This window comes from Mustelus asterias, chromosome 28, assembly GCF_964213995.1.
Source record: "Mustelus asterias chromosome 28, sMusAst1.hap1.1, whole genome shotgun sequence".
NCBI classification, from domain to species: Eukaryota; Metazoa; Chordata; class Chondrichthyes; order Carcharhiniformes; family Triakidae; genus Mustelus; species Mustelus asterias.
Window position 1 is genome coordinate 5897970 of NC_135828.1, and position 72089 is coordinate 5970058.

The window sequence follows — 72089 nt, forward strand, 5'->3', positions numbered from 1 at the left end:
GACTTGCCTCAGTTCCGCTGAAAGGTCGTTGACCTGAAACGTTGGCTGGGTTTCCGTCTCTCCACAGATGCTGCCAGACTTGCTGGGTGTTCTGGTCTTCACTGTCTAATGGAATCCTGTTCCCTTTCCAATTGCCTGCTCAAATCCAGTGGCATCAGGAGGGTGGACTATTGGTGGGAGGATGCAAGCGGGTGATTTGAGGTGGGAAGTCCAGGAATGCACCCAGCTAGAGTTGGAACCCGTGTCACCTGGCGGCTAAATAGGCAGAGCTGATTGCCACTTCCTTGTAAAACTCAAGCGGTTTTCACCTCTTGTGAATAAAAATTGGGCAGGTATTTCCCTCCACCCGTTTAGCACCGAATGAACACAAATAATACCCACCTCTCCTCCCACGACCAAGTCAGTAAAAGCCCACCGTGGTTGGGGGATTGAGTGATATTTGGAGACATGGGGTGATTCTCCCAAAAATATTCAAAGGCCGGAGTTTTACCACCCCACGGGAGTTGGAGCAGGTGGAACTTGGAAAGGTCCGTTGACCTCAGGCAGGATTTAACGGTTTCAGGATGAGTGAGGCCATAAAATCCCACCCCAAGTATTTACGTAAAAACTGGAGTGAATCCCGCTGTTTTGTTTCAGCAAGCGTTTCAAAATGAATCTCCCACATTCTGTGCGCTGCAGAGTGCGTTGGCGCAAATCAGTCCAATAAGCTTTGGACGGGGCCTATTCCCACTGAGCGGGCCAATGCGTGTGTGCCGATCTCTCAGCGCCGAGATTGTAAATCCCGTTGGAGTGAACCACTCCTGGCCGGGAGGGAATACACTCGCAGGCCCAGAGATTTCATTTCCAGGCCTGGTAATCAGATGTTAAATATATTTAAATTAGGATTTGAATAATTTATGCCGCTCCGCGCCGATTTCTGGCACTGAGATGACACCGCCGCAAATCCAGCGCTCGGAGACCATGGCTCCCAGCGGGAAGCCCGAGAAATTGGTGACCGGTTGAGTCTCCCGGTTCGCTCCGCTACAAGAGCAGCGCAGCAGGCTGGGATAATCGTTCCCAATATTGTGAGATGTTATCGTGCAGTTGCTTCACGTGAGGCTATATTCAGGTGAACACGTAAACACCCTACCAAGGTGGCACAGTGGTTAGCACTGCTGCCTCACAGCGTCAGGGACCCGGGTTCGATTCCCGGCTTGGGTCACTGATTGTGCGGAGTCTGCACGTTCTCCCCGTGTCTGCGTGGGTTTCCTCCGGGTGCTCCGGTTTCCTCCCACACTCCAAAGATGTGCGGGTTTGGTTAATTGGCCATGATAGATTGCCCCAAGTTTCCGGGGATAGCAGGGTAAATATGTGGGGTTCCAGGAACAGGGTGGGACTGTTGAAAGAAGTGCTAATTAGGTGCGTTGGCCGCGCTAAATTCTCCCTCCATGTACCCGAACAGGTGCTGCAGTGTTGCAACTAGGGGATTTTCACAGTAACTTCAATGCAGTGTTAATATGAGCTTACTTGGGACACTAATAAATACAATTTAAAACTTATATTTGCCGTGGTGTTAAGATGAAGGAAAGTATTTCGTTCTTCCTTCTGTACAAAAATGCAATTACTCAACATGCTACCTAACTCTCTCTTGAACATCCCCCAAGGCTGTCGCTTTCATTTTAACAAGAATATCTACTTGGTTGAAATAAGTAGGCATTAACCGGATCTAAATTGTGGGATAAAGAATTTGACACGAGTGTCTGAAGTATGTGACATTGCAAAATTGTCTTAATTTTATGATGAATATGCTTTAGGAATATGCTTTATTGTGTGGGGGGGTGAGGGGGAGATCTTGGGTAATTGCCATTCAAAAGGTGACTTGTGTTTATTGAATAAGATCAGAATTAGAAGAATTGGAAACAACAGAGTCCCTTTTAATTTCTTGGTGAAGCCAAGTTGTCTTCGTGAGTGTAATAACTCCACAGAGGCAAAGGTCCCGTCACCAAAAGTTCCTTTATTTACAAGATATACTATACAACAGAGTGCTCCCTGCTTCAGCAGGCAGAGAGACTGACACACCTGCTTTAAATAGGGAATATGAGGCTCCTGATTAGACCATCAATTAGGACTCAATCAGGTGTATCTTTTTGTTCAGCCAAATAAACAAAATCAAACTAACTTGGGGTCACCTCAAAAAGGGCAGCTCCCTGAAAGGAGGGGAGCCGTCTGAAACAAAAGACAAAGTGGAAAGGAAACTTAAAACATCAAATTAAAATATGATTAAAGGGGTCAGTCCCTGCGGTGCCCAGCGGGCGTGGAAGGCATCAATAGTGACCTCAGACACCGCATGCTCCCTTTCCAGGGACACCCGGCCATGAATATAGCCGCAGTAGAGGGGAAGATAGTCAAGTTGGACGACCCCCTCGATCACCCGCTGCCTGGACCTGTAGATGGAACACTTTGCCAGGCCCCGGAGCAGGTTCACGAGGAGGTCCTCCTCCTTCCCCGCCCCCCTCGGCGCTGGGTGCCCGTAGATCAGGAATGTGGGGCTGAAGTGCAAACAAAACTTCAATAAAAGTTTTTTGAGAAAACTGAAAAGGTCATGCAGCCTATAACACGTAACGTAGACATGGTCCACGGACTCCACAAGGTTGCAAAAAGTACACGTTTGGGAACCTGTGAACCAGGACTCGATCAGGGAGTTCGTACTCCAGCAGGTCAACCTCATTTGCCTGACTTGGACTCCTCGCTGTGATGACTTCAATTATTCATGTCATTTCCCAGATGAAAGGGAGGTTGGGAAGCAACTGGCAAACAAGAGAATATCTTAAAGTATCAACATTCTTTTCAGGTCAAAGGACAGGCCTGGAAATGGAACTTGGGTGAAATCTCTACCTGAGATGTCCATGGTTTGCCATGTTGCATTGGGGATAGGTTGTAGAGGAGGTATGCTTTTGTTTTGGTTACATCTGGAACTAACAGCTTAGACACAGCAAGAGAAAGCTGCAAACACTCGCAGTTGGATCCTGGAAGCAGCTTTGAGGAACAAAGAGAAAACTTGCCAGAAACCGTAGACCATCAACGGACCATGTTGGAGTCACTGAGCAGGTGTGTAGTGAGGCCAGTGCTTTGGCTGGGGTGTCCAAAATTGCGAGATGCTTAAAGAAAGTCAAACAGGACACTTGTGGAAGGACCAGAAGAAATCTCACATCTTGGAGAATCCAAGTGAATTCCTGAGAGCTGTGTCACACCTTAGAAGGAGTGAAGGAATTTACAAGATCCTGTCAAGTATAGGAGAGCTCTTGGGTAAACAGGGGGTGTACGATGAAGATTTGTGGCTTAAAAAAATGTTTGCAAAATATGTGGCGTTTAATTAGTACTATTTGTGTTAACTCGTACAAGCAAAGTTTTGTGTAAAATGTGACATTCTTTCAGTTAATAATGGAGTTAGAATTCCTTTTTGAAAAGTTATTGGTTTCCCTTGAGATCGTGTACAATGCTATCGTTTGGGGTCAGCACAGTGGTTAGCACTGCTGCCTCACAGCGCCATGCACCCGGGTTGAATTCCTGCCTTGGGTGACTGTCTGTCAGTGTGGAGTTTTCACATTCTCACAGTGTCTGCGTGGGTTTCCTCCAGGTGTCCCGGTTTCCCCTCGCAGTCCAAAGATTGGCCATTCTGAATTGCCCCTTAGTGTCCAAAGATGTGTAGGTTAAGTGGATTAGCAGGGCAAATCTGTGGGGTTACAGGGATAAGGCAAAAGGGAGAACTTGGGTAGGGTACTGTTTTGGGGCGGCACAGTGGTTAGCATTGCTGCCTCACAGCTCCAGGGACCCGGATTCGATTCCCGGCTTGGGTCACTGTCTGTGTGGAGTCTGCACATTCTCCCCATGTCTGCGTGGGTTTCCTCCGGGTGCTCCGGTTTCCTCCCACAGTCTAAAGATGTGCAGGATTAGGTGGATTGGCCATGCTAAATTGACCCTTAGTGTCAGGGGGACTAGCTAGGATAAATGCATGGAGTTCTGGGGATAGGGCCTGGGTGTGATTGTGATTGGTGCAGACTTGATGGGCCGAATGGCCTCCTCCTGCACTGTAGGATTCTATTAAAAAAATTCTCTATAAAGTCTTAACCAGTTGCATAATCTGAGGGTATTAAGAAAAGACATGGATTACCAGCCAGCAGTGATCTCCACGTTTCTATATGCTTTGGAGATTTGGACAAACTACAGCAGGTATCTGAAAGCACTGGAGAAGGATCAGCACTAGTGTCTTTGCAATCCCCTCCAAATCTGATGACCAGAAAGGGGGTCCATCAGCTGTATCCTCTCCCAAGACAATGTGCCCAGTGTCAGGGTGCTGATCACTCAAAACCAGCTCCACTGAGTAGCACATATCATTCATACGCTTCAGAGCTCTACTCTGAACACAGTTGTAGCAGGAGACTCCTGGAAGGACACCGGAAAAGTGTTCGGCTTGTCCTCAGAGTGCCCCCGAAGAGGTCAAACATCTCTGTCGCCTCATGGGAGAGCCTGGCTTGTGACCGAGCAGAATGGAGACGGCTCATCCGGGAAGGCACTGAGCACATCGAGAGACTTTGCGAATGTGCAGAGGCGAGGCATCGGAGAGAGAGCACAAACCTCAAACGGCAGATCTACCCAACCCTCCAAACACCACCTGCCCCACGTTTGACAGAGATCACGCATTGGACATCAACCATCTCCAATCCTGTTGAGCAAGAGTGGAAACAAATCCTCCTCGGTCCCAAACGACTGACTCAGAAAGATAATTTATTCGAGAATCACGTTTGCAGATAAAAGATTGAACTGCAATGCCACTTGCATCAAAGAATTCATAGACGAGGTAACCTAGTTACCTGTAACTGTAACCAAGAAACATGTAACGGTTGTCGAGTAACAAAAGTAGACAAGTTCCTCAGGTAACGGGGGAATGGAGGATGGATATTAAAGATAGGGGCAATGTTGAGTTAAAATCATATTGAAATTAAAAATCAGTGCACCATTGCTGTGTTACAGGTGCAGAAGTGCGGGTAAATTGCATGATTTAAATACTTAACTCAGAAGAGGCAAGGAATTGGGTGACAATGGTATCTTTCCATATAGCCAAGTTCCGCACACACGAGGACGGCCTCAACCGGGATATTGGGTTCATGTCACACTATTTGTAACCCCCACAGAGTTTCACTGGCTGTCTTGTCTGGAGACAATGCACAGCTTTTTAGCCTGTCTTGATGCTCTCTCCACTCACGTTGTTTTGTTTCTTAAAGACTTGATTAGTTGTAAGTATTCGCATTCCAACCGTTATTCATGTAAATTGAGTCTGTGTCTTTATATGCTCTGTTTGTGAACAGAATTCCCACTCACCTGAAGAAGGGGCTTGGAGCTCCGAAAGCTTGTGTGGCTTTTGCTGCCAAATAAACCTGTTGGACTTTAACCTGGTGTTGTTAAACCTCTTACTATCTTTCCATCCTACATGGTACGGGTTTGAGTTCAGTCTAACCTCGGAGTTGTCCTGATTGCGTTATCACATCTTCGGGGAAGTGCCGCCGGGGAATTCTTACTCCGAATGCACCGCCTGGAATTCCCTCCATCTTCACATTGGCGGTTGTGCCTTCATCCAGTTGGCATTCTCCACCCTCCCCTTACCCCCCGCAATCTCTCTGCTTTGTCTTCTCCATTACTCTCCTTTAAGACTTTTCCTAAAATTTAACACTCTGTCCAAGCTTTTGCTTTCCTTTCCTCGTCGCTCCTTTGCCCGTCACCTCTTTGAAGCACTTTGGGAACGGTTCTCCCATTTTACGGCTGTTCTATAAATGCAAGTTAAGTTGCTCCTAATTACATTGGCTATTATAAAAATGAGACTCCTTAAATTGAAGATGTTGCTGGGATAATCGCACTCAGCTGCTCACAGCAATAGGATCAGTATTTCTTTACAACCTTTATTGCTCCAGATATCTCAATGGGCAAATCAAGTGCAGATTGAGTGTGCCATCGTTGTGTAAGGTTGTTTGTATAGAAAGAAGAAAAGGAACAAGTTAAGTGTCTCCTGAAATACATTGGATTGACAAAAGGATCAAATCCAGCCTGTCTGAACAAATAAACCGCTCAGCGTCAACACATCTCTTCGATTCAAGTAAAAAAAAAATCAGTTAGCAAATGGAATCCATGGTTTTATGAATGGAGTTATGGCGAACAGAAACAGGGAAGTTGGACCAAATCTTTATAAAATCATTAATTAGCCTTCGGTCTGAGTTTTGTGTCGGTTCCGGGCACCAGACTCTGGGTAGAATGGAAGCAAATTACTGCGGATGCTGGAATCTGAAACAAAAACAGAAAAATGCTGGAAAATCTCAGCAGGTCTGACAGCCTCTGTGGAGAGAGAATGGAGCCAACATTTTGAGTCTGGATGACCCCTCGGCTCTGACTAGGGACGTTACCACTGTTCCTCTCTCCACCGATGCTGGGCCCAGCCCCGGGGTTTTGAGTCTTTGCTGGTGATTGGTTCAGGTGTCATCAATGCAAATCTTTTTATGCACTTTGTTTGTACTGTTGTGTGGGGGACTGAATGGGGGCGGTGATCGGCCGGGGTGGGGTAGTGGGGGGGGGGGGAGCTGAATGGGGGTGGTGATCAGCCGGAGGGGGAGTGAATGGGGACAGTTTTGGGGGGGTAAATGGAGGTGGCAATTAGCGGGGGACTGGGTGAATGGGAGCGGTGATTGTCCGGGGGGTGAGGGGGGTAGTGATTGTCCGTGGGGGTAGGGTGGGTGAACAGAGGCAGCGATCAGTTGGTGTGGGGTTAATGGAGGGGGGGTTGGGGAATGTGGGCAATGTGTGGGGGCATGACAATCTTACAATGCAATAATGCATTTGAAGATGATTCAAATGCGCAAAGGCGCCCATTAGCAGTCAGCAGCCAGCTTTCTGGCGTGAATAGACTCCGTCTACTCTCCCTACTGGTCAGAATTACACTTTGCCTCATTTTCTTTCTCTGAGTGGCAGAAGATTTGAACTTTTCTCTCACCAAAAAAACGGGCGCGATTCTCTCCCGCTTTCAAACCCGTTCGGTATTTTGTTTTGTTAAGATCGCCCCCGTAATCTTCAAGTCCACTGACTGGCGATGTGAGGAAAGGCTGAAGACATTTGGGATTTTTAGCCCTGCAGAGAGGCGGCTGAGAAGTGAATAGATAGAGATGAACAAGAAAGTGAACAGTGTGGGAAAAGTCCCACAACACTGACTCAAGCCCAGTGTGACACTGCTCAAGCGGTAAGTTAGAAGATGATGGATTCTGGAGGTTTGGGTGAAGCACTGCTTTGAAATGGGCCTGTGGTGAGGATCGTAGTGGCAAAATGGGAGGGGGATTTGGCCACGCAGTCAGAGGGGTATAAGGAGTATAGTACATCCTTGATGGAAGGGCCTGGAGCAGTTACAGTGGCAGAGGATATTGGAAGGGAGGGGATGAACAGAGAGAAAATAGACTTGGATGTATGCTGGAACTGATTGGAGACTCGATCCTGGCTCTTTGTATTTCAATCCATCGCTTTGACACACTCTCTGCTGCAGCTCTTCAGCGCTCGGCTGCAGTACATTTCCACAGGCATCCAGCACCGCCCTGGCATCAAGTTGAAGTGGCCTTTAATGTTTCCCGCGATTCTCTCCTGGTCGGCCCGCCACCCTGCTGAGAGCGCTGACAATGAGAATCATCCCCCCCCCCCCCCCCCCCCCCCCCCCGCCTCCCCTGTCTGGTGCCTCCCTTTTTACTCAAACTGAAAGCTTGAAGCATCAAAGAGACAGTGATCCAAGATCAAAGCAGCAGGATGCTGGGATGAGGGAGGGTTTGAATCCACAATCGATTCCCTGCGACTCCACGCAGCGGCTTCAGAGCCTGAGTCGCAGGAGACGGCTCCCTGCAAATGGCAGCTTAGTGAGTGCGATTAACGGGCATTCCTTGACCCATGGGGCACAAATAAAAACCGCTATACCCAGCAGGGAAGGGGAACTGGGACAGTGCTGAACGCACATACCCATCTTCAGGCAAAGACGACTGGAAGGTGCAAAGTAACAGAGTGAAGAATTTAGCATTGAAGTGTGAATCTGAAAAGCACCCCCTTAATTCAGGCACCTGGAGATGACCCAGTGGTACATGTTTCCAACACCAGTCAGAGCGGTTTAATAAAAGCAAATTGCCGTGGATACTGGAATCTGAAACCAAAAGAGAAAATGCTGGAAAATGTTTGGCAAAAAGCTTCTACAAAGGGTCATCTGGACTCGAAACGTCAGCTCTTTTCTCTCCTTACAGCTGCCGCCAGACCTGCTGAGATTTTCCAGCATTTTCTCTTTTGGAATCAGAGTGACTTCCTGTGCTGTAAAATGCTGCTCGCAAACAGACGCCCACAGTGAGATTTCTACACACGCTGTCTCCTTTGCACCAGGACAACTGCAATACCAAATCCCAGCAGGACGGAGTGTGTGCACAGCACGCAACCTCATGAGAAAGCAATTTCTGTTCTGCTGGAGTGTGTGCTGGCTCTGACCTGTTTGCTTGTCCGCTCCCAGCCGTACTTGTACCAGAGTGTGGGACGGAGCAAAGCTGGAGGTGTGAAGTGCTGAGTTTCTGAGATCATTCCCACAACTTGGAAACTTTTAACTTTGTGACTTGATTTTGGTTTGAGTTTGATTTATTATTGTCACATGTATTAGTATACAGTGAAAAGTATTGTTTCTTGCGCGCTATACAGACAAAGCATACCATTCATAGAGAAGGAAAGGAGAGAGAGTGCAGAATGTAGTGTTACAGTCATAGCTAGGGTGTAGAGAAAGATTAACTTAATACGAGGTACGTCCATTCAAAAGTCTGACAGCAGCAGGGAAGAAGCTGTTCTTGAATCGGTTGGTGTGTGACCTCAGACTTTTGTATCTTTTTCCCGACGGAAGAAGGTGGAAGAGAGAATGTCCGGGGTGCGTGGGGTCCTTAATTATACTGACTGCTTTTCCGAGGCAGTGGGAAGTGTAGACAGAGTCAATGGATGGGAGGTTGGTTTGCGTGATGGAATAGACTACATTCATGACCTTTTGTCGTTCCTTGCGGTTTTGGGCAGAGCAGGAGCCATACCAAGCTGTGATACAACCAGAAAGAATGCTTTCTATGGTGCATCTGTAAAAGTTGTTGCTGAAGGTGTGACTGCTTTGCTCCAGAGGATCACCGGGTGAAGAATCAGGTGGAACCCAAATACCAGAAAAGGTCTTGAGAAGTTCATTTTCAAAGTTGGCAATACCCCTTCAGATGGGACGTGTAAAATCAGGTCCCCTTGCATCAAAGGGAAGGTCTTAATGATTCCGTTGCGGCATTCAAAGGAGATGAGTTTCCCAAGTATCTTGGGCAACATTTCTTTCATGATCCACACCACCAGAAGTGGTGGCATAGTGGTTAGCACTGCTGCCTCACAGCGCCAGGGACCCGGGTTCAATTCCTGGCTTGGGTCACTGTCTGTGTGGAGTTTGATCATTTACCCTATTTCTAACTGTGGGATCTTGCTGTGCTCAGGATGTCTGATGTAATTGCTGAGCTAACCGCCACCAGTGCAAACACACACACTGTCTCTCACACACTCTCTTTCACACACGCTCTCTCTCACACGCTCTCTCACATGCTCTCTCACACGCTCTCTCACACGCTCTCTCACACTCTCTCTCACACACACACACACTCTCTCACACACTCTCGCACACTCTCTCTCACACACACACTCTCTCTCACACACACACTCTCTCACACACACACTCTCATAGAACATAGAAACCCTACAGTACAGAAAGAGGCCATTCAGCCCATCGAGTCTGCACCGACCACAATCCCACCCAGGCCCTACCCCCATATCTCTACATATTTTACCCACTAATCCGTCTAACCTACACATCTCAGGACACCAAGGGCAATTTTTAGCATGACCAATCAACCTAACCCGCACATCTTTGGACTGTGGGAGGAAACCGGAGCACCCAGAGGAAACCCACACAGACACGAGGAGAATGTGCAAACTCCACACAGACAGTGACCCAAGCTGGGAATCGAACCCAGGTCCCCGGAGCTGTGAAGCAGCAGTGCTAACCACTGTGCTACCGTGCCGCCCCACTCTCCCACTCTCTCACTCACTCACTCTCTCGCACGCACGCATGCGCTCTCTCTCGCTCTCTCGCTCTCTCGCTCTCTCGCTCTCTCGCTCTCTCGCTCTCTCATTCATACACACACATACACACACTCTCTCGTTCACTCACTCACGCGCACTCACTCGCGCGCGCACACACACACACCACACACACACTCTCACTCTCTCTCACACGCGCACACATTCTCCCTCACTCTCTCCCTCTCTCACACACTCTCTTTCTCTCTCTCACACACTGTCTCCCTCTCACACACACTCTCTCTCTCTCTCTCTCTCTCTCACACACACACTCTTTCTCTTTCTCTTTCTCTCTCTCACACACACTCTCTCTCTTTCTCTCTCTCACACACTGTCTCCCTCTCACACACTCTCTCTCTCTCTCTCTCTCTCTCACTCTCTCTCTCTCACACTCTCTCTCTCCCTCTCTCTCTCACAGACACACACAAACCCTAGTTGATACTTTCTCCTTTTGCTGCTTATTTTGCTTTGCGCTGCTTAACTATTCCTTCAGCTTTTTAATAGCTTCACAATTCAAAGGGTCTTTATGGCACATAACTGTTAAAACATAGAACAGCTTAATTGTTCTTATTTATAAAACAGACAAATCTAAGGCAGACATTTGTATCAAAATGCTAATAGAGCAGGAATCCTTCATTAACCAGTGTTATGAGCCCATATGTGCACAGTATGCTTGTTTGCTTGTGTTTATAATTGCCTCGTCAACCAGTGTAATGATGTGAATAAAGGTAGAGACTTTTTTCCCCCTGAAAGAGTTGACGTGGAATGTGATAACGTAACGATTCTTTCGAAGGTCTGTAATTGTGGTGCAGTTATTGGATCGGCACACAGTAAGTACCGCACTGCAGCCTGACTAGTCACATAGGATGTACAGCAGAGAAATAGGCCATTCGGCCCCACTTCTCCACGCTGGTATCATCCTCCATGTAAGATGTCCTTTTCATCTAACTCCATAGAATGCTACAGCGCAGAAGGAGGCCATTCGGCCCGTTGGCACCAACCACGATCCCCCGCAGGCATGCATTACCCTAGCTAGTCCCCCTGACACTAAGGGGTAATTTAGCATGGCCAATCCACCTAACCCACACATCTTTGGAGCGTGGGAGGAAACCGGAGCACCCGGAGGAAACCCACGCAGACACGGGGAGAATGTGCAAACTCCACACAGACAGTGACGCAAGCCGGGAATGGAACCCGGGTCCCTGGCGCTGTGAGGCAGCAGCGCTAACCACTGCGCCATCCCTCAGGACATGCAATCTGAGGAACAGACATATTGGAATTGAAATATTAACTCTGTTCCTCTCTCCACCGATGCTGGCCCCAGCCCCGGGAATCTGAACCTTTACTAATGATTAGAACTTCCTGGTTCAGGTGTCGTCAATGCAAATCTTTTCAGGCACTTTTGTTTGTACGTTTCTGTCCCACTTCTAGTAGGGAGGCTGCAAGAATACACCGTACTCTTAAGGTGCTAACTATTCGGGGCAGAATTTTATGCTTCCATCTTGGCGGGTTGTGGTATGCGAGGCGGGGGTGGGGAATAGGGTGGGATTGAATGGGCACGGTTGTGCCTGGGATCCCACCTGCCCCGACCCAGACACAATTTCACAGTTGAGTCGGCTTGGCCTTGGGCAGGGACCCAACCCCAAATTTTGAACCTCTCCTCTTTCTTTCTCCACCACGTACTCTATGAACGGTATGCTTTGTCTGTACAGCGCGCAAGAAACAATACTTTTCACTGTCTCCCGATACACGTGACCAGTAATAAATCCAATCAAATCAGTGGGCTCCTGAGTGTCCACAGGAGTTGCTCTTGAAGCCACGCAATGGCCTCTTCCTGCCCTGCATCAATTTTTAGGCTGGCAGGAGCGGGTCAGAGCAGGGTGAGAAACAGAAAAAGGAACAATTCTCCATCTTGGGTGAGGGGGGATGGAGGGTGCTCCTCAATCTGAAGGCTCCTTCAGATTTGGGCTACCCTTCCCTCTGGAACCTTGAAGCTCTAGTCCTACTTCCCCACCTGGCCTACTCATTGATGCCACGATTGCCCTCCTCCCAACCCCTCCCCCCACCCCCAGTCCTTACCCTCCCACCCTGGTGCCCACCCTATAGACATTCCCAGGCTTTAGTTCCAGGCATAAGACTGCAATACCTCTTTTGGCCACTGCAGCGCTGGGCCTGGACAGTTTGAAGAGCTGTCGTCCTATTTGATTGGCCGACAGCACTCGTGGGCGGGACTTCAGTTTGCCATTGGAAGAAAGTTCTGCCGCCCACTGCCAATGAACGCTCAAGTGAGCATTAAATGGCAGATACAAAGGTCTGAGGTCACGTACCAAGCGACTCGAGAACAGCTTCTTCCCTGCTGCCATCAGATTTTGAATGGACCCACCTTGTATTAAGTTGATCTTTCTCTACACCCCAGCTATGACTGTAACACTACCTTCTGCACTCTCTATGTACGGTATGCTTTGTATAGCACGCAAGAAACAATACTTTTCACTGTATCTCAATACATCTGGGGCGGTACAGTGGTTAGCACTGTTGCCTCACAGCGCCAAGGACCTGGGTTCAATTCCCGGCTTGGGTCACTCCCTGTGCAGAGTTTGCATGTTCTCCCCGTGTCTGCATGGGTTTCCTCCCGGTGCTTCGGTTTCCTCCACACTCCAAGGACGTGCTGGTTAGGTGCATTGGCCATGCTAAATTCTCCCTCCGTGTACCCGAACAGGCGCCGAAGTGGGGCGACTAGGGGATTTTCACAGTAACTTCATTGCAATATTAATGTAACCTACTTGTGACTAATAAATAAACGTTACTTTCACTTTAAACATGCGACAATAAATCAAATCAGAGGGTTTCTGAGTCTCCAGGAGTTTGCTATGTGCCGACTCTCAGTACGGCAGGCATCAACTGCTCTGTACCCTTAAATATTCTTCCCGATGTTTTCATAGAAATCATAGAATCCGTACAGTGTGGAAGGAGACCATTTGGCCCATCAAGTCTGCACCGACCACAATCTCGCCCAGGCCCTATCCCTGTTACCCCATGCATTTACGCCGCTAATTCATCTAGCCTACACATCCCGGGGCAATTTATCATGGCCAATCAACCTAACCCGCACATCTTTGGAGTGTGGGAGGAAACCGGAGCACCCGGAGGAAACCCACGCAGACACGAGGAGAATGTGCAAACTCCACACAGACAGTGACCCAAGCTGGGAATTGAACCCGGGTCCCTGGAACTGTGAGGCAGCAGTGCTAACCACTGTGCCACCCCTTGTTTTGTACAAGTTTAACATAGAATTCAAAAGCAAGAGCATTCTATTTTTCTAGGAACTAACCTCAGTAAATCCCCTTTTAGTGATTTAATTTGATTTGATTTGATTTATTATTGTCACGTATTAACATTCAGTGAAAAGTATTATTTCTTGCGCGCTATACAGACAAAGCATACCGTTCATAGAGAAGGAAATGAGAGGGTGCAGAATGTAGTGTTACAGTCATAGCTAGGGTGTAGAGAAAGATCAACTTAATGCAAGGTAGGTCCATTCAAAAGTCTGACAGCAGCAGGGAAGAAGCTGTTCTTGAGTCGGTTGGTACGCGACCTCAGACTTTTGTATCCTTTTCCCGATGGAAAAAGGTGGAAGAGAGAATGTCCGGGGTGCATGGGGTCCTTAATTATGCTGGCTGCTTTGCCGAGGCAGTGGGAAGTGTAGACAGAGTCAATGGATGGGAGGCTGGTTTGCGTGATGGATTGGGCTACATTCACGACCTTTTGTAGTTCCTTGCGGTCTTGGGCAGAGCAGGAGCCAAACCAAGCTGTGACACAAACAGAAAGAATGCTTTCTATGATGCATCTGTAAAAGTTGGTGATCGTCGTAACTGACATGCCAAATTTCCTTCATCTCCTGAGAAAGTTGCTTCATGTTAACATCAGTAAGTCACCGGGGTTGTTTAATGCCGCGAAATTCATTTTAACATCGTTTCCTGTCAGTCTGATGGAGGGTCACGTGACCCAATCAGCATCATTTTAGAGAGGCACCTCCTACTCGCTGACTCCGCCCCCACCTCCCCCCCCCCCCCCAACCCCCCCACATGCGGCTGATCTGATGACCCCCACCGCCCCCCTCACCCACTGCCCTCTCACCAAACAGTGGGAGAGCTCAGTGGGTTGGCCACAGGAAGGGTCCACCATGATGAGGAGGGTCAGAGAGCGGGAGGTATGGTGAGCAGGAGGGTGCCCTCAGTGGAAAGTGACCATATTCCTTTAACGTTTTCAAGTTTATCTTATTTTTAAGTTGCTCCATTTCCCGACATATAGGAATTTAACAGGTAAAGTATTTCAACTTAAGAACATATAATTTTTTTTAATGTGAGGGGAAAGTGGGATTGAACCAATCTCCATCTTTCACATTGGTTTTGGTGGGGAAAATTCAATTTGATTCACATAAAAATCTTGATTTTCAAGAGCATAACTTTCAGTGAGGCCTGGCAGTATTTTGCACTTTTTATCGCTTTATGAATTGCTTTGGTATTTCTAATTATTTGTGAATCTATCTTCTAAAATCAGTTTATGCCGCTGTTCCATTTAGACCCTGAGAAAGGGATAACTTTATTTCTCCTTTCAAAAGTTACCAATATTGTCTGGAGTTTAAGCACAGATAATGCATTTTACACCATTCTCGCCTGAACAATGAATTCAATGATTTTAGATTGTGATCTCACCACCCATTTTGTTTCCATTTTTGCCCATTATACTCTCTATTAGTGTCACAAGTAGGCTTACGTTAACACTGCACGAAGTTACTGTGCAAATCCCCCAGTCACCACACTCCGGCGCCTGTTTGGGTACACTGAGGGAGAATTTAGCATGGCCAATCCACCTAACCACGGCACGGTGGCACAGTGGGTTAGCACTGCTGCCTCACAGCGCCAGGGACCTGGGTTCGATTCCCGGCTTGGGTCACTGTCTGTGCAGAGTCTGCATGTTCTCCCCGGTGTCTGCTTGGGTTTCCTCCGGGTGCTCCGATTTCCCCCCACAGTCCAAAAGACATGCTAGTTAGGTGCATTGGCCGTGCTAAATTCTCCCGCACAGGTAGTGACCCAAGCCAAGAATTGAACCCGGGTCCCTGGCGCTGTGAGGCAGCAGTGCTAAGCACAGTGGCACCATGCCATGGTTAGGTGTATTGGCCATGCTAAACTCTCCCTCAGTGTTCCCGAACAGAGCGTGGCGACTAGGGGCTCTTCACAGTAACTTCATTGCAGTGTGAATGTAAGCCTACTTGTGACTAATAAATAAACTTTAACTTTAACCTAACCAGCACGTCTTTCGGACTGTGGGAGGAAACTGGAGCACCCGTTTGGCGCAGGCTTGGAGGGCCTGTTCCTGTGCTGTTCCTGTTCTTTGTTCTCCCGGAGGAAACCCACGCAGGCACAAGGAGAACGTGCAAACTCTTCACAGACAGTGACCCCGAGGTTGGAATTGAACTCGGGTGCCTGGCGCTGTGAGGCAGCCGTGCAGGCAGCCGTGCAAACCACCGAGCGAGCGTTTCTTTTGGATCGCTGTACGTCATTGTAATTCAGGGCTGCTCCAGATACCTTTCTAGATTCTTTACCACTGCCTTCGGCTCGGCACGGGCACCACCCACTCTTCTCTCATTTCATGCCTCCATCTTCCACCCGATCTCAGGCCTTCCCCTTTGCTGTTTCTTCACTCTGCCCACCCCGTTCATCTGCTTCGCAGCATTCCTAACCGTACCTGTGTCCTGATGAATGATGATGGAGGCGGAACGTTAAGTCTTGTTTCCCCCCTCTCCGCGGGCGCTGCCAGACCTGCTGAGTATTTCCAGCATTTTTGAGTTTTTATTTCTGTTCCCTCTCGCCGTGTATTCGCCGTTCCACTCTGTGCGTTACGTTTCTAACTTCCTGGCCCTCGAGCCAAATTAGTTTTCTGCACGTTTTAATATTTTGCACAGAGATTGTTGATGTTTGTTTTTTCGCATGCTCATGAATAAACATTCATTGCCTTTGGGTCTTAATTAAGAAAGAAAATACTGTGCAGTTGTATCCAGTTACCAAGGTAATGGAAATTCGCTCGGCACTTGAATAGTTTAGATTTGTACATCACGGTTAGTAATTGGAAGCTAAAATGAAACCAGTCATATATTCGGAAAACAAATATATGCTTCCAGCGGACAGATCTCGGCATTGCAAGATGGAGCAATGGAGAAAAGATGGCCTGTAAACCATAGTGTCCGTACAGCACATAAAGAGGTCATTTGGCCCATCGAGTCTGCACCGACTCTCCGAGAGAGCATCCCACCCAGGCCCTCCCCTCTGTCCTATCCCCATGACCACATGCATTTACCGTGGCCAATCCACCTAACCCGCAAATCTTTGGCCTTTTAATGATTTAATGTTTGAATGGTTCGTCCACTCTTGTCCCTTTCTAAGGCACCAGGGGAAGATGATACCTTCTCCTGTCTTGGGTCCTTGAGGTAATTTGTGGGGTTACAGCTCAGCCTTGCTTCTCATTTGTGAACCAGACCATGTTGCACCCACTCTGTCTGTCTGTGTCTGTCTGTGTCTGTCTGTCTCTGTCTGTCTCTGTCTGTCTCTGTCTGTCTCTGTCTGTCTCTGTCTGTCTCTGTCTGTCTCTGTCTGTCTCTGTCTGTCTCTGTCTGTCTCTGTCTCTGTCTGTCTCCCTGTGTCTCTCCCTGTGTCTCTCCCTGTGTCTCTCCCTGTGTCTCTCCCTGTGTCTCTCCCTGTGTCTCTCCCTGTGTCTCTCCGTCTGTCTCTCCGTCTGTCTCTCCGTCTGTCTCTCCGTCTGTCTCTCCGTCTGTCTCTCCGTCTGTCTCTCCGTCTGTCTCTCCGTCTGTCTCTCCGTCTGTCTCTCCGTCTGTCTCTCCGTCTGTCTCTCCGTCTGTCTCTCCGTCTGTCTCTCCGTCTGTCTCTCCGTCTGTCTCTCCGTCTGTCTCTCTCCGTCTGTCTCTCTCCGTCTGTCTCTCTCCGTCTGTCTCTCTCCGTCTGTCTCTCTCCGTCTGTCTCTCTCCGTCTGTCTCTCTCCGTCTGTCTCTCTCCGTCTGTCTCTCTCCGTCCGTCTCTCTCCGTCCGTCTCTCTCCGTCCGTCTCTCTCCGTCCGTCTCTCTCCGTCCGTCTCTCTCCGTCCGTCTCTCTCCGTCCGTCTCTCTCCGTCCGTCTCTCTCCGTCCGTCTCTCTCCGTCCGTCTCTCTCCGTCCGTCTCTCTCCGTCCGTCTCTCTCTCTCCGTCCGTCTCTCTCTCTCCGTCCGTCTCTCTCTCTCCGTCCGTCTCTCTCTCTCCGTCCGTCTCTCTCTCTCCGTCCGTCTCTCTCTCTCCGTCCGTCTCTCTCTCTCCGTCCGTCTCTCTCTCTCCGTCCGTCTCTCTCTCTCCGTCCGTCTCTCTCTCTCCGTCCGTCTCTCTCTCTCCGTCCGTCTCTCTCTCTCCGTCCGTCTCTCTCTCTCCGTCCGTCTCTCTCTCTCCGTCCGTCTCTCTCTCTCCGTCCGTCTCTCTCTCTCCGTCCGTCTCTCTCCGTCCGTCTCTCTCCGTCCGTCTCTCTCCGTCCGTCTCTCTCCGTCCGTCTCTCTCCGTCCGTCTCTCTCCGTCCGTCTCTCTCCGTCCGTCTCTCTCCGTCCGTCTCTCTCTCCGTCCGTCTCTCTCTCCGTCCGTCTCTCTCCGTCCGTCTCTCTCCGTCCGTCTCTCTCCGTCCGTCTCTCTCCGTCCGTCTCTCTCCGTCCGTCTCTCTCCGTCCGTCTCTCTCTCCGTCCGTCTCTCTCTCCGTCCGTCTCTCTCTCCGTCCGTCTCTCTCTCCGTCTCTCTCTCTCCGTCTCTCTCTCTCCGTCTCTCTCTCTCCGTCTCTCTCTCTCCGTCTCTCTCTCTCCGTCTCTCTCTCTCCGTCTCTCTCTCTCCGTCTCTCTCTCTCCGTCTCTCTCTCTCCGTCTCTCTCTCTCCGTCTCTCTCTCTCCGTCTCTCTCTCTCCGTCTCTCTCTCTCTCCGTCTCTCTCTCTCCGTCTCTCTCTCTCTCCGTCTCTCTCTCTCCGTCTCTCTCTCTCCGTCTGTCCCTCTCCGTCTCTCTCTCTCTCCGTCTCTCTCTCTCCGTCTCTCTCTCTCCGTCTCTCTCTCTCCGTCTCTCTCTGTCTGTCTCTCTCTGTCTGTCTCTCTCTGTCTGTCTCTCTCTGTCTGTCTCTCTCTGTCTGTGTCTCTCTCTGTCTGTCTCTCTCTGTCTGTTTCTCTCTCTCTCTCTGTCTCTCTCTCTCTCTCTCTCTGTCTCTCTGTCTCTCTCTCTCTCTCTCTGTCTCTCTCTGTCTCTCTCTGTCTCTCTCTGTCTCTCTCTGTCTCTCTGTCTCTCTCTCTCTCTGTCGCTCTCTGTCTGTGTCTCTCTATCTGTCTCTCTGTCAATGAGAGCACAAGTTGGCATCACGTGACCTGTAAATTTGATTAAACCGAGGGTGGTATTATCCAGTCCCGCCAGCACTGGCATCGTCCGGAAAGCCGATGGATTTTTGGTTGGACCGCGCAACCCTCCGCAGCGGCAGGTCCTGCTGTGACGGGACTGGATAATTCCAGCCTAAATCCTCTGACTTCCTCAAAGGCCCCTTGCATGCACACATCACTCAATGCATTACTTAAAGCCCAGAGATGAGGCAGACACAGGTATGGATCCTGAGTTCAGCTAGCCTCAGGGGCAACAGAGATGCATAGAATACCTCCAGTGCAGAAGGAGGCCATTCAGCCCATCGTGTCTGCACCGACCACAATCCCACCCAGGCCCTATCCCCATAACGCTATGCATTTACCCTTCTAGTCCCCATGACACTAAGGGGCAATTTAGCATGGTCAATCCGCCTAACCTTCGCAGCATTGGACTGTGGGAGGAAGCCGGAGCACCCGGAGGAAACCCATGCAGACACGGGGAGAACGTGCAGACTCCGCACAGATGATGACCCGAGCCAGGAATCGAACTGGGGTCCCTGGCACTGTGAGGCAGCAGTACTAACCACTGTGCCACCATGTTGCCCACGACACGGGTTGTTGTGGTCAGAACAAGAGTGGACCCTCCAATCCCCCTCCCGCTCTGACCCCGGAGCCAATTCCACCATTAACAAGAGTTGGAAAAGGGGGAATGCTGCAGAAAGAGGGAGCTTCTTGATTATCTCGAGTGTTGGAATTAAATCGTTTCAATGGGAAGTGAACTGTTCAGGAAAACTTTGTCTCAAAATTTAAGCCCTTGAGAGTGTCACATTGGGGCAACTGGTGAATTTAAATCAAGCTCTTAATTAGGTTGATTTAAATACTTTGATGAAATGTCCCACCTCGCTTGAGTGGAACAGAGGGACCTTGGAGTTCAGGTGCACGGTTCACGAAAGGTGGAGTCACAGGTAGATAGGGCAGTGGAGAAGGCTTTTGGCACAGAGGACATAGAGTATAGAAGTTGGGAAGTTATGTTGCAATTGTACAGGACGTTGGTGAGGACGCACCTGGAGTATTGTGTTCTGTTTTGGTCGCCTTAAGATGTGATTAAGCTGGAGAGAGTGCAGAAGAGATTTACAAGGATGTTGCCAGGACTCAAGGGACTGAGTTATAGGGAGAGATTGGACAGGCTAGGACTTTTATCTTTAGAGTGTAGGAGACTGAGGTGTATAGAGGTGTATAAGATCATGAGAGGCATGGAGAGGGTGAATGCACTCGGTCTTTTTCCCAGGATTGGGGAAATCAAAAACTAAAGAGTAAAGTTGATTTATTAGTGTCACCAGTAGGCTTACATTAACACTGCAATGAAGTTACTGTGAAAATCCCCCAGTCGCCACACTCCGGTGCCTGTTCGAGGGCATAGATTTAAGTTAAGAGGGGAAGGAATTAATAGGAACCTTAGGAGCAACTTTATTTACACAGAGGGCGGTGCGAGTGTGGAATGAGCTGCTGGAGGAAGTGGTTGAGGCAGGGACATTGACAACATTTAAAAGGCATTTGGACAGATACATGGATAGGAAAGGCTTCGAGGGATATGGGCCAAACGCAGGCAAATGGGGTTAGCTTAGATGGGCATTTTGGTCGGCATGGACCAGTTTGGGCCGAAGGGCCTGTCTCCGTGCCGTAGATTCTATGAGTGGGACACATCACAAAATCCTCCAGCATAGAAATGGCAGTGTGGGTGCAGCCTGGTTACACAGTCACAGCCCCCCGCCTCCCCACGCCCCCTCATGCGGCTACTTCACCATGCATTGAAGGGTAGGGGGTTAATATTGACCTCACCATGTGTCTCTTCTAACTGTCCCACACCGCCACCATCAGTCTTTGATATTGTACATGGCAACAAATGTCTTCAGTGAACAACTCTGACAGACAAAATAGCGAATGTTTGGGAAAGGGAGATGGGAGGAGGCAGTTAGAGTGAGGAGGAAACTCGGTTTAGGCAGATGGCGAGTGAAGCCCAAACAGAAGGAAATGAGAAAGGCAGTTCCAGGGAGAGAGGCGCTACTTCAGTTGTCTGAGATACATCATGGCCAGCACGGTGACACAGGGGTTAGCACTGCTGCCTCACAGCGGCAGGGACCCGGGTTCCATTCCCGGTTTGGGTCACAGTCTGTGTGGAGTTTGCACATTCTCCCCGTATCTGCGTGGGTTTCCTCCGGCTGCTCCGGCTTCCTCCCACAGTCCAAAGACGTGTGGGTTAGGTGGTTGGCCATGCTTAGTACCAGGGGGACTAGCTAGTGTAAATGCATGGGGTTATGGGGATAGGGCCTGGGTGGGATTGTGGTTGGTGTAGACTCGATGGGCCAAATGGCCTCCTTCTGCACTGTAGGGATTCTATGATCTATGGGGAATTAGCCAGAGCATGCTGTAATTAAATGCAAGCATCTTGAAGATGCGACAGTCTCTAGCTCTTGAAGATACAGCACGTCATTGATTTTTTGAAGCTCTGTTTCAGTGTGTACTAAGTAATTATTTAATTGCCTCCTCTCTCCAAACTCACCCACAACACGCTCTTTATCTCCATTTTCAAAACAGCTTTTCGCGAACGAGACGTCCTCCGATCATGTTGGTTTTGCTCGAGTCAAGATTGACCTCGTGAATGAAAATGACAACCGGCCGATATTCAGCCGGCCACTCTACAATGTGAGCTTGTTCGAGAATGCCTCCGTGGGGCTGTCCGTTGCCAGTGTTGTCGTAAGTACCTTTCCTAACCATCGGACATTCCTTCCTGATCTTTTTCCGCGACAGCTGAGAACTAGTTTTATGTCAGTCAGTGAAATGTGAAACTGGGGTTGCTCGCATGTAACCATCTTCCAAACAATCGATGGCCATTCTTGTCATGCAGGCTAATTTGTCGGGGAGATTAAGTGATGTTCTAAGCGGCTTGCTGTGAATATAAACTTGTTGGTTTTGTGGTTTCGTTTGATCCACGTGAATTTGCCAAGAAGGGAAAAGGGCGGGAATGATTTTGGTGTACTGGGTGCAGCAGACACTGTGAGAAAAGCTAAATTAACGAAACAAACTTTGGATTGTTCTACCACATCAGGCAGGATGGTTGGGAATTGGCCGTAAATATATGTCTTGGACGCCTGGAATGTCTGCTTTTTAATGTACATCACAGCCGTGTACAGAGAGCTTTTAATAATTATCTCCTAAATGTTGTAGTTATTAAGGGCTGCAATCTATAAAAGTGCACAGCCTGTTATGCTACATTTCAATGGGGAAAGATGCCTTTCTCTCTAAGAGTTTGCGTGGTGTGAGGGGGTTCTTCCAAAGATGTGTTCTGTTTGGATCTACAGATGGGCCTTTATAAAGGGCAATTTGCAGTAATTGTGGAATTGGTCATGTTGCAACTGAATCTAATTTAGGTCACATTATTGTGCTAATTTGTGGTCCATCTCAGAGGCTTTCTGGTGCCAAGGAGATGGCCTTGTATGTGTTGGATTTCGGATAACAAATGGAAAACAGCCAGGGACACGGAATTAGAAATTCTCTGCAGTAACCGTGCTTGGGATTTTCCACCACCTCCTCCGGGTTTTCCGACGGCTGAAGCAGCTTGCTTTTGGCCGTCCACGGGATTTTCCGGTTCCCCCGATGTTTTGTGGCATTTTGCGTTCCTCGCCCGCCGCCCGGGAAGCCACTGCGGGGAGTGTCCCTCGGCGGGACCGGAAAATCCCACTGGCTGGAGAGGACGGAAAATCCCGCTTCACGAAGCGAAAGGTTTCTGGTACGGTTGATATCTGTCGGATGTTGAGTTGTAGACCACTCCAAGACTGGAGCACGTTGGGCGGCACGGTAGCACAGTGGTTAGCACTGCTGCTTCACAGCTCCAGTGACCTGGGTTCGAATCCCGGCTCGGGTCGCTGTCTGTGTGGAGTTTGCACATTCTCCCCGTGTCTGCGTGGGTTTCCTCCGGGTGCTCCTCCCACAGTCCAAAGATGTGCGGGCTAGGTTGATTGGCCATTCTAAATTGCCCCTTAGTGTCCCGGGATGCGTAGGTTAGAGGGGTTAGTGGGTAAATATGTAGGGATATGTGGATAGGGCCTGGGTGGGATTGTGGTTGGTGTAGACTCGATGGGCCGAATGGCCTCTTTCTGCACTGTAGGATGCTATGATTCTGTGATCTCGTCTGGCTGAGCAGTGTAGTGCTGAGGGCGTGCTGCTCTGTCAGAGGTGGTATTTTACAAGTGTGACATTGCTTGGACATACCAGACTGTGTGCCGCTGTGTTAAGACAGGATTCTCCCAGTACTGCAATGCATTGACTGACCATTGTGGTTTGCTGGAACAGGCTGCACTTGCCTGCATAATGACAGTTATTGTATTACATGGTGACTCATCATGTGTGTGACTCAAGTGATTTGAGTCACTTCAGAGAGATATGGTGAATTGCGGTATTATAGCTAGCCCCTGCCAGTTTGTCCAGAGTTCACGATAATGTGACCTAACTTAACCAGGATTGGTGACCCATCATAGAATCCCTGCAGTGCAGCAGGAGGCCATTCGGCCCACCGAACCTGCACCGCCCACAATCCCACCCAGGCCCTATCCCTGTAACACCATATATTTACCCTGCGACCCTCCCTGACACAGAGGGGCAATTTAGCACGGCCAATCAACCCAACCCGCACATCTTTGGAGCATGGGAGGAAACCCACGCAGACACGGGGAGAACGTGCAAAAGCTCCACACAGACAGTGACCCCAAGCCGGGAATCGAACCCGGGTCCCTGGCGCTGTGAGGCAGCAGTGCCAACCACTGTGCCACCGTGCCGCCCCAGACAGGAATAACTCTGCTTCTATCAGAACCAACCAAATTGAGGGGTAAATTGGACAGTAACCTCCAATGTCTGGATATCAATGTGGAAATGAACTAGTAGCTTTACTGTTCACATTATCAAAAGCGATGTGGCCGGTTCCAGTTTGAAAGGAGCCGGCCGCAAGATTTCCTGCCCCCCCACATCGACGCATCGGCCCCTCTTTAATCTGGGTCTGAGGGCACAAACACATCAATGGGCTCATTTGCAGAGGGTTAGAACACAGAACATTACAGCGCAGTACAGGCCCTTCGGCCCTCGATGTTGCACCGACCTGTGAAACCAATCTAAAGCCCATCTAACCTACACTATTCCAATATCATCCATATGTTTATCCAACGACCATTTAAATGCCCTTAATGTTGGCGAGTCCACTACTGCTGCAGGCAGGGCATTCCACGCCCTTACTACTCTCTGAGTGAAGAACCTACCTCTAACATCTGTCCTATATCTTTCACCCCTCAATTTTAAGCTATGTCCCCTCATGCTAGCCATCACCATCCGAGGAAAAAGGCTCTCACTATCCACCCTATCTAATCCTCTGATCATCTTGTATACCTCTATTAAGTCACCTCTTAACCTTCTTCTCTCTAACGAAAGCAACCTCAAGTCCCTCAGCCTTTCCTCATAAGACCTTCCCACCATACCAGGCAACATCCTAGTAAATCTCCTCTGCACCCTTTCCAATGCTTCCACATCCTTCCTATAATGCGGCGACCAGAACTGTACGCAATACTCCAAATGCGGCCGCACCAGAGTTTTGTACAGCTGCAACATGACCTCCTGGCTCCGAAACTCAATCCCTCTACCAATAAAAGGTAACACTCCGTACGCCTTCTTAACAACCCTATCAACCTGGGTGCCAACTTTCAGGGATCTATGCACATGGACACCCAGATCTCTCTGGATCCACTCGTACACAGTTGAACCACTCGAACCACTCGAACACAGGTCCTAATCTTGTGTGTTCCTGGTTGTGGTCCATTGGCTAGAAGCCGGTAAGAAACAGTACAGCACGGCTTTCAACCAGCCCCGAGAGAGGCGGACTCTAAAAATGAACCTGGAGTTATTTCTATAGGCCCAGAATAGCGTGAGTGCTCCCAGGCAGCCCAGAAAAATAATTTGAGCCACCGTTACCCTGATAACTGTGTACAGTTTTGATCTCCTTGAGAAAGGATATACTGGCACTGGAGGGGGTGCAGAGGAGATTCACTAGGTTGATTCCGGAGTTGAGAGGGTTGGCTTATGAGGAGAGACTGAGTAGACTGGGGCTATACTCATTGGAGTTCAGAAGAATGAGGGGAGATCTGATAGAAACATATAAGATTATGAAGGGAATAGATAAGATAGAAACAGGGAGGTTTTTCCCACTGGCGGGTGAAACTAGAACTAGGGGGCATGGCCTCAAAATAAGCAGATTTAAGACTGAGTTGAGGAGGAACTTCTTCAACCAAAGGGTTGTGAATCTATGGAATTCCCTGCCCAGTGAGGCAATTGAGGCTTCCTCATTGAATGTTTTTAAGGCAAGGATAGATACATTTTTGAACAGTAAAGGAATTAAGGGTCATAGTGAGCAGGCAAGATCAGCCATGATCTTATTGAATGGCGGAGCAGGCTCGAGGGGCCAGATAGCCTACTCCTGCTCCTAGTTCTTATGTTCTTATAATTACTCTGCTATTGTTCTCCACCACCCCCCCCCCCCCCCCCCCCCCCCCCACACCACCAACCAACCATCTCCTGTGATTTACCCATCACCCTTTGCTGAATCTGTCGAGTGTTACTGAGGTGCCTGTTGGGAGGCATGCAGTCCGCCTGGCCATCGCAAATGACACTGAAGCTAAGTTTTGAGTTTTATTTATTAGTGTCGAAAGTAGGCTTACACTAACACCACAATGAAGTTGCTGTGTAAATCCCCTAGTCGGCACACTTCTGTTCGGGTACACTGAGGGAGAATTTAGCCGATGCACCCTAACCAGCACGTCTTTCGGACCGTGGGAGGAAACCGGAGCACCCGGAGGAAACCCACGCAGACACGGGGAGGACAAAAGTCAAGCAGACCCCGATGTTATAAACCCCGGAACAGGTGGGTCGACATGTTCCCCTCAGGCGATAATCCATCAGTGTTGTTTCAATAGCGTCTGTTGACTTCACCCCAGGATTTCTCTGGGTAGCCGGGTGGGTTAAGACGCTCTATCTTTGCAACTACAAAAACCGAGAGGGAATTGGACATCATTCATAATCTCCATCATAATTATTCAGGGACTGGAGTGCTCCCTTTTGGATCTCGTTACCGACTCAAAGACAGTCCGCCTGAATCTATTTCTAGAATATTCTGGATCTCTTTTCTGTAAAGTCTCTCTCAGGGATTCATGTGCTTTTGGTTGCATGCCCAAAATCTGCAAGGAAATCTGGTCCTTTAATTGTGTTCCATTACAACATTAGCATGTTTATTACATTCCAGCAGTGTCTATACTCCTAATCAACTTGATCGGCTGTTTGGGACATTAAAGTTGTGAAAGGTGCCACATACATGCAAGTTTAATTTTAATTTTAGAGCAGGTTAAAATGTATTTCTTCTTTTTATTTCTTTACCCACCGCCCTGGAGGTCTATCCCAGTTTGACCAGCTTGTTAGTAACAGCGTGTACCGACGGCATAGTGTGTACTAGCAGTTGGCTTATCCGCTTCTTGCAAGATACAACCTAACACATCAGTCGGAAACAGTGCAGATTATTATTATTTAGGACAGGTGAGAGACGGCCGTCGTTTAAACTGTAATCTCATATGCGCTATAAATGATAAACCTAAAAGCTTTCAACTTCGTTCTCAAAGCTTTGAGGTCTCCTTTGAACCTCTCGTTAGAACAAGCATTGCTCCTTAATCACTCCCAAGGATCCATTATTCTTTATTGTTACAAAAGTGGTATTTAAACTTCACATTAAACACCACTCTCGTCTCGCCCTCGTAATCGTATGGTCTTGTTTGCTTTACTTTTGGTGGATGAGACAGAGAGGCAGAATTATTTTCCGTTTTGATTATTTTATGAACAGATGGTTTTGAATTAGAAACTGCACACAAGATGGCTACATTTGGCAGATATAATTACTTCAAACAGATGCTCAAAAATCTAATTGCTCGGGCATTAACAGCAATAATGTTGTTTCTTCAGATTTTAAACACAAGCAGGCCAGGAGAAAAATACACAGGAAGCTCCCTCCAAGCAGTTATTTACTACTTGAAGCATTGGCTGAAGTTATGCAGAGAGAGAATATTCCATCCTTCCTAGTTAATGCTTGTATGCAGAATTACCACAGAAATTACAAAAAAGATGTTTGGTCCAACCAGTCAATGTTGGTGTTTATCTAACCTCCCCCCCCCCCCCCCCCACCCCCAACCACTCGAACACAGGTCCTAATCTTGTGTGTTCCTGTGCAATCTTACCCCCCCCCTTTCCTTCAGCTACCTAGCTCACCCATTCCTCACCATTGAAGTGGGGCAGAATTTTTCATTTTTAATTCACGCAGGAATAGGTCACCCACCCAATGACTCAAGAACAGCTTCTTCCCTGCTGCCAGCAGACTTTTCCTAGAGGGTGGTGAATCTGTGGAACTCTTTGCCGCAGAAGGCTGTGGAGGCCGGGTCATTGAGTGTCTTTAAGACAGAGATAGATAGGTTCTTGATTAATAAGGGGGATCAGGGGTTATGGGGAAAAGGCAGGAGAATGGGGATGAGAAAAATATCAGCCATGATTGAATGGCGGAGCAGACTCGATGGGCTGAGTGGCCTAATTCTGCTCCTATGTCTTATGGCCTTATGGTCTATCTCGTATTAAGTTGATCTTTCTCTACACCCTAACTATGACTGTAACACTACATCCTGCATTCTCTCCTTTCCTTTTCTGTGAACGGTATGCTTTGCCTGTATAGTGCGCAAGAAACAATACTTTTTGCTGCATACTATTACACTTGGGGGCGGCATGGTGGCACAGTGGTTAGCACTGCTGCCTCAGTGCCAGGGACCTGGGTTCGAATCCCGGCTTGGGTCACTGTCTGTGCGGATTTTGCCAGTTTCCCCCCATGTCTGCGTGGGTTTCTTCCGGGTGCTCCGGTTTCCTCCCACACTCCAAAGACGTGCTGGTTAGGTGCATTGTTCATGCTAAATTCTTCCTCAGTGTACCCAAACAGGTGCCGGAGTGTGGCGAGTAGGGGATTTTCACAGTAACTTCATTGCAGTGTTAATGTAAGCCTACTTGTGACTAACAAATGAACTTTTTTGATTTGATTTGATTTATTATTGTCACATGCATTAACATACAGTGAAAAGTATTGTTTCTTGCGCGCTATACAGACAGCGTACCATTCATAGAGAAGGAAATGAGAAACTTTACTTAATTTTAAACATGTGACAATAAATCAAATCAGAGGGTTAGGTGCATTGGCCTTGCTAAATTGCCCCTTAGTGTCCTGAGATGCTAAGCTTAGAGAAATTAACTGGGTTAATATGTGAGATTACGGGGATAGGACCTGGGTGGGATTGCAGACTCAGGCTGAATGGCCTCCTTCTGGACTGTAGTGTTTCTATGATTTCTATGATGTGACAATAATAAATCAAATCAACGTTGAAGCCTTTGGCCGTGGCGGCAGCTTTCTCTGCCCAATCATGAGGAACGCTTGGTTGATGCACCCACCTGAGTACCTTCGGTGGGTTCTGCCTGCCAGGGGTACACAGCGGGAGAGCAGTCGTAATTTTCAAATCAGCATGAATGAATAATATAATGGTGGGGGGGTGTGGGGCGGAATCGTCAGGCACAGAGGCCTGATAATTAGATTTCAATTTATTCTACTGTAACGTAAAGAATCCTGTTACATCCCTGGCGGAAGGCAAGGACGATCATAACAGAACCTCCAGCCAACGTGTAACTGGTTTTGGGCCTCTTGTGGGATTTTGTGCCCCCGTCCCGATGCGAACGAGAGTGCCAAATCCTGGGCGTTGTCTCTGCCTCAATCGCTAAACCTGATCATGCATTCCACTGTCCCCCAATCCTCCGTGTAAAAAGCTTCCTCCTGCTCCCCGTCTCTGAATCTCTCGCATTTAGTCTTTATCTCCCTGTTCTCAACTTCTAAATCACTGGGAACATTTTGGTTCACCCTCTCTGTCCAACCCCCTCCTAATTTGAAACCTACCACCAAGCCCCCCCTTTAAAACCCTTTGTGCGATGAAAAAGACATTAATTTTTCCGAGTCTTTCCCCGAATTTGTGTTCCCTCTTTCCAGACAACTTTTACCGATGCACCATAGAAAGCATTCTTTCTGGTTGTATCACAGCTTGGTATGGGCTCCTGCTCTGCCCAAGACAGCAAGGAATTACAACCCAATCCATCACGCAAACCAGCCTCCCATCCATTGACTCTGTCTACACTTCCCGCTGCCTCGGCAAAGCAGCCAGCAGAATTAAGGACCCCACGCACCCTGGACATTCTCTCTTCCACCTTCTTCCGTTGGGAAAAAGATACAAAAGTCTGAGGTCACGAACCAACCGACACAAGGACAGCTTCTTCCCTGCTGCTGTCAGACTTTTGAATGGACTTAGTTGATCTTTCTCTACACCCTAGCTATGACTGTAACACTACATTCTGCACTCTCTCCTTTCCTTCTCTATTAACGGTATGCTTTGTCTGCATAGCGTGCAAGAACCAATACTTTTCACTATGTTAATACATGTGACAATAAATCAAATCAGGCAGAATGCTGGTGATTTGATACTGTAGCCCTTTCAAATTGTTAAACATCTTACTTGTGATCTGCAACCCAAAACTTCACAATGCTTCAATTGTGTCTTCCTTTAGATTCAACTTCGAGACTCCATACCCTGGTCATAGACTCTCTGCAGTTGCCTTTTCATGCCTTTATGTTCTTGAGGTGCTGTTCATCATCATGGCCCGCCAAATCTCCCCTAGTCCTTCTCAGATTCCCCCCCCATTCCAAGTATAATTATTACTCGTCGGAATGGGAAGAAGCTGTTTAACACCTCAGGCCTACAATGTTCCAATCAGTGCGATCATGTCTGACCGAGCTCCATATATCCGAATTTGCCTCTTTATCCCCTAATACCGTTGGCGACCAAAAATATACCCGCATCAGGCTCCAAATTAACATTTGATCTGTTATCCACACTGCCGTTTGCAGACAAGAGTTCCAAACCCACCACCCTTTGTAAAGAAGTGTTCACTAACTTCACACCTAAAAGCTCTCCCTCACATTTAGGAATGATGTTCCTTTGCTTTAGACTCACCAACCAGTGAACATCATTTGGGGCGGCACGGTAGCACAGTGGTTAGCACTGCTGCCTCACAGCACCAGGGACCTGGGTTTGATTCCCGGCTTGGGTCACTGTTTGTGTGGAGTTTGCACCTTCTCCCCGTGTCTGCATGGGTTTCCTCCGGGTGCTCCGGTTTCCTCCCACAGTCCAAAGATATGTGGGTTTGGTGGTGCTAAATTGGCCCTTAATGTCAGGGGGACTAGCTAGGGTAAATGCATAGGGATATGGGGATAGGGCCTGGGTGGGATTGTGGTTAGTGCAGACTCGATGGGCCGAATGGCCTCCTCCTGCACTGTAGGGATTCTACGATTCCCTATATTTATCGCACTAAAATGCTGACATTGAATTTTATCTCCCACCATACCCCTTGCAACTTCTCCTGGTCTTCTATGCTATACTGTTTTAATTATTTTCCATCAGTTTGGACCTTTATAACGCCCCTTTGATCTATTGCCCACGTGCTGGCTACAGCTGATTCTGTCTCCGTTACCTCTTCCACATCGCTCCCTGCCATAAAAATCTTTCAGCACCGATGGGGCAACTTGATAATTGGTTGATGTAAGTTGAATTTCCATGCTTTCGTCCTCTTAATGGAATAGCACATTCTAATCCCTGGAACAAAACCTTCTTTCAGAATGTATTGGCGAAGAGTATTCATCAACTAAATATTTTAAATCGGTACATGTTGGAAGAATAGAATCATGAGGAGAGGACTTGTTGTGCCAAAGACAAATTCTGTTCAAGAGCTTCTTAACATTTTTCCCTGTTCAGTTATTTCCTGATTCCTGTGGTATAAGAACTGTAATCACCCGAGACTCTGCCGCAGCGTGTGAAATTCGACAGTTCACGAATACTACAGCTGAAGTAGATGGTTAGAGACAACATAAGACACATTTTTAAAACAAGCAGTGGATCGACCAATTTCCTTGAAGATATCTCGTCCATGGAAATACAGAAACTTACAGCACAGGAGGAGGCCATTCAGCCCATCTCAGCTGTGCTTGTGCGTTGAAAGAGCAGTCATGTTTTGCCCCCACATTCCTGCTTTTTCTCCATAATCCTGCAAGTTCCTTGCCCACAAGCATCCGCCCAACTCCTTTAAAAATTATTGACTGAGTTTCCAACACAAACTTCCACTGTCTTATTGGGCTGAGCGTTCCAGATTGCCACCGACTTTTGAGTGATAATGTTTTGCCTCAACTGCCATTCTAGAGCATAGAACAGCACAGAAACAGGCCCTTCGGCCCACCAAGTCTGTGCCGACACAGATGCCTCTAATCTAATATTTTCTTGCCTCTATGTGGTCCGTATCCCTCTATTCCCTGCCTATTCATATATCTATGCCTCTTGAACATTGTTATAGAGTTTACTTCCACCACCTCCTCCAGCAGCGCGTTCCAGGCATTCACCACCCTCTGTGTGAAAAACTTTGCCCCTCACATCTCTTAAACTTACCCCGTCTCACTTTCAACTTATGCCCCCGAGCAATTGACCCTTCGACCCTGGGAAAAGGACTCTGACCCTGGGAAAAGGACTCTATCCAAGCCTGTCATAATCTTGTAAACCTCTATCAGGTCGTCCCTCATCCTCCGCGCTCCAATGAAAACAATCCAAGTTTGTTCAACCGAGCAAGGCCGTAAAACCCCCCCCACCTCCAGTCTTTTTCCCAGGGAAGAAGGAGTATTGAAAATTAGGGAGCATAGTTTAAGGTGAGAGGGGAAAGATTTAAAAGGGACCTGAGGGACAACTTCCTCACGCAGAGAGTGGCGCGTGTATGGAATGAGCTGCCTGAGAAAGCAGTTGAGGCAGGTTCAATAGCGACGTTTATAAAGCATTTGGATAAATACATGGATGGGAAAGGGTTAGAGGGCCCGATGCGGCCAATTGGGACTAGCTGGGAGGGCAGCGTGGGCCAAAGGGCCTGTTTCCATGTTGTATTGCTCTAGGTCTCTAATCCTGTGCCGCGACAGACAAAGGGATGTGAGATTTTGGGGATGCCGTCTGGGAGCTGCCGAGATGAATGTCCACCCCACTGGAACTATTCTCCTACGTCACTGCAACACACATTCTAAAGGCATTACAGATGCAAAAGATTAGTGTGGAATAATTTATTGGAAGTCTCTTTTAAATGGGCTTTTGATGACACTGTGTTCCATAGCCATCTGCTGCTCATTATACCGAAGGATGATGAAAGCTGATACGGCGAGTAGGTGTTTAAATGGACAGAATATGGTCAGTGTAATCTGAGGCGGACACATATCTGTTTTACCTGAAGTGACAGATTGTACGCTCCGTTCTGTATCATGTTTACGCATCTGGAAAATGGGAGATCATTATCAGAAAAGTTAAATGCCAATTGGCTGTGGCTTCCTACCTGTGTTGACTGAGGTTAGGCTTGCAATCAGAAGTTAAGCTTAAGATGTCACCTTGCAATAAACCCTCACAGACGTTGCTCATTAGTAATTTGTTTATCGTTATCTTCGAGACCCATATGTCTCACTTCAGAGGTCACTGTGTTGCGATGCAAGTTTCTGCATCACACTTTCAAAGCGCAAGTCCAACAGACCTTTAATTTTCTTGCTAATCTGCGGTAAAGATAGATCATGGATAGAGGATTGGCTGAAGGCAGAGAGTGCGGATAAAGGGGTCTTTTTCAGGACAGCAGCCGGTGACTAGTGGTGTGCCTCAGGGGTCGGTGCTGGGACCACAGCTTTTCACAATATAAGTTAACAATTTGGAGGAAGGAACTGAAGGCACTGTTGCTAAGTTTGCAGATGATACAAAGATATGTAGAGGGACAGGTAGTATTGAGGAAGCAGGGGGGGCTGCAGAAGGACTTGGACAGGTTAGGAGAGTGGGCAAAGAAGTGGCAGATGGAATACAATGTGGAAAAGTGTGAGGTTATGCACTTTGGAAGGAGAAATGGAGGCATAGACTATTTTCTAAATGGGGAAACGCTTAGGAAATCAAACACAAAGGGACTTGGGAGTGCTTGTTCAAGATTCTCTTAAGGTTAACATGCAGGTTCAGTCGGCACTTAGGAAGGCAAATGCAATGTTAGCATTCATGTCGAGAGGGCTAGAATACAAGAGGAGGGATGTACTTCTGAGGCTGTATAAGGCTCTGGTCAGACCCCATTTGGAGTATTGTGAGCAGTTTTGGGCCCTGTATCTAAGGAAGGATGTGCTGGCCTTGGAAAGGGTCCAGAGTAGATTCACAAGAATGATCCCTGGAATGAAGAGCTTGTCGTATGAGGAATGGTTGAGGACTCTGGGTCTGTACTCGTTGGAGTTTTGAAGAATGAGGGAGATCTAACTGAAACTTACAGGATACTGCGAGGCCTGGATAGAGTGGACGCGGAGAGGATGTTTCCACTAGTAGGAAAAACTAGAAGCAGAGGGCACAACCTCAGGCTAAAGGGACGATCCTTTAAAACAGAGATGAGGAGGAATTTTTTCAGCCAGAGAATGGTGAATCTGTGGAACTCATTGCCACAGAGGACTGTGGAGGCCGGGTCATTGAGTGTCTTAAAGATAGATAGGTTCTTGATTAATAAGGGGATCAAGGGTTATGGGGAAAAGGCAGGGGAATGGGGATGAGAAAAACATGAACCATGATTGAATGGCGGAGCAAACTCAATGGGCCGAGTGGCCTAATTCTGCTCCTATGTCTTATGGTCTTATAGTAACAGTTAGTCTCCCAGAAACTCAACTGGACTCGCCACATAATCACAGTGGCTGCAAGAGCAGATCAGAGGCTAGGAATACTGCTGTGAGTAACTCACCTCCTGACTCCCCAAAGCCTGTCCACCATCTACAAGGCACAAGTCAGGAGTGTGATGGAATACTCCCCACTTGCCTGGATGGGAGCAGCTCCAACAACACTCAAGAAGCTTGACACTATCCAGCAGCCCGTTTGATTGGCACCACATCCACAAACATTCAATCCCTCCACCACCGACGCTCAGTAGCAGCAGTGTGTACTATCTACAAGATGCACCGCGGCAATTTACCAAAGATCCTTAGTCAGCACCTTCCAAACCCACAACCACTTCCATCTAGAAGGACAAAGGCAGCAGATACATGGGAACACCACCACCTGCAAGTTCCCCTCCAAGCCTCTCATCATCCTGACTTGGAAATATATCACCGTTCCTTCGCAGTCGCTGGGTCAAAATCCTGGAATTCCCTCCCTAACAGCATTGTGGGTCAACTCACAGCACGTGGACTGCAGCGATTCAAGAAGGCAGCTCATCACCACCTTCTCAAGGGGCAACTAGGGATGGGCAATAAATGCTGGCCAGCCAGCGACGCCCATGTTCCACGAATGAATTTTTAAAAAAGTTGACCTGGCACAGTGCAACAGTTGAACATGCTGGACTGAGTGAAACATGTGAAGTTACATTCAGTTGTAATTCAGCGACAACAACAACTTGGATCCATCCAGCCCCTCTTACTGTAAGAGAAAATGACCCAAGCAACCTCACAGAAACGTAATCAAACAACACTCTGACACTCAGCCACATAGAGAGATATTAGGACAGGCGCCCAAAAGCCTAGTCGAAGAGGTAGATTCCAAGGAGTGTCCGGTGGGGGAGAGGGGAGAGGTTTTAGGCAGGGAATTCCAGAACGTTAGGGTCCAGGCAGCTGAAGGCAGGGCCGTCAACACTGAATTTTACAAATTGCAGGAGTCCGGCATTGGCAGAGTGCAGAGATCCCGGAGGGTTATGGAGCTTCAGTAGATAAGAGAGTGGGAGGGGTGAGGCCCTAGAAGGATTGAAAGCAAGCGTAATTAGCTTAAAATCGGAACATTGCTGTACCAGGGGCTATTGTAGGTTAGCGAGCTCCGGGGATAATGAATAAGCACGCGCAACTTGCAGCACGGTGGCACAGCGGCTAGCACTGCTGCCTCACAGCGCCAGGGACCTAGGTTCAGTTCCGGCCTCGAGCGACTGCCTGTGCGGAGTTTGCACATTCTCCTCGTGTCTGCGTGGGTTTCCTCCGGGTGCCCCGGTTTCCTCCCACCTTCCAAATTGTCCCTTACTGTCCAAAGGTGCGCAGGTCAGGGGGATTGGTCATGCTAAATTGCCCTTAGTGTCCAAAGATTTATAGGTTAGGGGGATTGGTGGGGTAAATGTGTGGGGTTACAGGGATGTGGTGCTAGTGACCGATTAGGCTAGCAGAATTTTGGATGCTTTATTTGGTATAATAAAACCTTTCTTTAAATGATAGATTCTCGGCATTAGTGTTTAATCCTCTTTAAAAGTCCTTGTTTAAGTTCTTGACACTCTCTCCACTGCGGCTAGGGAGAGAAATCTGGCTCAGTGCTGATGGGCATCATTGGGTTGAAAGTATATTTGGGAACTAATTAAAATTAAATCCATAGATATTTGAGGCTTAGAGCTGAACAGTCTGTAGAACCTCTACAATGCAGAAGGAGGCCATTCAGCCCATCGAGTCTGCACCGACTCTCTGAAAGAACATCTTATCCAGGCCCACACCCTCGTGCCATCCCCCTAACCCCACACATTTACCCCACCAATCCTCCAAACTTACACATCTTTGGACACTGAAGGGCAATTTATCATGGTCAATCCACCTAACCTGAGCATCTTTGGACTATGGGAGGAAACCGGAGCACTCGGAGGGTGACCTGCATTGTTTGGAGTTTTATCTTTTGGATGCGGGGAGAATTTAGCACGGCCAATGCACCAAAGCAGCACATCTTTTGGACTGAGAGGGGAAAACCGGAGCACCCGGAGAAAACCCACGCAGACATGGGGAGAACGTGCAAACTCCACACGGACAGTGACCCGAGGCCGGAATTGAACCCTTTGGTGCTGTGAGGCAGCAATGCTAACCACTGTGCTGCCCATGACTGTACTCACCTCTTAGCTTTTCAGATGGATATTACTGAATGCCAAACACTCGGATATCTCACTCTGCTGTGTTTAGTCTCAGATGGGAAAGCTATGCATTGATTGCAGAGATAGACAGTAATTGTTATCTGGTATTATGGTTGAGCAGATCATTTCAAATCATTGAAGTAGAAAGGGTCGAGAGCTTCAGGTTTTTAGGTGTCCAGATCACCAACAACCTGTCCTGGTCCCCCCCATGCCGACACTACAGTTAAGAAAGCCCACCAATGCCTCTACTTTCTCAGAAAACTAAGGAAATTTGGCATGTCAGCTACGACTCTCACCAACTTTTATAGATGCACCATAGAAAGCATTCTTTCTGGTTGTATCACAGCTTGGTATGGCTCCTGCTCTGTCCAAGACGGCAAGGAACTACAAAAGGTCGTGAATGTAGCCCAATCCATCACGCAAACCAGCCTCCCATCCACTGACTCTGTCTACACTTCCCGCTGCCTCGGCAAAGCAGCCAGCATAATCAAGGACCCCACACACCCCGGACATTCTCTCTTCCACCTTCTTCCATCGGGGAAAAAGATACAAATGTCTGAGGTCACGTACCAACTGACTTGCAGCACGGTGGCGCAGTGGTTAGCACTGTTGCCTCACAGCACCAGGGACCTAGGTTCAGTTCTGGCCTCGAGTGACTGGCTGTGCGGAGTTTGCACGTTCTCCCCATGTCTGCGTGGGTTTCCTCCGGGTGCGCCGGTTTCATCCGGAAGAACAACTTCCCTGCTGCTTTTGAATGGACTTACCTTACATTAAGTTGATCTTTCTCTACACCCGAGCTATGACTGTAACACTACTTTCTGCACTCTCTCGTTTCCTTCCCTATGAACGGTATGCTTTGTCTGTATAGCGCGCAAGAAACAATACTTTTCACTGTATGTTAATACATGTGACAATAATAAATCAAATCAAATCATTGTGGTCACACATTTTTTGTCATTCTCTCCTCTGAAACGCTCATGTGAATATGTTAGAAAATGCATGTGATGAAAATGGTTGAATCACTTGTGATCACTGCCCGGTCTGCTTGTTGTTTCTCTAAGTCCTTGAGAGTTAAAAATTCTCAATGTGAAAACACGCTTCTGTATCTGGTCCTATTGAGGTGGGTGAGATTCAGCTCCCTTAACCCATTCGTTAGAACATTGATCATTGGTGAGAACATTGAATACAGGAGTTGGGACGTCTTGTTGAAGTTGGACAAGACATTGGTAAGGCCACACTTGGAATGCTGTGTATAGTTCTGGTCACCCTATTGTAGAAAGGGTATTATTAAACTAGAAAGAGTGCAGAAAAGATTTACTTGGATGCTACCGGGACTTGATGGTTTGAGTTATAAGGAGAGGCTGGATAGACTGGGACTTTTTTCTCTGGAGAGTAGGAGGCTGAGGGGTGACCTTATAGAGGTCTATAAAATAATGAGGGACACAGATCAGCTAGATAGTCAATATCTTTTCCCAAAGGTAGGGGAGTCTAAAACTAGAGAGCATAGGTTTAAGGTGAGAGGGGAGAGATACAAAAGTGTCCAGAGGGGCAATTCTTTCACACACAGGGTGGAGAGTGTCTGGAACGAACTGCCAGAGGTAGTAGTAGAGGCGGGTACAATTTTGTCTTTTAAGAAGCATTTAGACAGTTATATGGGTACGATGGGTATAGAAGGATATGGGTCAAATGCGGGCAATTGGGACTAGCTTAGGGGTTTTTAAAAAAAAAGGCGGCATGGACAAGTTGGGCCGAAGGGCCTGTTTCCATGCTGTAAACCTCTATGACTCTATGATTCTATTGGGCACACCTCAATGCAAACTTGGAACTGGCCAGCAAACATGTTCTCGATAACCATATTTCCCGTTCCCGCGTCATAGACGTAGGGGTGATAAGATGCCGTGCACAGAATTAAACTCCATTGCAAACAGATCGAGTTAATTTCACTTGGCTTAATTGCAAGATGAGAGTATGTAAACCAACTGTAAAATGAGGAGCCAAACATTGTCTTTGCCGGTACGGTTCAACCGGCCACTCACCAGAATTGGGAGCAGCAGTAGACTTTAGAAGGAGGTTAAAAGCGCGGAAAGCCCAAGATAGCTGTAGTTTCGAAAAAACTGGAACAGCAATGCTACAATAAGATGGTGAGTTCAAATCCTTCGACAGGACTGGAACACATTCTAAGCTGAAAGACCAGTGCAGTATTGAGGGATTGTTGAGTTTTTAGAAATGTTCTTTGGATAAGATGCTAAACTGACCTAGAAACTCAAAGCAGGAGTCGGCCTTTTGACCCTTCACACCTGCTCTGTCATTCATTATGATCATGGCTTATCAAATTCAATATCCTGGTCCCCCCACCCCTCCCCCCCTCATATCCTTTGATCCCTTTAGCCCCAAGAGCTATATCTAATTACTTCTTGCAATCAGGCAACATTTTGGCCTCAACGACTTTCTGTGGGAGTGAATTCCACCACCCTCTGGGTGAAGAAATTTCTCCTCACTTCAGTTGTAAAAGGTTTACCCCTTACCCTCAAACTATGACCCCTCGGTCTGGACTCCCCCACCATCGGGAACATTCTTTCTCAATCTACCCTGTCTAACCCAGTTAGAGTTCTATAAGTTTCTACAAGATCCCCCCCCCCTCACTCTTCTAAACTCCAGTGAGGTTGACATTGTGTTCAGGTGGGTGTTAAGGGGCTTATTTCGCGATTTGTTTTTGAGCGTGGCCTCTTCCCCCGATGAGCATTTATCTGTCATTGAGTTTTCTTTTAATTCTTCAGCTTTATTGAATCTGCACACCTGTTAAGGCAAAGGTGTTTCATCATCTGTGCTTGTGCTCACAAGAGGTGACCAAAGATTATTACGACTTTGAAAGTAACGCGTAATAAAATATTTATGCATCTCTATGGGCACATTACATTTTAAGTAATTTAAACAGTTTTCTTTTTGCACAGACTGTCTGTAATGACCTCCTATCGTATCACCGGTGCTATTAAATCTAATTTCTAATGAACTGGTTGCTGATGATGCTTCCTTCCCTGTAACCTCTCTGATTGAATTTTATTGGGAGTTAAACCGATGACTTTTCCAATTTGCGAGATTTCCACTTTGAAGTGAAGTGAAAATCCAATTTGATAATGGAATGGATTAAAAAGCTTTATATCTCAGTATCTCACCTTGACTGCTGTGCCAACCTAAAACAGGTCAGATACTTAAGTGTGCGGTGATTACAGTTTCTTGATGATTACAGCCATCATACGTTTGCCCAGCTAATTTTTCCCTGGGTTTAATCTCCTCCTGAGGTCTAGCGCTGCCCCTGATGTAAGTAAATGACCAATTAAGCCTCATTGTCAAAGTCACTCAGTGGCTTCTCATTGCCCAGTTGTTTTACATGCTCTGAGCATATACTTCGTGCTAATATTTTGAGGTGACTTGACCTTTCTTGGGATAATTTCCAGGGGAATTTCACAGTCACTTCGTTGAAATAGACCCTACGTCTATGAGTCTGGAACGGGAAATATGATGACCGAGAACATGTTTGATGGCCAGCTCCAAGTTTGCATTGAAGCGTGCCCAATAGAGTCATAGAGGTTTACAGCATGGAAACAGGCCCTTCAGCCCAACTTGTCCATGCCGCCCATTTTTTTTAAACCCCTAAATGTAACCCTTCCTTGTGACTAATAAATAAACTTAACTTTACTTTTACTTTAATGTCCCATGCAAACCAGCCTCCCTTCCATTGACTCTGTCTACACTCGCCCCCCCCCCCCCACACCCCCCCTGCCTCGGAAAAGCAGCCAGCATAATTAAGGACCTCCACGCAACCCGGACATTCTCTCTTCCACCTTATTCCATTGGGGAAAAAGATACAAAAGTCTGAGGTCACGTACCAACCGACTCAAGAACAGTTCTTCCCTGCTGCCATCAGACTTTTGAATGGACCTACCTCACATTAAGTTGATCTTTCTCTACACCCTAGCTATGACTGTAACACTACATTCTGCACACTCTCGTTTCCTTCTCTATGAACAGTATGCTTTGTTTGTATAGCGCGCAAGAAACAATACTTTTCACTGTATACTAATACATGTGACAATAATAAATCAAATCAAATACTATTCTATGAAGAGAGCACAGAGAGGAATATGATTTGAAAATATTCAGCATAAGTTGACTAATTTCTGCTCCCCTGTCTCTCTGGCGGATGGCTGTTCTGTGACCTTTTCTTTCTGATGCTACTGTTCGTTGCTCGTTGTGAGGGGAGGCCTGTACTTCTGCACTTATTAGAATTAGAGACGGAACCCCAACACTCACTGTTGTACAGTGCAAAGAGAGACCATTCAGCCCATTGGAGTTGTGCTAACTCCATTTGACAGATCTATCCAAGAAGCCTCAGTTCACTCCTCTTACTCCATCGCCCTGCAAATTCATAGAATCACTGAATCCCTACAGTGCAGAAGGAGGCCATTTGGCCCATCGAGTCTGCACTGACAACAATCCCACCGAACCCGCCCCCCTGCCCACCCCCCCCCCCCAAGGTATTTCCTCTGCAAATCCCCCTGATACCAAGGGGCAATTTAGCGTGGCCAATCAACCTAACCAGCAAACCTTTGGAGTGCGGGAGGAAACCGGAGCACTCAGAAGAAACCCACGCAGACGCGGGGGGAATGTGCAAACTCCACACAGGCCTCAGTGACCTAAGGCAGGACTTGAACCCAGGTCCCTGGCGCTGTGGGGCAGCAGTGCTAACCACTTTGCCACCGTGCCGCCCAGAAATCCTTCCTGTTCAAGTATCTAACCATTTCCTTCCTTTAAAGTTCCTTCATCGGTTTCCACGCCCTATCTGTGAATTCCAGATTTACTGAGTAAAAACAGTTATGCTTCTCTCGCCTCCAGCTTTGTAATCCTTTGTAAATTTGTGTCCTCCAGTGTTACTTGTCTGTCTGCCACCGGAAACATATCTCCTCATTCACTCAATCAAAATCCTTCAAGATTTGGAGCATACTATTAAATCTCTCCTTAACCTTCTCTGCTGTCAGGAGAAGAATCCCAGCTTCTCTCACCTTGCCACTGAGATAAAGTCCCTCATCCCTGGTACCATTCTAGTAAATCTCCTCTGTACTCTATCCAAAGCCTTCTCATGCATTGTTAAGAAATGCCCCAAAGCAATTACGGTAACGAACTGGGATGCATTATTATTTCACCAATCCTGGAGCCATAGCCGCGCGCACTATTCTGATTTGTGTTCTTCTTCCTTTACAGACAGTAATGAGTCACCTTCTCTTAATACCATCGGAGTTAGCAAGTAGTTTTATGTGTAGCTTCAGTCAGAACACAGAAGTTCCTTTCATGGCACAGCGACAGGGATTTGAGTGCAAAACGCTTGGTCTTGTAAATGGAAAAATGCAAAAGAGACATTTAGAAAATGCTGGCAATCCTTAGCAAGCTCCCCAGCAACTGTAGAAAGAGAATTAGAGTTAATCTTTCAGGTTATTGACCTTTTAGGAGTTGGAAACGAGGCAGAGTTCTGAATCCATCATGTTCGCCAAATACCTTCTTTGCCAGGAATGGCACCCTCGTTGTCACAAAGAGCAATGAGGTAGAGGAAAGCAAGAAAAGTTCAGATTAAACCCCAGAAACTTGAGCTTGCCTAAAATTCTGCTGTGCGTATCCTAACTTGTGCCTTTACAGCTACTTTTAAAGTAACCTTATTAGTGTCACAAGTAGGCTGACATTAACACTGCAATGAAGTTACTGTGAAAATCCCCGAATCGCCACACTCCGGCGCCTATTCGGGTAACACTGAGGGAGAATTTAGCATCGCCTATGCACCTAACCAGCACGTCTTTCCGACTGTAAGAGGAAACCGGAGCACCCGGAGGAAACCCACGCAGGCACGGGGAGAATGTGCAGACTCCGCACAGACGGTGACCCAAGCCGGGAATCGAACCCGGGTCCCTGGCGCTTTTGGCTGAGAGCTGGTTCTTACAAACAAGATGTGGAGATGCCGGCATTGGACCGGGGTAGGCACAGTAAGTAGTCTCACAACATCTCTCACCTGATGAAGGGGCAGCGCTCCGAAAGCTTGTGCTACCAAATAAACCTGTTAGACTTTAACCTGGTGTTGAGACTGTTACAAACAAGTTAGAGCTATGCACGACAAATCCCCAGCGCTACTAAATTCATCCTTTACTGAGCACTGGTCATGGAACATTTAAACGAACTCTGCCTCTCATTAACAGGTTTCCATTATTTTGAACTCCTCTTGTCACTGCAGTGAGGTACACTCATGAAGAGTCAGGTTAATGAGGGTTAAAGCTCTCCTCCTCGGATGGAATGCAGCTTTGCTTCCAAAGTCACATTGGGACCAGGTTCAGGAGTTATTTTTGTGATGGTTTTTTGAGGGGGCGGGGGGGGGGGGCGGGGCTTTGTTATCTTAGGGAGGCGGTTCTCTTCCCTTGGGGGATGTGAAATCTCAGTTGTCCAGGATATTAAAGCCCGGGTTTGAGAGTTTTTCAGAGTCTGATGGAATTGAGGGAGAGTGGAATATGGTGGGCAGGTGAAGTCTGAGGTAGAGATTCAACCCTGATTGCATTGAAGGGCAGACGTGATGTGAGCAGCAACTCCTGTTTGTTATGTTCTTACGCATCCAGTCTCTTCTGATTTGCCAGCCTGAATAGAATTAGGATCTGTCTGATTGCCCCTCATTGTTCTATTCCCAAGGAATGAGTGCACCACTGTTTTATCGCTTCATTTTGAGATTTCCTTTTAAACAACCACCAAAAAGAACGTGTCGAAAGTTCACGGGCACGCACTGAAGCATCTGGAATGCACTCCCCAATAAATAATTAGTAATTGAGTTGGTGGCACAGTTGTTCGCAACTGCTGCCTCACAGCGCCAGGAACCCAGTTTCAATTCCCGGCTTGGGTCACTGTCTGTGTGGAGTTTGCACGTTCTCCCCGTGTCTGCGTGGGTTTCCTCCGGGTGCTCCGGTTTCCTCCCACAGTCTGAAAGATGTGTGCTGGTTAGGGTGCATTGGCCGTGCTAAATTCTCCCTCAGTGTACCCGAACAAGCACAGGCGTGTGGCGACCAGGGGATTTTCACAGTAACTTCATTGCAGTGTTAATGTAAGCCTACTTGTGACACTAATGAATAAACTAAAAACTAAACACTGATTGACCTCAGTGTCAATCTACTATTGTTTTCTGTGATTGTGAAATTAATTGTTACACCTTTATCATCTCAATAGAGTAACTTCCGCTGACTTGGGCTTGGGGAAAAGACCTCGACAGTTAAATGTTCCTTTACATATTGTATTATAAGCACTTGTGGTTTCTGTCTTGTCTGCTTCCTTCTGTCTGTTTGTCAGAGGGTTTTGGTGTGCATGTTTCCCACACTGTGTTTCACTTTGACTATTTTGACCAGGGGTCCTGATAGAATCAAATCCTCATTTCATTGCTACAGCAAAGTCCTCGCCTGCTTCTGGCAATCTGACATCAGTATGGTCAAGTTTCTTGATGCCTCCAGCAACTGGACACTAATTGACTAGAAACCTCGCTGAACACCAATGCAGAAATATTATCGGGTCACCCGAAAGAAGTTGTTACTTTTCCCAATTTTCTTTTAACCTCTGTTTAGTGCAGTATTACAAAGGATGACACAGGATATACGACACAGACACAGGGCGGCACGGCGGCACAGTGGCTAGAACTGCTGCCTCACAGCGCCAGGGTCCCAGGTTCGATTCCGGCCTCGGGTCACCGTCTGTGTGGAGTTTGCACGTTCTCCTCGTGTCTGCGTGGGTTTCCTTCGGGTGCTCCGGTTTCCTCCCACAGTCCAAAGATGTGCGGGTTAGGTTGATTGGCCATGCTAAATTGAACCTAGTGTCAGGGGGATTAGCAGGGTAAATATGTGGGATTACAGGAATAGGGCCAGGGTGGGATGGTGGTTGGAGCAGACTCGATGGGCCAAATGGCCTCCTTCTGCACTGTAGGGATTCTATGAAACAGTCCATTCGGCCCAGCCAGCCCGTGCTGGTGTTTATGTTCCACTCGAGCCTCCTCCCTTATCTCAGAATCTATCATTGCAACCCTCAAAACCCTTCTCTCTCTCAAATGCTTGTCTAACTTCCCCTACTTGTGGTCACGAGTTCCACATTCCCACCACTCTTGAAGATTGTTACAATTGCTGAAAAAAAGAGGCATGCTGTCAAAGCTTTTCATCTTTCACTCATCAGGACTGATTCCCAAGAATGCCACCTGTGAAGGAAACAGTAATTGGTACTGTGTGAGAAGAAGATTGGTTTGCAAATGGACTCTGATCCATAGATACATTGCCATTGAGGCAACACCTACCCAAATCAGATTCCACTGCTTCATCATGATATGATTGCCACCAGCTTGAGTCGGAGATCTGAAACAACCACCTTCAGAATCCAAACTGGGATCAGGGAAGGCTGTGTGGTAGCTCCCATAGTATTTACAATCTACCTGACAGTGGCTGATCACCTCACCCAAGAATTTTTTGTTTTTCGTTTGTGGGACATGGGTGTCACTGGCTGGGCCAGCATTTATTACCCATCCCTAGTTGCCCCTTGGAGGGCAGTTGAGAGTCAACCACATTGCTTGTGGCTCTGGAGTCACATGTAGGCCAGACCAGGTAAGGACGGCAGATTTCCTTCCCTAAAGGGACACGAGTGAAGCAGATGGATTTTGCCGACAATTGACAACGGTTTCATCGGTCGATTCTTAATTCCAGATATTTTTTATCGAATTCAAATTCCACCATCTGCAGTGGCGGGATTCGAACCCGGGTCTTCAGAACATTAGCTGAGTTTCTGGATTAATAGTCTAGCAATAATACCACTAGGCCATCGCCTCCTCACTGGTGGTGTGGGTATTAAATACTGACTGGGTGGACATCTCTAACCACGGTCACCTGGGTGCCTAAATAGCCTGTCACTCCTTTTCAAATATGTGTACCCATCTCTTCACGCTCTCCAGTGCCTCAACCTCCTCTTTTATAGTTCACCAACCAGAACTGCACACAGTACTCCTAAACGTGGTCTACCCACAATTCGATAAAGGTTTAGCATGGCTTCCCTATTTTTCAATTCTCTCCAGTTAGAAGTAGTGTTTGGTTTTCTCTTTTTATGACCTTTCTAACCTGTGACACAACATTTATTGATTGATATCTTTGCACTCTGAGCTTGCTTTGTTTTTCTAGTCCTCCAAGACTTGCACTTTCCAAGCAATGGTGACCTTCCTATACTGTACCAAAATGTACTATCTCACATTTTTACATTGTCCTTCATTTGCCATTCCGTAAGTTTATTAATGAGTTATAGTCCAGCTCCCCACCCCCAATTTGATGCCAATTTCAAGCTCAAACGTTTCATTCCAAAAACCTAAGTCTTTAATATAAACTGCAGCAGTCGTGCTCAAGCTATTCCCTTTCGAATGCTGCTTCCCACCTCCCGCCACTCTGAATAACAACTCCTTAGTCCCATCATCTGCTTTGTCTTGAGGCAAGCCAGCGATCTATTCTGCCACTTGTCCCTTGACTCTCTGACCTTATACCTTAGTCTGTCACAGTGGCACAGTCGTTAGCACTGCTGCCTCTCAGCGCCAGGGACCCGGGTTTGATTCCCGGCTTGGGTCACTGTCTGTGTGGAGCTTGCATGTTCTCCCACTGTCTGCATAAATTTCCTCCCACACTCCAAAGATGTGTGGGTTAGGTAGATTGGCCATGCTAAATTGTCCCTTGGTATCAGGGGGACTAGCTAGAATAAGTGCATGGGGTTATAGGGATAGGGCCTGGGTGGCCTTGTAGTGGATAGGGACTCGATGGGCTGAATGGCCTCCTTCTGCATTGTAGGATTCTATGATTATGGGGCACTGTATTGAAGACCTTTCGAAAATCCAATTAAGGTTCATCGACTGAATGAACACTGTCAACTCTCTCTTACCTGCTTGAAAAAATTGAATAAGATAAAAAGCTTTTGGGGCTTTGGACAAAGCCTGTTCAGATCTGGGAGTTTGGGGGGTGGGGGAAGGGTGTGCAATGAACACCCCCACCCCCCAGCAGTAATATGACCAATCAGCACTGGCAACGCCAACGTGGACGACCTGTTTCAAGTACCCCAGCAGTCAGACCATGAACAGATACCTGCGGTGGTGGTTGGTGGGGGGGGGAGGGGGGGGTGAAAAAGTCAGGACACCCAAGAACATTGGGCTTTTCAATTTCCAAGCGGGTGTCACAAAAGAACTTCCATTTACATATTTCCTTCCATGACCTCAGCAAGTCCCAAAGCATTTTACGATCAATTGGGAACTTTTTGAATTGGAATACCATATAAAATATAGCAGCCAATTAGCAAGCAGCTAGATCCCACAATGTGATACTTAACTAGATCACCAGATCTAGTGGTGGGCTGGAGCAGTTGGAATTCTCGAAGGAAGTGATTTAGTGAGCCAATTAGCCTTTGCTTGTGGGCGGCACGGTGGCACAGTGGTTAGTACTGCTGTCTCTCAGCGCCAGGGACCTGGGTTCAATTCCGGCCTCGGGTGACTGTCTATGTGGAGTTTGCACGTTCCCCCCGTGTCTGCTTGGGTTTCCTCCGGGTGCTCCGGTTTCCTCCCACAGTCCGAAAGACGTGCCGGTTAGGTTGATTAGCCATGCGAAATTGACCCTAATGTCAGGATAATCTCAGGGTAAATATGTGGGGTTATGGGGATAGGGCCTGGGTGGGATTGCGGTTGGTGCAGACTCGATGGGCCGAATGGCCTCCTTCAGCACTGTAGGAATTCTATGAACTTCTACTTCTGATAATGCAACTGCTGCAACTCTGCGCAACTGGCCCACTTGGATTGGTATCCAGCTTCCAGAACTGATCCTTTGCGTCACAGGATGGTCATGGAGAAAATTAGACTTGCGGTATTTGCACTTTGTCTCTCTTTCTGTTTCCATGTGCTGTGTGAAGGCAGGTGGTGGAGGTGAAATTGTAGAGCAGTGTGCAGTCCCAAGTTGGTTCGGGGCCAGTACGAAGTGAGGCATCGCACGCTGCGATTTCTCTGCGTCCATCTGTTGGTTTTGTGTGCTCAATGCCAGCCACTTTTGTTTCTACCCCTTGGTTCCACGTGTGAAAAGTGGGCACTGTCGGGAGGTGACTGCGTAGGTGAAAGGAGTGACACGGATAACGAACAGTGGGCTACAAGGAAACATTGGCCAACAGAATGTGACCAAAGCCATAGAAACAAAGTCACAAATATAAGTGGATGCTCGAAATCTAGATAGCTGAAAGCAGGTGGCATAGCTGGGGTGGCACAGTGGTTGGCACTGCTCCCTCACAGGACGCTCCCCATAACCCTTCAACCCATTACCAATTAAAAATCTGTCTAACTCCTCCTTAAATTTACTCACTGTCCCAGCATCCACCGCACTTTGGGGCAGCGAATGCCACAGATTCACAACCCTTTGGGAGAAGTAGTTTCTCCTCAACTCTGTTTTAAATTTGCTGCCCCTTATCCTACGACTATGACCTCTCAGCCAAAATGGCCCCCGGAGGAAGCATCCGCTCCACGTCTACTTTATCCATACCTTTTACCATCTTAGATACCTCAATTTTCCTCTGCAGCACGGTGGCATTGTGGTTAGCACTGCTGCCTCTCAGCGCCAGGGACCTGTGTTCGATTCCCGGCTTGGGTCACTGTCTGTGTGGAGTTTGCACATTCTCCCCGTGCCTGCCTGGGTTTCCTCCGGGTGCTCCGGTTTCCTCCCACATTCTGAAAGACGTGCTGGTTAGGGTGCATTGACCCGAACAGGCGCCGGAGTGTGGCGACTGGGGGATTTTGACAGTAACTTCATTGCAGCGTTAATGTAAGCCTACTTGTGACTAATAAAAAAATAAACTTTAATCTTTAAAACTTTATTGCCCATCCCTAATTGCCCTTGAGATGGTAAGGTCATCTTCAACTGCTGTAGGTACACCCTCAGTGCTGTTAGGAAGGGAGCTCCTAGATTTTAACCTAGCGACAGGGAAGGAACAGGGAAATATTTCCAAGTTGGGATGGTGAGTGTCTTGGAGAACACACAGGTAGTGGTGTTCCCATGTGTCTGCTGCTCTTGTCCTTGTGTTGTGAGGCAGCAATGCTGGCCACTGTGCCACCATGCTGCCCATACATGGCACGTGGCAGGAGATTTGACAAGTGATATGAGAAAAAGCCAGTGGACTGATAACCAGCTGTTTATATTTTCATCAACAGTCTCTGATTGAATGAGAGAGACCGAACGGAAGACTCTGGCTCCCACTTCTCCAGCGATCTGTAACTTTGAGCTCCTGCTATTTGGTCTGACAACGGTGTGAAGTTACAAGTCCCCGACATCTGTTGCTTCGAGCACCGAGCAGCTGTTCCACTGGAATGGATGCTCCCATGTTGCTTCCTTTCGGACGAGGGTGCGGGTGAGCTGACCCGCTATTGCAGGCAAACTTGGCATGACAGCACGGTGGCACAGTGGGTTAGCACTGCTGCCTCACAGCACCAGGGACCTGGGTTCGATTCCCGGCTTGGGTCACTGTCTGCGTGGGTTTCCTGCGGGTGCTCCGGTTTCCTCCCACAGTCTGAAAGACGTGGTGGTTAGGTGCGTTGACCCGAATAGGCATTGGAGCGTGGCGACTAGGGGAAATTTCACAGTAACTTCATTGCAGTGTTAATGTAAGCCTTACATGTGACTAATAAATAAACTTTACTTAATTTCCACCCTCACCTTAAATCCAGTCTAACCACGGCATGGTTTCACTGCCCATGTCGTGCGCTGTTTTTCAATGCAGGAGTGAACTTGTTCTGCTTATTGGAACACATGTAAGTAGAAGGAAAGGGCTTGCTGTTTGATTAGGGCTTCCAAGCAATGAAAAGAATGTTAATTATGATTAATCCGTGTTAAAAGTTTTAATCAGCTACTCGTAAATGCATGATCGTATTGTACGGGAAGCAGGCTCGAAAGGCAGTTCCTATATCTTATATTTTTATGCACACTCGTATAATTAATTGATGGAGTTATTGCCATCGTTAAATTGAGTTTGTTTTATTCCTGAAGGTATTGTGGAAAAAATCACCTTAGCAATCATTGAAAAACGAAAACATCATACAGATAACTACACTTATTAAATTTTCCTGTTCCTAGTAAAGGAACCTCAAAATAGACTGCCACTGGAATTTCCCCGTCCCGCCCGAATCTTTGATTTGATTTATTATTGTCACATGTATCAGTATACAGTGAAAAGTATTGTTTCTTGCGCACTATACAGACAAAGCATACCGTTCATAGAGAAGGAAAGGAGAGGGTGCAGAATGTAGTGTTGCAGTCAGAGCGAGGGGTGTAGAGAAAGATCAACTTAATGCAAGGTAGATCCATTCAAAAGTCTGGCAGCAGCAGGGAAGAAGCTGTTCGCGAGTCGGTTGGTACGTGACCTCAGACTTTTGTATCTTTTTCCTGACGGAAGAAGGTGGAAGAGAGAATGTCCGGGGTGCGTGGGGTCCTTAATTGTGCTGGCTGCTTTGCTGAGGCAGCGGGTGGTATAGACAGTGTCAATGGATGGGAGGCTGGTTTGCGTGATGGATTGGGCTACATTCTCTACCTTTTTTGCGGTCTTGGGCAGAGCAGGAGCCATATCAAGCTGTGATACAACCAGAAAGAATGCTTTCTATGGTGCATCTGTAAAAGTTGATGAGAGTCATAGCGGACATGTCAAATTTCCTTAGTCTTCTGAGAAAATAGAGGCGTTGGTGGGCTTTCTTAACTATAGTGTCGGCATGGAGGGACCAGGACAGGTTGTTGGTGATCTGGATACCTAAAGACTTGAAGCTCTCAATCATTTCTACTTCGTCCCCATTGATGTAGACAGGGGCATGTTCTCCTCTATGCTCCGTAGCGGGCGGGAGCGTGGACCATGAAAAGACCCGTTGACCTTGGCTGGGATTTTCCGTAAACGGGAGGATATTGAGAGGGCTTGAGGAAGTGAGAGACCTTGGAGTGAATGTCCATAGGTTCCTGAAGGTGGCAGGACAGGTGGACAAGGTGGTCAAGAAAGCCGATGGAATACTTTCCCTTACTGGGTGAAGTACGGAATACAAGGCAGGGTTGTAATGATGGAATTGTATAAAACGCTGGTTAGGCCAGAGCTGGAGTTTTGTGTGCAATTCTGGTGACCACGTTACAGGAAGGACAGGACTGCTCTGGAGAGAGGGCAGCGGAGGTTCACAGGAATGTTGCCTGGGCTGGAGAATTGCAGCAATGAGGAGAGATCAGATAGGCTGGGGCAGTTTTCCTTCGAACAGAGGAGGCTGAGAGGTGACCTAACTGAGGTGTAACAAAATTGAGGGGCCTGGTTTTAGTAGAGAGAAAAAAAACTTGTTTCCCCTAGCTGAGAGATCCACTATCAAGGGGTGCAGAGTTAAGATGATTGGTAATAGATTAGAGGAGACATGAGGAAAAACCTTTTCACCCAGAGGGCGGTGGGTGTCTGGAATTCACTGTCTAAGTTGGTGGTTAAGGCAGAAGCACTCAACTCGTTTAACAAGGTACCTGGATCTGCACCTGAAGAGCTGGAACCTGCAACTCCACAGACCAGCTGCTGGAAAGTGGAGTTAAACGATAGACTGGCTTTTTTTTCCCTCTTTAAGCTGGCGCAAACACCAGGGGCTGGATGGCCTCTTCCTGTGCAGTAACTTTTCTATGGTTCAGTCAATGGTCTTTCCGTCAGAACAGTCATCAAGAATTATTGTTGTGAGGGTTTACCAAAGAATTGATGTAAGGCCATAAGACATAGGAGCAGAATTAGGCCACTCGGCCCATCGAGTCTGCTCCACCATTCAATCATGGCTGATATTTTTCTCATCCCCATTCTCCTGCCTTTTCCCCATAACCCCTGATCCCCTTATTAATCAAGAACCTATCTATCTCTGTCTTAAAGACACTCAATGACCTGGCCTCCACAGCCTTCTGCAGCAAAGAGTTCCACAGATTCACCACTCCCTGGCTGAAGAAATTCCTCCTCATCTCTGTTTTAAAGGATCGTCCCTTCAGCCTGAGGTTGTGCCACCTGGTTCTAGTTTTTCCTACTGGCGGAAACATCCTCTCCACGTCCACTCTATCCAGGCCTCGCAGTATCCTGTAAGTTTCAATAAGATCCCCCTTCATCCTTCGAAACTCCAACAAGTACAGACCCAGAATCCTCAACCGTTCCTCATACGACAAGCTCTTCATTCCAGGGATCATTCTTGTGGACCTCTGCTGGATCCTTTCCAAGGCCAGCGCATCCTTCCTTAGATACGGGGTCCAAAACTGCTCACAATATTACAAGTAGGGTCTGACCAGAGCCTTATACAGCCTCACCTCGACCAGTGTGCTGAACGAAGACAGAATTGTGGCTAATTCTGGCCACAATTCCAATGTTTGTGCAGTGGCTTTGGGCACTAAGCTGACTTTGCTTATCCAAGCTCAGGTTCCACTCGGTCTCGGGAGGATACTTGGAGCTGGTAACATGAGTCCACTTTGTATGCGCCATCTCACACCATTTTAGTCCGAACTCAATGCAGTGTGAAGCTGGGTGGATGCACATTCTGGACACGGTGTAAACTTAACCGCAGAATGGTCCTCCAGTTTGCCCTTTCCCTGATCTTAACAGTCACGGATTGGCAGAGGTTTGTATCCGTGGGTAGGCACACTTTACAGCGACATTCCAACTGTGGTGTCTGGGGGGGGAGGGGGACCCATTTCATTTGAACCATTTGAAGACCCACCAGTAAATACATACACTTCACCTCAGACTCATGCACTGCACTCTTGGCTATTAAAGCTTTGTGAGGTAGAAATCTTAGAAACCCTACAGTACAGAAAGAGGCCATTCGGCCCATCAAGTCTGCACCGACCACAATCCCACCCAGGCCCTACCCCCATATCCCTACATATTTTACCCGCTAATCCCTCTAACCTACGCATCTCAGGACACTAAGGGGCAATTTTAGCATGGCCAATCAACCTAACCTGCACATCTTTGGACTGTGGGAGGAAACCGGAGCACCGGGAGGAAACCCACGCAGACACGAGGAGAATGTGGAAACTCCACACAGACAGTGACCCAAGCCGGGAATCGAACCCGGGACCCTGGAGCTGTGAGGCAGCAGTGCTAACCACTGTGCTACCGTGCCACCCGAGTGTTGCACGGTCAAAAATGTTATTCTGTGGTTGCGACATCACTCCTCTCGGGTGAATGTGAAAGATCCCAGAATATTATTACTAAAGCAGCACGGTGGTTTGCACTGCTGCCTCACAGCACGTGGGTCTTGGGTTCAATTCTGGTCTCGGGTGTCTGTGTGGAGTTTGCACGTTCTCCCCTGTGTCTGCGTGGGTTTCCTCCAGGTGCTCCGGTTTCCTCCCACACTCCAAAGATGAACATAGAACATAGAACAGTACAGCACAGTACAGGCCCTTCGGCCCTCGATGTTGTGCCGAGCTTTATCTGAAACCAAGATCAAGCTATCCCACTCCCTATCATCCTGGTGTGCTCCATGTGCCTACCCAATAACCGCATGAAAGTTCCTAAAGTGTCTGACTCCACTATCACAGCAGGCAGTCCATTCCACACCCCAACCACTCTCTGAGTAAAGAACCTACCCCGGACATCCCTCCTATATCTCCCACCATGAACCTTATAGTTATGCCCCCTAGTAACAGCTACATCCACCCAAGGAAATAGTCTCTGAACGTTCACTCTATCTATCCCCCTCATCATCTTATAAACCTCTATTAAGTCACCTCTCATCCTCCTCCGCTCTAAAGAGATGTGTGGGTTAGGTTGATTGGTCATGCTAAATTGCCCCTTAGTGAGCAAAGATGTGTAAATTAGATGGATTGGCCATGGTAAATGTTGGGGTTACAGGGATAGGGCGGGGAAGAGGACCTGGGTAAGATGCTTTGTCAGAAAGTTGGTGCAGACTCGATAGGCCGAATGGCCTCTTGCCAGGAATTGATGATCCTATTGTATAAAGACAAGCAAGAGGGTTCTCTGTTGTTCTGGCCAATATTTATCCCTCGACCAGCATCACTGAAACAGATTATGTATGCTGGTTGTGGGATCTTGCTGTGCGCCAATGTCAGATGAGGGGTTAAGCCGAGGCTTCACCTGGCCTCTTGTGTGCTTCGTGTGGATCCCATGACACCACTCGCCCTTCAGTGGTTGGCACTGCTGCCTCACAGTGCCAGGAACCCGGGTTCAATTCCCGGCTTGGGTCACTGTGCGGAGTTTGCACATTCCCCCCCCCCGTGTCTGCGTGGGTTTCCTCCGGGTGCTCCGGTTTCCTCCCACAGTCCGAAAGACGTGCTGGTTAGGTGGATTGCCCGTGCTAAATTCTCCCTCGGTGTACCCAAACAGGCGCTGGAGAGTGGCAACTGGGGGATTTTCACAGTAACTTCATTGCAGTGTAAATGTCAGCCTACTTGTGACACTAATTAAAAACCTTTGGTGTCAGGCGGAATTCCTGTTTACTCACCAGCTCTGGGCCGCGAAATCCACGGATTTCCAAGAGTCGTTTCAATTCGGGAAATGTATTAGTACTGGGGCACAAATATTTGTGAAGTTAAATGGAATGGTGATAAAATAGCGACAGCCATTAAAAATCTATTTGCTGTTCGTTCTGGCCCAGCTGGTGCACCCTGATTACCTGGTCGGGTAGCAAGGTTCAACCTCTGGATATTAGAACGTGATGCTTGTGGAAAGGACGTGTCAAAACACTGCATTACTGTTGGTGCGATGATGCAGAGTGAGAGGATGCTGGAGAAAAGCTCAGTTCTTCTTCTTGTCAAATTAGTCTTTATTTTTGTTGCCGTTAAGCCTTCTGACGCAGTGAAGCGCAGCGTCTAAATGAAGCAAGAAATCAGTTTGTTCAAAAGATGTATCCTCATGAACCTGCCTCACTCTATCTATCAGGGGGACGTGTGCAAGTATGTAAATATAAACAACCCACCGCCTTGTTAACAATTTGTTAATGTCAGATTTCTTTTAAAATGTGTTCATTCACAGGATATGGGCGCCACGGGGAAAGCCAACATCAATCGCCTATCCCTAATTAGGGCAGTTAAGTTTTTTATTCTGTGGTAAACCACTGTCGTGCCTTCGGCACGGTTGAGCTGTATATATTGTTGCCACTACTGTTCGTATATGAGACACTCCCTGACACCTTTAATTCGGCTGCACCTTTAACTGGAGGCTCCGCCCTCAGGGTATAAAGGCTGCAGCCCTCCCCCTCCGGCCTCAGTCGGGAGATCCTCATGCCCAGTATTGTTCTGTTTATTGTCTGTTCCACATCGTTCCTTTTTAGCGAATAAAAGCCTTCTGTTCCTGGCAACATCAGCCTTGTCTATTTATCAGACGCGCCTCATATTCATTCGTGGGACATGGGCGTCGCTGGCTGGCCAGCATTTATTGTAAGAAGTTTAACCCCACCAGGTTAAAGTCCAACAGGTTTATTTGGTAGCAAAAGCCACTAGCTTTGCTACTAAATAAACCTGTTGGACTTTAACCTGGTGTTGTTAAGCTTCTTACTGTGTTTACCCCAGTCCAACGCCGGCATCTCCACATCAGCATTTATTGCCCATCCCTCGTTGCCCTTGAGAAGGTGGTGGTGAGCTGCCTTCTTGAGTCGCTGCAGTCCACATGCTGTGGGTTGACCCACAATGCCGTTAGGGAGGCAATTCCAGGATTTTGACCCGGCGACTGCGAAGGAACGGCCGATATATTTCCAAGTCAGGATGGTGAGTGGCTTGGAGGGGAACTTGCTGCATGTTTTGGGTTAGACACAGGCTAGACCAGGTACGGACGGCAGATTTCCTTCCCGAAAGGACACTGATGAACCAGTTGGGTTTTTCCTGACGAACGTCATGCCTCCATGGTCACCATCACCTGAGGTTCTTTTGATTTAAGTAATTAAATCTAAATTCCCCAGCTGGGATTCGAACTCCCATCTCTGGATCATTAGTCCAGACCTCTGGATTACTAGTCCAGTAATATAACTGCTATGACACGGTCTTCGATAATGTGCTTGTTGAACCTTTTTAACCCAGAAACAATCAATGCTTTTCACAACTTGGAAATCATTTGAAGAGGTGTTCCGTCTCTATGTCAAGATTAAGCTGCCCCAGGGTTATGCTTTTTCTTCCTCGGTGATCTGAAGGAACTGCCATTATAAACCAGTGCAGCTTTAATCAAACAATTGAAGTAATTGCGGAAAATTGTTTCGTTGGGTCAACTGACTGGGAATCTCGTGGGTGCAAAGCGATCATTTTGATTGGGAGTCTGCAAAGCCAAGCTCTAGATAATTTCACTGGTTCTTTTTCTCTTGATTAAGGGGGTAATTTGCATTCATAGCACATCACAAGGTGTCACCTCGTTCAGGGGTATTTCTAACCCATCCTGGGAACATGGGTACATATTGTCAAGAGGCAAGGATCAGGGAACTCCGAGGGTGTGTGCAGGGATTATTGATGGAATTTAGCCAGCTGAACGTAGTAACAAGCCGGGTTACCACTCTGCTGGTTCACCTCCAATCTTGCAGGTGGAATTGGCTTGCTATCTGAAACCAAGTGGGAAGAATTTCCAGTCACCAGTTTCGCCCTGTGGAATCTGACCAACTGGACGATCATTCATATCCTCGCAAATGCTGCAGACCTGCCCGGTTTATGGAACTACTTAATTCTCACCCTTGTTATCAAATCCCAGTACAGCCCCTCTCCTCCCAATCTCCCCAACCTACTCCAGCCGCACAAACCTGGGTGCTCCTCCAATTCTGACACCGTGCATGGCCGTGATCAGTGGTTAGCACTCACAGTGCCAGGGGCCCAGGTTTGATTCTTGGGTGACTGTGCCGAGTTTGCACGTTCTCCCCGTGTCTGCTCCAGTTTTCTCCCACAGCCCAAAGATCTGTGGGTTAGGTGAATTAGCGGAGTAAATGCACAGGAAAATGGAGATTGAGCAGGGGTGGGCCAGGATAAGATGCTCTGTCGGAAGGTCAGTGTGGACTTGATGGGCCGAATGGCCTCTTTCTGCACTGTAGGGATTCGATGATGTGATTATTCCGTTCATATTATTTATTAAGTGCTCCATCCTTAATGGCCATGCATTCAGCTTCTCAGAGCCTAAGTTCTGGAATTCCCTCCCTAAGTCTCTTTGCAACTTTACCTGTACCATCCTCGAAGATGCTCCTTAAAACCAATCTCTTTGACCAACTTTTGATGAACTGCCCTATGATCTCCTTATGTGATCCAGTGGTAAATGATCCCTGCTAACACTCCAATGTAGCTGGCTTGGATGCTGTGTTATGGTAGAGATGCTTTTAGATGAAAACCCCAAAGCAGTTTATTTATTAGTGTCACAAGTCGGCTTACATTAACACCGCAATGAAGTTACTGTGAAAATCCCCTAGTTGCCACACTCTGGTGCCTGTTCGGGTACGCTGCCTGTAACATGGGAACAGAAGGAGTACATTCAGCCTCCATTTAGTTAGATTGTGGATGATCTCTATCTTAACTCTATCTGCCTGCTATGGCCCTCTTTATCTACCCTAATATAACGCCCAAGCTCTCGATACTTCCGCCCTATTTCTTGATAACAAGTGATGTTGGTTCATGAACCAACCAATCCTCTGGGTCTTTTGCCTGACCGAAGAGATTGCAACGCTTGTTTATTTATTCATTCGTAGGACATGGGCACTGCTGGCTGAGCCAGCATTTATTGTCCTTGGAGGGCGGTTGAGAGTCAACCACATTGCTGTGGTTCTGGAGTCACATGTAGGCCAGACCAGGTAAGGACGGCAGATTTCCTTCCCGAAAGGGGATTAGTGAACCTGATGGGTTTTTCCGACAATCGACAATGGTTTCATGGTCATGTGTCGATTGTTAATTCCAGATATTTTTTTTTATCGAACTCAAATTCCACCACCTGCCGTGGTGGGATTCGAACCCGGGTCCCCCAGAACATTAGCTGAGTTTCTGGATTAATAGTCTAGCGATAATACCACGAGGCCATCGCCTCCCCCAAGATTTTTAATCTTGCGTTTGTTCACTGATATAGTGATCATAAACCCTGACGCATACACAAAAATTATTTACTCTAGTTTTAGTCTGCAGCTCAACTCTTAGTTTAGCAAGCTTATTTGGCAATCTGCTTTCATCTATATTTGCAGGAAGTATTTAACAGATGCATGGGGGTTAATCAGAATCAGTTGATTATGAATAATATGATGGATATATCTCAGCAGTTTGAGATCATCATTCAGATGACATATAAAACACCAGTTTAGTTGATTATAATGCACTGTGGCATTATTATCTGTGGTCTATACAGAAACAATTCACTGTGATTAAATTGTCCATTTAATTCTGCCTTTTGAAGGACTAGAGGTGTTAAATTCAGATTTATTATATCTTGGGCCAAGGAGATTAACTCACACATGAAACTAAACCATCTAAGTAGTTCCTTCACTGGTTTAGTCCCCTTTGTGTCTTGTGATTGTTCAATGCTGTTCTATCCACAGCCACATCTTGGTTGTATTATGATTTATGAGCTGTGCATTCAGTGGACGCCATTAATAAGAATAATCCGGAGAGGATTTCCGTGCTGTCAGATTCTTTTAAAATGTTCATTAAATGAGCGCGATGCAATTGAAGGAAAATCTTGCTCTAATGACTGCAGCGAGATTGTGCATCTTAATACATCAGCCTTCCCCCACGGCGGGGCAAGCTACCAGCTCAGCTAAGCTCCAAGCAAACTCCCCACTAATTCAGAAGCTTAGTCTGTTCAAGTCACGCTCCAGGATGTGATTGTCTGCTCTGGGTTGATGCTCCATTGTGATAGTGTATTGTCAGAATTGCAGTCACAGAATCCCTATAGTGCAGAAGAGGCCATTCGGCCCATCGAGTCTGCACCGATTATCTGACAGAGCATCTTATCCAGGCCCCCTCACCCCCACCATATCTCCGTGTCCCCCCACGTTTCACATGGCTAAACCTACCTACTCTCCACATCTTCGGACTGTGGGAGGAAACCGGAGGAAACCCACGCAGACACGGGGAGAACGTGCAGACTCCACACAGACAGTGGCCCAAGCTAGGAATCGAACACAGGTCCCTGGCGCTGAGAGGCAGCAGTGCTAACCCACTGTGCCACCGTGCCGCCCATTCTTCAGAAGGGGCACAAAACTATGTGACCCAGATTCAATGATTCAAGGGATGTTAATGGTCTGACAGCATTGCTAGGCATAGAGCAGGGAAGACTTTCAATGTTCTTGACCAAAGTCCATAAGATCGTAAAATATAGGAGCAGAATTAGGCCATTTGGCCCATCGAGTCTGCTCTACCATTCAATCATGGCTGATATGATTCTCATCCCCATTCTCCTACCTTCTCTCCATAACCCTTGATCCCCTTATTGACCAAGAACCTATCTATCTCTGTCTTAAAGACACTCAATGACCTGGCCTCCACAGCCCTCTGTGGCAATGAGTTCCACAGATTCACCGCTCTCTGGCTGAAGAAATTCCTCCTCATCTCAGTTTTAAAGGAGTGTCCCTTCACTCTGAGGTTGTGCCTTCGAGTTGTAGTCTCTCCCAATAGTGGAAACACTCTCTCCATGTCCACTCTATCCAGGCCTCTTAGTATTCTGTAAGTTTCAATTAGATCCCCCCTCATCCTTCTAAACTCCATCGAGTATAGGCCCAGACTCCTCAACTGCTCCTCATATGACAAGCTCTTCATTCCTGGGATCATTCTTGTGAACCTGCTCTGGACCCTTTCCAAGGTCAGCACATCCTTCCTTAGGAATGGGGCCCAAAACTGCTCATAATACTCCAAATGGGGTCTGACCAGAGCCTTATACAGCCTCAGTAGTACATCCCTGCTCTTGTATTCTAGCCCTCTAGAAATGAATGCTAACATTGAATTTGAACAAAGAACAAAGAAAATTACAGCACAGGAACAGGCCCTTCGGCCCTCCAAGCCTGCACCGACCATGCTGCCCGACTTAACTAAAACCCTCTACCCTTCCGGGGACCATGCCCCTCTATTCCCATCCTATTCATGTATTTGTCAAGACGCCCCTTAAAAGTCACTACCGTATCCGCTTCCACTACCTCCCCCGGCAACGAGTTCCAGGCACACACTACACTCTCTGTAAAAAATCTGCCTCGTACATCTCCTTTAAACCTTGCCCCCCGCACCTTAAACCTGTGCCCCCGAGTAATTGACTCTTCCACCCTGGGAAAAAGCTTCTGACTATCCATGTTCAGTTCCAGTTAGGAATTTGCCTTCCTAACTGCCGACTGAACCTGCAAGTTAACCTTAAGAGAGTCCTGAGCCAGCACTCCCAAGTCCCTTGCACAGAATAATAAAAGCAGGTTAATTTGTTAATGTTTATGGAATGCACATGCAGTGATGTCACAACGTAATGGATTGTATGTGACGTATTTTGGAGCGTTTCTGAGATTGTTGATCAGATGCTCTCTGGATATTATTATATTAAATTCATGTATCAAGAAATTTGGTACACGATCCTCGATGATTGTTTCCATGTTGGAGGTCATTTTCCTAACCATTATCACTCTGGTGTCCTAAGCGAGTCAGATCAGCGTGAAACCTGTAATGGTTGATGTTCGGAGGGACTTGGGTGTCATTGTATAACAACACAAAGTTAGCATGCAGCTGCGGCATGCTATCAGGAAGGCGAATGGCAATGTTGTCCTTTGTTGCAAGGGGATTGAAGTGTAAGAATAACGAAATCTGGCTGCGGTAATAGGGGGCTTAGTGAGACCACACCTGGAGTGCAGTTATGGTTTCTGTGTTGAAGGATACACTTGCATTGGAGGCAGTTCATGAAGATTCTCGTTTGGGCGAAGGGGTAGTCCGAGGCGGAGTCCCACCACGTACGCAACCAATAGTTGATCTTGTGTAAGAGTCGACCCTGGGGAGGTGGTGGCGTAGGGGTCTTGTCTCTCGACTAGTAATCCAGAGTAATGCTTTGGAGACCCGAGTTCAAATCACACCGTGGCAGATAATCTGGAATGAGAAATCTAATGATGATCATGAAACATTGTCAATTGCTGTAAAGACTCATCTGGTTCACTAATGTCCTTTAGAGGAGGACCACCTCCATCACCCTGATACATGGACACAGCACGACCTGCATGTTCACCTCCAAGCCACTCACCACCCTGACTTGGAAATGTATGGCTGCTCCTTCACTGTCATTGGGTCACACCATTCTATATGTTTCAGTACGATCTGATCTCTCATTCTTCCAAACTCCAATGAGTGTCGGTCAACCTTCCATCGTGAGGCAACCTTGGGCAGCTCAGTTTTACTTTTAAGCTAACTGATGCACACTTGTTTTAAATCTACTCCAGAACGACATCTGGCCTTTAACCGACAAGCTAACAAATAAAATGGATCTGATTACACCAAGGACCATTTATTCTACAGTCATTTGTATTGTCAATTATTAAACAAGTCATTACAGGCGAAGGGATCATTTAGTTCATGATATATTTGGCAAGGCTCCAGTTTAATTTAGCACAGCTGTATAAATTAAAGGAAACTTTGACGCGTTAGCCGCTGCAGGTATTTATTTGTGAGTCTTGACTGTTTGAGGAGGTGACATTTATTTTGTACTCCAGACACGCTAATCCTATTGGAGGGAAGGGATATTCTGTTTGAGCGTGATATGAAATTGATTGTGTGATATGACCGGGAAAGATAGCCGATACTTCAAAAACTGCAGCAACAGTGCTGTTTTCTGGCACTCGATGGCACAAGTTCCAGTCCTCAAGCCTACTTGAGGACTAAATGATCTCTTTCTACATCAGCAGATGTATTTAAGATCATGTTGCCACTTTATAAATTAGGGGCGGCACAGTGGTTAGCGCTGCCGCCTCACAGCTCCAGGGACCTGTGTTCAATTCCCGGCTTGGGTCACTGTCTGTGTGGAGTCTGCACGTTCTCCCCGTGTCTGCGCGGGTTTCCTCCGGGTGCTCCGGTTTCCTCCCACAGTCCAAAGATGTGCGGGTCAGGTTGATTGGCCGTGCTAAATTGCCCCTTGGTATCCCGGGATGCGTAGGTCAGAGGGATTAGTGGAGTAAATATGTGGGGTTAAGGGGTCTGGGTGGGATTGTGGTCGGTGCAGGCTTGATGGGCCGAATGGCCGCCTTCTGCACTGTAGGGATCCCATGATTCTTACGATGACTGGTGGTTCGCCTGTGCTCAGCATAACTGAGACAACATGTCACTTTTTAAGGATAGGACCATGGGGCGTGGGGATGTAACATGGTGGCAGGGTGTTGCACATCTTTGAGTTCGAGTTGCAATAGCAACATTAATTTGTACATGCACAGTGTAGCCTGGAGCTATGAATAGTGATGGTCGAGGCTCCAACATTCTTTCCATTACGTCGCTGACTAGCAATCTCTCCCACTCCTGCTGCCTGCTACTGTTGGAAGGATTTATCGGTTGATACTCAACCTGGTTGGCCGTGTTATTAAGGCACCTTCCTTGACCATCAAGTCCTTTGGTGGGACTCGAACCCGGAGCTTCTGGATCAGAGGCAGGGCCAATATCAACTGTGCCAGGCGATCTCAGACACCATATATTGCTGCTTTAACGCACTGGGTGTCTTCAGAGCTCTAACTGAACAGAGACGTGGGTTAATCAAAGATTAATTATTATCTGGTGGGTAAATAGTGCCCTTTGGCAAGTGCAGGTAAATTCCAGGCTGATGAACAGCTGATGAGCCCCTAATGATCAAACAACTGTCTTCCCCCTCTCTCGAAACAAAAATGTTTAACTTCTGCAGAAAAATATGGTGGCTGGAATGTGATAGATTAGGGATTGGATTTTCATAGAATCATAGAAACCCTACAGCACAGAAAGAGGCCATTCGGCCCATCAAGTCTGCACCGACCACAATTCCACCCAGGCCCCACCTCCATATCCCTACATATTTTACCCACTAATCCCTCTAACCTACGCATCTCAGGACACTAAGGGCAATTTTAGCATGGCCAATCAACCCAACCCGCACATCTTTAGACTGTGGGCCCTTTCTGGCCCTTCGCACCGGTGAGATCTTCCAGTCCCGCCAGAGGTGAGTCAGCTGGTCAGCTGACTATTACATCATTCTGTAATTGGTTCCATGGTTTACTGGGTCAGCTGACTCTTACAGCTTTGTTACCATTGGTCACATTACATCCGATACAAAGTTGTCACTGGTTACATTCTAAAAGCCTTGGGTCACTGTCTGTGTGGAGTTTGCACGTTCTCCCCGTGTCTGCGTGGGTTTCCTCCCCCGGGTGCTCCGGTTTCCTCCCACAGTTCAAAGATGTGCCGGATAGGTGGATTGGCCATGCTAAATTGCCCCTTAGTGTCCCAAGATGTGTAGGTTATGGGGATTGGTGGGGTAAATGCACAGAGTTACAGGGATAGGGTGGGAAGGACCTGAGTAAGATGCTGTTTCGGAGAGTCGGTGCAGACTCAATGGGCTGAATGGCCTCCACCTGTACTGTGGGGATTCTATGGTTCTAGGTATTTATCCTGGGTTCCTCTGACCTGGAGCCTAAAATTTACCAGCAACGCACCAATCCTGTACTGATCTCAGGAGTAAGTATCTGGATTCCTTCAGAAAGGACTTCAGTGGATTTTTTAAAAACATAGGCCCCATGAATACTAGAAATTCCTGCCGTGCTACACCTCTGTGTGGTGAACCATAGATGGTTACCACTATGGGTACTGAACCATAGATAGTTATCACTATGGGTACTTGTACATATGTTACTCTTGTTACTGTTGGGGTTAGGGTTGGGGTGTTCCACCTGTTGGTATTGTTCTGTGGTACACTCCGGTTGGCTCCGCCTCCCTATAGGAGTATAAAGGTCACTGCACTTCCTAGTGACCCTTTAGTCTAGGATTGTATTGTTAAGCAGTATGCTCTATTCTTGTTGCTAATAAAAGCCTTTATTCCCGGGTACGATCTAGCCTCCCGAGTGGATTAATCGCGCATCACTCTGTAAAACTGCTCGTCCGATAGACATATTGCTGTGCAGCTAACTATCTCCGAGCAGCAGTGAGCTTTCCCAGCACCTCAATCTGGGAAACTCTGTGATTGGATGAATGTATTGAGTGGCTACATGCGCAGTTTTATTTTTTCTTCAACTGGTGGTTGTGGGATCTTGCTGTTCACAAATCAGCTGCTGTATTTCTTTTCGATTCATTCACGGGATGTGGGTGTCACTGACTCAGTCAGCATTTGTTGCCATCCCTAACTGCCCTTGAGAAGGTGGTGGTGAGCTGCTGCCCTGAACCACTGCAGTCCCTGTGGTGTAGGTGCACCCACCGTGCTGTTTGGGAGGGAGTTCCAGGATTTTGACCCAGTGACTGCGAAGGAACGGCCGATGTATTCCCAAGTCAGGTGTATGGATTGGAGGGGAACTTAAAGGTGGTGGTGTTCCCACATGCTTGCTGCGTTTGTCCTCCTAGATGGAAGTGGTCATGGGTTTGGAAAGTGTTTTCTGAGGAGCCTTAGTTGGTGTATCTTGGAGATGATACACGCTGCTGCCATTGTGTGTTGGTGGTGGAGTGGGTAAATGTTTGTGGATGGGGTGCCAATCAAGCAGGCGGCTTTAATCTTGATGGTGTCAAGCTTCTCGTGTTGTTGCACTCATTCAGGCAAGTGGAGAGTTTTCCATCATACTCCTGACCTGTGCCTTGTAGATGGTGGACAGGCTTTGGGGAGCCAGGAGGTGAACATAGAACGTAGAACATACAGCACAGAACAGGCCCTTCGGCCCACGATGTTGTGCCGAGCTTTATCTGAAACCAAGATCAAGCTATCCCACTCCCTATCATCCTGGTGTGCTCCATGTGCCTATCCAATAACCGCTTAAATGTTCCTAAAGTGTCTGACTCCACTATCACTGCAGGCAGTCCATTCCACACCCCAACCACTCTCTGCGTAAAGAACCTACCTCTGATATCCTTCCTATATCTCCCACCACGAACCCTATAGTTATGCCCCCTTGTAATAGCTCCATCCACCCGAGGAAATAGTCTTTGAACGTTCACTCTATCTATCCCCTTCATCATTTTATAAACCTCTATTAAGTCTCCCCTCAGCCTCCTCCGCTCTAGAGAGAACAGCCCCAGCTCCCTCAACCTTTCCTCATAAGACCTACCCTCCAAACCAGGCAGCATCCTGGTAAATCTCCTCTGCACTCTTTCCAGCTGAGATACTCACCACAGAATTCCCAGCCCTCTCACCTGCTCTCCCAACCCCAGGATGTTGATAGTGGGTGATTCAGCGATGGTAGTACCATTGAAGGTCAGGAGGCGATGGTTAGATTCTCTCGTTGGAGATGGTCATTGCTTAGCACGAATGTTACTTGCTACTTGTCAGCCCAAGCCTGGATGCTGTCCCAGTCTTGTTGCTTTTGTTTATTATAACACTGCCTATGTTTGAAAAGCTTTTCATTGGAGCACCTTGTGACATTTGAATTCATGTAAAGTGCTACGTAAATGCAAGTGATGTGAGGTACAAGAGGGTCAGGAAAGGCTTGAACAAGCAACGGTACTTTTATTGATAAACAGATAGAAACTGATAAACAGATATTGGCCCTGATGGAATTTCAAGTTCTGAAAGGGTTTGACAGTGTAGATACCTTGTGGGGGAAATCGACAAACAAAAGCTCATTAATATAAAATGGTGACTAATAAATACAATCGGGAATTCAGGAGAAACGTCTTTACCCAGAGAGTCGTGAGAATGTGGAACTCTATCATGTGGAGGAATTGAGACAAATATGACTGATCGAGACGGGTTAGGTTGATTGGCCATGCTAAAATTGCCCCTTAGTGTCCTGGGGTGTGTAGATTAGAGGGAGTAGCGGGTAAAATATGTAGGGATATGGGGGTAGGGTCTGGGTGGGATTGTGGTCGGTGCAGACTCGATGGGCCGAATGGCCTCTTTCTGTACTGTAGGGTTTCTATGATTTCTATGATTTCTATGAAACTAGAAGCAGGAGGAGGCCTTTCGGCCCTTCGAGCCTGCTCCGCCATTCATTATGATCATAGCTGCTCAAAAAATTAAATATCCTGATCCCCCCCCCTTCCTCCCATATCCCTTGACCCCTTTAGTCCCAAGAGCTATATCTAATTTCTCCTTGAAATCACACAACGTTTTGGCCTCAACTGCTTTCTGTGGTAGTGAATTCCACACATTCACCACCCTCTGGGTGAAGAAATTTCTCCTCCCCTCAGTCCTAAAAGATTCACCCCTTATCCTCACACTATGACCTCTAGTTCTGGACACCCCCCCGCCCCGCCCCGCCCCACCCCCCCCCCCCCAACCTTCGGGAACATTCTTTCTGAATCTACCCTGTCTAACCCTGTTAGAGTTTTATGAGTTTCTATGAGATCCCCTCTCACTCTTCAAAGATGCAAAGGGAAGCTCGATAAACGCATGAGGGGGGAGGAACCAAAGGATATGCTGGTTGGGGGAGATGAAGGGAAGGTTCATGCCGAACATAAAAGCTAGTATGGACAAGTTGGGCTGAATAGCCAGTTTCCTTACAGTGTGTTCAATAGAAGTAGACTTTGGCACATTAAATGTTAATTTTCCATAAGCTGCTTAGTTTATAATAAAGAAAGATGTCACTTAATTATGTTTCAATTAATAGTTTAAATTATTTTCCATGTCTACCCACTTGCCCTCCTGGGCTCCACGTACTTTCTCTAGTAGCCTGGGCAAATCCGGGCAAAATGCCAAGTAAAGGATTGATTTCGGCATTCTGCCTGGAAATATTGTTCACCTCTAAGCGGCTGTGCAAATAGAACAAACATCAAGGGCCGGTGGCTAACGGCGAATAAGCCACTCCAATCAACAGCTCAACACGGCTATGACCTGTTGCTTCCTGATTTACTGTCTGCAGAACTCTGAATTCTAACCCATCCTTGTCCATTGACTCGAATCCCTCTGATATCCTTGACTGAAGACGGGAATAAGGCAGAAATAATTTCCGTATGTAGCCATTATGGGAGAGCAGGGGATCTCTGTAATCCCCCGGAGTCAATCTCTGCAACTTCTCAGATGATGCTTGAGAATGAATCACCGTGAAAAGCCATACCTCTCACTAACCTGCCAGATCACATCAGACATAGGAGCAGGAATGGGCCAGTTGGCCCTTGGAGGCTGTTCTGCTCCGTTCAATAAGATCACGGCTGTAAATGAGATGGCAATAATGCTCGTTTCCTTGAAGTGTCCCAAGCCATATTGCAGTAATTGTCGGTACCTTTCAACAGCAATGTAAATGTGTCGGGAATTATTCAGCGGAGGTAAATTGCTATTCCCATGACGACTATCTCTTGCATTACTTTGGAGTTCTGTAACTTTGCACAAAATGGGTTGCTTTATGCGGCTGCACCATTTCCCCGCCAGGAGAGATAAGTTCTCACTGCGGTTTAATATTTATTGCAAATTCCCACATCTCCTGGGCGAAGTCAGCCTGTTTCAAAGCCGGTCTGTGGCTGGTTTGACTGGGCTTATCTGTAATCACACAACCCTTCCGCAGCGGAGCAGCGCAAGTTAATATGCACTGATCCTTCAGAAACAGCGATGCCGCAAAATGAATATGAAACCAGCTCCAGACTATGATTCTCATTGTTGTTTAAAAGAGAAACAATGAGGGAAAAGTCTGCCTTTCTTTATTGATAAACCCCACTAATGAAACTGCTACTTATGCAGCCAATGATTCCTGGGAACATTCTGTCCCGAGCGGGGGACGGAAAAATATTCAGGCAATTATGCACCTCCCCGTGATAATGAATCTTCGACACTTTGCAAACAGCTAATGAGCCCCTTAATGAACACCAGTGTTCGAACGCTTGTTAATCCAGCAATAAACTGCATCGGTTTTGTGCAAAAATCGATGGGAGGAAAATTCTGATTGGGCCACAGAGTCACGATACTTCCAGGCACTCTTCACCTTCTTGGGGAAGAGGAGATGTAGGTAAGACAGAGGGTGGTGGGCGAGTGGAATCGGCTGCCGTCAGTGGTGGTGGAGGCGAACTCAATAGGGTCTTTTAAGAGACTCCTGGATGAGTACATGGAGCTTAATAGGATGGAGGGTTATAGGTAGGTCTAGAAGGTAGGGATGTGTTCGGCACAACTTGTGGGCCGAAGGGCCTGTTTGTGCTGTAGTTTTTCTATGTTTCTAAGACGCACTGCACTGGTTTTGCTCACCACAAACCCACTTTGGGGTGGGGGGGAAGTGGTGGGGGGCGCGCAACTCATTTCTCGCAGTTGCCCAGTTCGGTACGAATGGGGTTGGGCAATAGGTCAAAAATGAGAAGATTGCTCGATGTCCCAAGATCCGTTGGATGCCTTGATTTAGGTGTCACCACCGTCAGAAGCAATGGGTGTGATTTTAGTCCATTGCCGCTGAGTTAAAATGGAGCTCAGTCTATTTTGAGTTTCCACCATGTGTAACACCTGGAGGGCAGGAGACTCCTGTACTCCCCAACCTCGGGCGCACTGCTGACCTGCGTTGGGTGGCATAGGAGGGGCCATGTGTCCACGCTGCTGTTCCTGAAGACCAGCTTGGCATGGGGATGGCAGCCAGGAACCAGTCCGCCACTGGCACAGTGTTGGAGATCGCATCAGAAGCAGCGCACCACTGTGGCAGAAAGACTCTGCTGCCCTCACCTCAAAGTCTCTTGCCAAATGAGGGCCGTCTTGTGCGTGCCACTTTCCAGTAATTAGGCTTGACGCTGACGTAGTTTCCCCACTGGCGTGACACAAATTTGAAAGGGCAGAAGGGACACCGGTGGACAGCTGTTTTAATAAGCATTCAAGGGATGCAAATGAATGCTTATCGGTAAAGGTGATGGCCTAGCGGCATTATTGCTGGACGATTCATCCGGAAAGTGGGCCAATGGTCTGGGGACTCGGGTTCGAATCCCGCCACGGCAGGTGGAGGAATTTGAAATCAATACAAAATATCTGGAGTAAGAATTTACAGATGACCATGAAACCATTGTCGAAAAAACCCATCTGGTTCACTAATGTCCTTAAGGGAAGGAAATCTGCCGCCTTTACCTGGTCTGGCCAACATGTGACTCCAGCAATGTGGCTGAACACCCTCTAAAATGGCCTAGCAAGCCACTCAGTTCAAGGGCAACTAGGGATGGGCAATGAATGCTGGCCCAGCCAGCGACACCCATGTCCCATGAATGAATATGAAAGGGCGCCTGCGCCACGTGTCAGCTGGAAGGCCAAACTGCCATTAACCCAGCATTGGGAGATTGTAACGTAAGTTTACACTGGTGGGTTTCTGACTTTTTGACTCCTGCCAGATTCTCTGCACCCATCTATCACCAAACCCACCGCCAGTGAGTTGGGAGATTTTTTTCTGTTTGTGAACAGAATTCCCACTCACCTGAAGAAGGGGCTTGCAGCTCCGAAAGCTTGTGTGGCTTTTGCTACCAAATAAACCTGGTGGACTTTAACCTGCTGTTGTTAAACTTCTTACAGCATTTATTGCCCATCCCTAGTTGACCTTGGCTAGGCCATATCAGAGGGCAGTTGAGAATCAACCACCATTGCTGTGGCTCTGGAGTCACAGGTAGGCCAGACCAGGTAAGGACAGCAGATTTCCTTCCCTAAAGGACATCAGTGAACCAGATGACAATCGACAATGGTTTCATGGTCATCAGTAGATTCTTAATTCCAGATATTTTTTATTGAATTCAAAAACCATCACATGCTGTGGTGGGATTCGAACCCAGGACCTCAGAACATTAGCTGTGTTTCTGGATTAAGAGCCTAGCGATAATACCACTGGGCCACTGCCTCCTCTATTCCACCCTAGATTACTATGAAAGTCCAATCAATTCACCTATTGGAAAGGAAACCTGATGTCCTGATCTGATCCGGTCAAGTCTACACGTGACTCCAGTCCCACCTCATTGTGGTTGGATCTTAATGACCAACTGGAAAGTCCAAGGAAGCTGCACTCCGTTTTATTTGTGACGTGTTCACCACACTGACTTCGGCTGATCAAGAAGGCAGCTCACCACCAACCTCTCAGCTAGGTGTGGACAATAAGTGGCAATTTCACTGGCAATGCCCAAAAAAGATCTAGACAATTGATATTTTTAAAAAACCCTCCATGTCCTGGAAGGAGAATAAAGCATAATTTCCAACAGAGAGAATAGAATGGGCCTGTTTACAATGGAATCCTGTTCCCATAAAGTGCCAGGACTGCTTAGAGTCAGTGGACTGGTCAGTATTTAAAAGCTCTGTGACCAGCCTGAACGAGTACGCCTCTACAGTAACTGACTTCATTAGTAAGTGTGTAGAAGACTGTGTGCCAAAGAAGCAAATCCATGTTCTCCCCAACCGGAAACCATGGATGGACAGGGATATCCACTGCTTGCTGAAGTCCAGGTCTGAGGCGTTCAAGTCAGGCGACATTGACCTATACAAGAAAGCCAGATACGATCTAAGGAGATCCATCAAAGATGCCAAAAGACAGTACCGGACCAAGCTAGAGTCCCAGGCTAGCCACACCGACCCCAGCCGACTATGGCAAGGTCTGCAAGACATAACAGGCCACAAGATGAAAACACGTAAAATCGTCGGCACCAACGCACCCCTCCCTGACAAGCTCAATGTATTCTATGTCCATTTTGAACAAGAGGTCAGCAAGAGCACGCCTCCCACTCTGGAAGCCTTGGATGAACCTGTATCTGCGGTCACCATTGCAATTGTCAGAGCAGCCTTCTTGAAGGTCAACCCACGGAAAGCGACTGGCCCAGATGGATGAGCTCTCGGATCCTGCTCGGAACAGCTGGCGAAGGTATTCACAAACATCTTCAACATCTCTTTACAACACTCTGAGGTCCCTATCTGCTTCAAGAAGACGACCATCATCCCGGTACCAAAGAAAAGCCAAGCAGCGTGCCTTAATGACTATCGTCCGGTGGCTCTGACATCCATCATTATGAAGAGCTTGAGGTCATGTACCAACCGACCCGAGAACAGCTTCTTCCCTGTTGTCATCAGACTTTTGAGTGGACTTACCTTGCATTCAGTTGATCTTTCTCTACACCCTAGCTATGACTGTAACAATACATTCTGCACTGTCGCGTTTCCTTCTCTATGAATGGTATGCTTTGTCTGTATAGTGCGCAAGAAACAATACTTTTCACTGTATGTTAATACATGTGACAATAAATCAAACCAAGGTGACTAATTGTAAGAGTTCAGTGAAGAGCACATCTCCACTGGGATGGCGAGATGGAGTTCGTGCTGAGAGTGCCAGGGTCGTGGTCGAATTAGGCAGTAAGGCAAAGAAGATGATCCCGTGTATGGTGGATACTCAATGGACTTTGACTAGAGCTTGAAATAAGAAGAGAGATTCTGAAGGCCAAACACCAGGCCGCAGAGTGACCTCTGCAGCTGAGGTTACAGAGGTGACCTGGCTCTGAGTACTTCACCTCCTGGGTTGGCACAGCACGATTGTCTGAGTGTATGGAGTCCCATGTTGGCAGCTCAGGTTCTCCTGGTGGGTGTGTATTTAGAATGCATATAACCTAGAAATTAGCCCTGTGGTATACGCATGCAATCAAAGTCTCTGTGCTGAAAACGATTCTTTCATTTGCATTAATGGAGGGATTAACAGTCATTCATTTTCAGTGGATTAAATCTCTGAAAAAAAATGAGGTCCCACTTGTCCATACCACACAATGCAGTCTCTAGGCTTCTAACTATTCTCCAGAAATGGAGCCTTTAGACTTGAAGTTTAGCAGTAGTGTGAGGTTTTACAGGTTTTGTACGGATGTTAACCTTGTGTATTGCATATCAGATGTTGAGGCCTGGACTGGCTCTGAAGCCAGATGGTGTCCCCAGAGAATCTCACTTTGCTTCACCCTGGTGTCAAATCCAGATTCAGGCTGGGTTTGTGCTATAATCATAGAATTGCTACAGTGCAGGAGGCGGCCATTCGGCCCATCGAGTCTGCACCGACCGCAATCCCATCCCGGCCCTATTCCCGTAACCCCACACATTTACCCTGCTAATCCCCCTGACACTTGAGTCAATTTAGCATGGCCAATCCACCTAACCCACACGTCTTCAGACTGTGGGAGGAAACCGGAGCACCTGGAGGAAACCCACGCAGACACGGGGAGAATGTGCAAACTCCACACAGACAGCGTTCCAGGCTGGGAATCGAACCCAGGTCCCTGGTGCTGAGAGGCAGCAGTGCGAACCACTGTGCCACAGTGCTACCCACAGCAAGGCAGGACCAAAAGATCGTGCTGATTTGATTTGATTTGATTTATTATTGTCACATGCATTAGTATACAGTATTGTTTCTTGCACGCTATACAGACAAAGCACACCGTTCATAGAGAAGGAGAGGATGCAGAATGTAGTGTTACAGTCATAGCTGGGGTGTAGAGAAAGATCAACTTAATGCAAGGTAAGTCCTATCAAAAGTCTGACAGCAGCAGGGAAGAAGCTGTACTTGAGTCGGTTGGTACATGACCTCAGACTTTTGTATCTTTTTCCCGACGGAAGAAGGTGGAAGAGAGAATGTCCGGGGTGCGTGGGGGTCCTTCATTATGCTGGCTGCTTTGCCAAGGCAGCGGGAAGTGTAGACAGAGTCAATGGATGGGAGGCTGGTTTGCGTGATGGATTGGTGTGAGTGGCCAGAGAAGTCCGGGCACCGCCTATCGGGAGAAAATTGAATTTTGCCCGTAACCCAGTGCAAACCGTTAAAGATCAGAAGCTGGAAAGAAACCCGGCTAAAAACTTGAACCTGTTCAGGGCTATAAATAATGTGCACTGTAACAGGAGCAAACCCTGAACGCGTGCTGTGGCTCAGCACAGGTTCCTCTGCAGATCCAAGAGGCCAACTACCCTCTGAACTCACCGTCAAAGCTATTCCCCCAGATCTATTGCTGCAGAACATCATAAATCAAATATTTAAACACACTGCATCGCAAAGATTTGCCCCCACTGGAGAGACAAAAGAGTCTGTGCAAATACGCTCACTGGCTTTCAATGCAGTTAACATGCTACCCTCACAGTAACAAAATACTGAGACATCAATTTCCAGTGCTGGCTCGCACAGAGGGAAATAAGCCTGAGACCAAATTGCAAGTGAATTATGAACTTCATCTGAATTGGCAGATTAAATTACTATCTTATTGCTCTGGGTTTTTTTTTAAACATTCCTTTTTAAACAATATCTTTTACAATCTTTATAATATGGAAATTCTAATCATCGCTAAACATAGTGCTGAA